General features: G+C 32.8%; 2 protein-coding genes, 1 long non-coding RNA gene and 1 other non-coding gene across 12 annotated transcripts; 3 read left to right on the forward strand and 1 right to left on the reverse strand.

Annotated features, from left to right (window-relative positions):
- The first annotated feature begins 1278 nt into the window (after positions 1-1278).
- LOC18594974 (Tetratricopeptide repeat (TPR)-like superfamily protein) lies at positions 1279-5687 on the forward strand. Of its 9 annotated transcripts, none has more exons than XM_018124091.2 (3): positions 1279-3134; positions 3921-4055; positions 5105-5687. In XM_018124091.2, the coding sequence occupies exons 1-2, from the start codon at positions 1359-1361 to the stop codon at positions 4017-4019; spliced, it is 1875 nt and encodes a 624-aa protein (XP_017979580.2). In that variant the 5' UTR covers positions 1279-1358; the 3' UTR covers positions 4020-4055; positions 5105-5687. The 9 variants fall into 9 exon arrangements, with proteins under 9 accessions (XP_017979580.2, XP_017979579.2, XP_088664004.1 ...); XM_018124090.2 differs by having other exon boundaries at positions 3921-3983; XM_088807878.1 differs by lacking the exon at positions 5105-5687 and adding an exon at positions 4209-4422.
- A 14171-nt stretch (positions 5688-19858) lies between these two features.
- Positions 19859-19965, forward strand: LOC148761851 (small nucleolar RNA R71). The gene has a single exon (XR_016027658.1). It is a non-coding gene; the product is annotated as a small nucleolar RNA R71 (small nucleolar RNA).
- Positions 19966-26993: 7028 nt separating this feature from the next.
- LOC18594976 (DNA glycosylase superfamily protein) lies at positions 26994-29990 on the reverse strand. Its single transcript, XM_007022699.3, has 5 exons — positions 29098-29990; positions 28885-28942; positions 28716-28799; positions 28479-28614; positions 26994-27874 (listed from the first exon to the last, which is right to left on the reverse strand). The coding sequence occupies exons 1-5, from the start codon at positions 29750-29752 to the stop codon at positions 27578-27580; spliced, it is 1230 nt and encodes a 409-aa protein (XP_007022761.2). The 5' UTR covers positions 29753-29990; the 3' UTR covers positions 26994-27577.
- Positions 29991-48641: 18651 nt separating this feature from the next.
- LOC148761852 (uncharacterized) lies at positions 48642-50415 on the forward strand. The gene is made up of 3 exons (XR_016027325.1): positions 48642-48744; positions 49386-49465; positions 50330-50415. It is a non-coding gene; the product is annotated as an uncharacterized LOC148761852 (long non-coding RNA).
- The last annotated feature ends 21674 nt before the right edge of the window (positions 50416-72089 follow it).

The following is a 72089-nucleotide window of genomic DNA, read 5'->3' on the forward strand; positions in this document are numbered from 1 at the left end:
GAGATCCGTTTGGTGGTTTTGACGTGACAAACCCTGAGTGGAAAATCCACCATAACGTACATTTCATATTGTATGTGCTATTAGTCGATCGATGGAAGGAAGTGATTGAATAGATCCCTGCTTCATCACTGTGTGAGCCCTAAAGACTTATGTACCCTTTGAGACTTGGATCTATGATATGACGTTAAAATTTGGTGTTGCTACTTTAGCATGATTTCCAAGGGTAAAAAATGATATGATCTAGCAAAACATGACTAGGAAAGTAGTCAGATCTTAATGGATTGACATGAGTATCCAAGGAAGAGTCATTATACATCTCATATACTTGGTCTATAACTCAATGCCTGAACGGTTATAAAATATTAGTTGTTAGATATAATCATGCGTTTAGACACATAAAGAGATTCTGCATAACTCTTACATGTAAGAGGGATTAGAAATGTAAAATCTTGTGTGATTAAAATGATTTAAACTATGATGAGAACTCGAGCGTTGTTATGTTAGTAAGATGGTAACGTAATGTCTCATTGCTCATTAGTACCTTTATTTTCTCGTCGGTCGCACATTCCATTTTCCCTGTATGACAATGAATGGAGAATGAGTTAAATTGAGAATGGTATAAGTTGATGCCAATGTGTACGAGTGGGAGATGTTGCATTTAAATGTGGTACGTTCACATGGCATGCAACTTCATTAATTATTTATGAATAATTGACAAATATTCAATTTATTAATATTAGATATTATTTTGATATTTTTTAATTGAATAATTAAAAAATATTTGAGATCAGATATAAATTTAAATTTAAATAAGAATGATCTATCCATTATATTTAAATTTACATAAAAATTAATTACATTGAAATTTAAAATAATATCTTATATCTATATCCCTAATATATCTATAAATAGTAAATAGACGTATTGATTTTTACACACAATAAAAAGTGAACGTGAGTTGTTGTGTAAGTAAAAAAAAATAAAAAACTCTTTTATCTTTTTTTTCTCTTTATTCTTAAGGTACCATCAAAAGAATTATAGGTGTTCTGTAATTCATTGTAGTAGTTGTCTTGTAATTCCTTATAGTAATCTCTCCATAATAACAAGAGCGAAGAGATCATTGTATACACGAAGGAGAATTTGTAAGATAAGCTTCTTCGATCATAGTAAAATATTTATTTGAAAAAGTAAACTCACTTCTCAATAAAGATAATAAAGAATGTCAAATGAAAAACTTAAAACTAGATGGGGTTTAAGTGTAATTCAATCAAAAGTTGATTGCCTCTGTATGAGATAAATACCATAGCATAGCACGTAACGATTTTGTTTCATTTCCAGAAAAACAGTGGGAAACTGTTATGTCGGGACATACTGTTACTCAAAGTCTCAACGGTTTTTCAAAATTTTTAACCATTAAACTATGGAACTCACGAATAAAGGATGCTGTAAACCAAAACAGTACCGAAAAAGCCCTTCATCTCTTTCGCCGAATGAAGCAAAATGGATTGGAACCAAACAAATTAACCTTTCCATTCATTGCAAAAGCCTGTGCCAAGCTTTCCAATATCACATATTCTCAGAGCATCCACACCCAAATCGTAAAATCCCCATTTGGAAACGACATTTTCATACAAACCGCAATGGTTAATGTGTACGTTAAATGTGATCACGTGGATTATGCATACAAAGTATTTGAAAGAATGCCTCAAAGAGATGTGGCTGCTTGGAATGCAATGCTTATCGGTTTTGCTCGGTTGGGTTTTCTTGATAAAGTGTTTAGTCTCTTTGGTGAGATGAGGTTTGCTGGGATTCATCCTGATTCAGTCACTGTTGTGGGGCTTAGTCAGGGAGTTTCAGTTGCAAAGAGTTTGGAATTAGTGGAGGGACTTCATTCCTTTGGGATTCGAATTGGGGTAGCTCCTAACGTTACAGTAGCTAACACTTGGATTGCGGTATATGCCAAATGTGGTGACTTGGCATCAGCGGAGAAGGTTTTTGATGAGATTGATGTTGCTGTGAGGACTGTCATTTCTTGGAATTCCATGATTGCTGGATATGCAATCTTTGAAAATTTTCTTGCTGCCTTTGATTTATACCAGCAGATGCTGGTTGATGGAATTAGGCCTGATGCGAGCTCTATTGTCAGCCTGATTTCATCGTGTGTGCAGCCTGAAGCACTATTTCAAGGAAAGCTAATTCATTCTCATGGAATGCAATTGGGTTGTGATTTGAACTTAGCTGTAATCAATACTCTTATATCCATGTATTCCAAGTGTGGAGATATTAATTCTGCAAGATTTTTATTTGATTGCATGTCTGATAGGACATGTGTTTCATGGACTGTTATGATTAGTGGGTATGCTGAGAAAGGGGATATGGATGAGGCAATGACCTTGTTTCATTCTATGGAAAAAGCTGGTGAGACACCTGATTTGGTTACTGTACTTTCTTTGATTTCAGGCTGTGGCCAGACAGGATCCCTTGAGCTTGGAAAATGGATTGACAGTTATGCCAAATCTAGAGGGTTTAAAGAAGATGTAATGATCTGTAATGCTCTTATAGATATGTATTCAAAATGTGGTAGTATATGTGAGGCTCAAGAGGTCTTTCATGCCATGCCTGAGAGGACTATTGTTTCTTGGACTACCATGATCTTAGGTTGCACTGTGAATGGAGAATTTGGAGAAGCTTTGGACCTTTTCCACCGGATGAGGGGTTTGGGCTTCAAACCAAACCACATAACATTCCTTGCTGTCCTTCAAGCTTGCACTCATGCAGGCTTTCTTGATAAAGGATGGGAAGTGTTCAATATGATGACCGCAGTATATGGTATTAATCCTGGATTGGATCATTATTCATGTATGGCAGATCTTCTTGGACGTAAAGGTAAGCTAATAGAAGCTTTGAAGTTTGTTTTAAATATACCAGTTAAACCAGATGCTGGAATATGGAGTGCATTGCTTAGTGCTTGCAAGGTTCACCACAACGTAGAGATTGGTAAGTATGTAGCAAATCACCTATTTGAGATGGAGCCTCAAGTGGCTGCTCCGTATGTGGAGATGGCAAACATATATGCATCAACTGGAAGGTGGGATGAAGTTGCAATGATAAGATTGTTGATGAAACGAAATAATGTAAGCAAGTCTCCTGGGCAAAGCCTTGTTCAAGTTAATGGAAAAACACATAGATTTACTGTTGAAGATAGAAGTCACCCTGAAGGTGTGCTTATATATACACTGTTGGATGATTTAGCTTTGCAATTAAAAGATGATGGATATCCCCTGTATTTGGGGGATATTTCTGAAATGGAATTGATTTGAATATCTATGCTTTTAACATTTATAGAAGAAATCAGTTTATAGAGAGAGATTCTTATGAGCCATTATTCAAAGTCTACGAAAAGTGGGAGGAAGGTCTAACTCTGCTGTGAAAAGAAGGAACGTTCTCACTGTATTTAGAGGGAATTAATAAACACCATCAAATCTAGATTGAAGGAAATAACTACATGTACAGAAGTTGGGGAGAGACCCTTGAAAATTGTTGAAGTTGAAATCATGTTTGTGTCAGCGTATGGTATTCTAGTCTCCTTGAGAATGTAAGAGATCATCTTTTTCATTGTTGTTTTATTGTGGTATCATTTATATCATTCTCTTTAAGTTCTGTGCTGTCTTGTCAATTGGTTTCTTTTGCTTTTGCAGTTGACCAGCAATTGTCTATGATAATATGAATATTGGTTAATCAAGCTGTTGGGGTGTTCTGTAGTTTGTTTAATTGTTTTGCATGCATAACTGTGCTGTTTTGTTTCTTTAAGAACAGATTGTTGGCAACTATGTTGATATCATTTCGTAGATTCCCATTTGTTAATAAACAATTTCTGGGATACACAATTTTCCTGAGATGCGTTTCCATATCTTTGGCAGGTTATAGGAGGCATTAATAGATGTGACATGCATATTGGGAAAGAATTGTTTGGTGGTGTACTGGTAAACTCTATCACACCCAGCAAGCCTCTACTCTAATGCCTTGATCATTTCTCTATCTCCTGTCTCCTTTTGGTAATATTTTGTTCCAAAATAAGTAATTTATGCATGTATGCTGAATCATCTGTTTCTTGAATTACTACTTGGTAAACCTTAATTAATTTTTAATTTCTTTGTTCTTCATAGCTGATATGTTACTTCTGTGCTCCCATATAATGCAACTTGCAGGCGGCACAGCATTAATGTAACAGTTAAAGAATGTCTTGAGAAAGATGTCCTGGAGGAATCGTTCCATTTTTTATCATTTATGCAAAATGTTACATCTTGTACTTTCTCTTTTGTGGCCTTAAACCTGGTTTTCGTGATGTTGCATTTATGGTTCCTTGGCACTAGTAACGGTTTGATGGTTTGACCCACTCCAACAAAACTTGATTTCATATCATCATGGTTCATTCTGGACTGCTATTTTTCACCTTCAATTCCTCCATGGAATGTCATTTCATTGTTGTAGGAATAAAAGCAAACATTCTTTTAAAATGAAGTAGGGAATTTCGAATTCACCTAAATACATATTGTATTGACTTTTAATTAGTTTTGACATGATGTTTGCTTTCATCCTTTAAATTTATTTAACAAATCAAATTTATATTCTCAAATATAGCATTTATTAATTTCAATTATTATATTCTAGCCAACAGAAAAAAAGATGAATTATTTTGAAATATATAAGTGTTATCCGCTGCACTTTAATTTTTTACCTTGTTGGGAATTGGTTATTTTCACAAAATTTTGTGCAATTCATGCTCGATGCATATAGGTTTCAAACATGTTAATCCATAATCTTGAATGAAATTTCATAAAATTTTGAAGAAGTCTTCTGTTTAATACATTTACTTAATTGTCATATACCTTTTACAAGTTTAAAGTGTCATAGAGAATGGACAAAGTATGAACGTTGAGTGTCATACATCTATATATAAATATTAAGATTTTTGGGCAATTTATAACTTCATGAAACAAAAATCTTAACATGGCCACTTTGTTTTTTTTTTTTTCTAATATTTTAGTTTTAAAGGTATTTTTTTAATTTTTATATTTTCATTTGATTTTACATTTTTTTGTAGAATTTTGAGGACTAGGAAAGAAAGGAAGTTGGAGGCAACCATGGAAGAATGGGGAGTAGAAGGGGAAGAAGAGGATGTAAACGACAAGGTAAGGTCATATTGGAAAACCAATTAGAGAAGGGAGATTGAAAGGAAACAGAGCGAGGAGAAAGACAAGAAAAGACCAAGGTCAATCTATTTCAACGTTGATCCATGGTAATGGAAGAAGAAAAAGAAAAAGGGAAAAAGAGAGAAAAATATTAGGGAGGATTGATCTAGGCCTTGACCTAAAATGATGCTAGATATGGCTTGATTGACTTTGCCTCTTTTGTGCTAGCAAAGACATGGCTCAAGTCTAGTGCCTTACTAGTGGGAGATGCAACTGTCACGTGTTGGTCTTTAGCCAAGCAATTGAACGATCTTGAGCTCTAGAAAATCCCTTTGCTACAAACCCAAGCAACCTAGCCTAACTTAGCACACAGCAAAAGCCCTCAAGAATAACCTAGTAAACAAGGGCTAAAAGCCTTAGCCACACAACCACACAAGAGAAAGAAAGAATAGTGAGACAAAAGATTTTTGTATTAAGTAATTTTTGTTGTATAAAGCTTGCCTAAGCTAATGAGTAACTATCTATGCTCCTCTATATTGTACAAAGTGTTATAGCGGGGTTTAAATATCCATAGGTGCTTTACATAACCCATACCTTACGTATCCAACCTAAAACGGTTTAAGGGTCCAAAATATCTAAAATAGTGTCTTATTGTCATGGTCAACAATTTAGGGCACTAGAGGGAGCTTGACATGCCATCGAAGTGCCAACCCACGTGGCCTTGATAATGTTGGTAGGCATATTTAGGTTGACATAGATTTAAAGACTAAGAAAAAGGTAAATCTAAGGTCGCACGAGGAATGGTCTGAAGAACCACCATGCGATAATTGGTATCAAAGTAGTTGCGATCAACTATGAGTCAATGGGTTTCGTTGGGTTCAGTTGCAATCAGTTGCAAGCTTGACAGCATGCAAGTCGAGTAAGAGGTGATTTGAGGTAAATAATGGCTATTAGTGGGTCAAACCAAGTAAAACCCACGTTTAAGGTAAGGGAAACTCATGGTGCCAGTAAGAGGGCCAAATCAAGCTCTTGAGACCCTATGTCTGTTTTTGATGGTAGGTTGTTTAGGGTTGAAGTGACAATTGAGGAAATGTGAGATCGACTTGATGTGCATGAGGAGCAGATGGAAGAGCTCAGCTCACGAGATGAAGAGCTCGAAGAAGAGGTCTGGTGAAGGAAACCTTTGAGGTTGTGACCGAGAAAGCACTCAGTTTGGGAGTGTCAAAAATATCTTGAGGCATGAGTTGGAGGAACTAAAGACAAAAGGCCATTTTGCATAAGCTAGAGGTGGCCACGGGGCTATCGCAAAACTTAAGGTGAGGTTTAAGGGATCGAAGCTAAAGGAGTTCCACGATAAGAGGGATGCCAAAGAAATAGACAATTTTCTTTGAGGGTTAGAGTAGCACTCTAAGGCTATGGGGATTGTTACGGATGATCGCGACATCCATGTATCTATGAGATACAACACTACTTTGGTGGAGGAAATTGTGTGATGAGAAGCTTGAGGGATCCTCAATGCTCACGTGGGCTAGTTTTCAACATAAGCTACGCTAGTAGTTTTACTTGAAGTATGTTGAGGATGAGGCTCGAAGTAGGTTATGTAAGCCAATGCAGCGTGGGCAAATATGGGAGTATGTGCAAGACTTCAGTGACCTAGCACTGCAAAAGGGTGACTTTGGTGAAAAATGAGGCCTTTTTTGCCTTCATGGATGGCTTGAAGCCTTGGGCCAAGCAAGAGTTACAGAAGAGGGGTGTGTAGGACCTCACTCGAGCAATGGTAATGGTGGAGAGCCTAGTAAATTACTTTTGATTGGACAAGGATAAATCTTTGCCTTCCAAGCCCAAGGACAAAGGAAAGGGTTGGGCAGCAAAGGTACGTAATCTAAGGATAAAGGTAGCGACGATGGCAAGCCACAACATCAATGGAAGGACAAGTCTACTTGGAATAAAGATAGCAAATCTAGGAACTATTTCTTGTGTGATGGTCCACATTGAGTTAAAAACTATCTCAACGTATTAAATTAGTGGCAATTGCCTCGAAAAAGGATCAATAGTAGGTTGAGATAGTCAAGATGGGATTGATACTATCGAGGGCAGTGAGAAAGTCTAACGGCCAAGTCAAGGGGCTCATGTATGCAAAAATGGTAGTGGTTGGCCAACATGTTGAGGTTTTAGTGGACGTAGGTGTTTTTGACTTGTTTGTGTTCTAGCAAGCTGCCGCAAGGCTAAGCATCAAGGCAGATACTATTGGGGGTTGGATCAAAACAGTATACTCAAAGAAGGTGCAAACTAAAGGCATCGCCAAAGGTGTGGATGTGTAATTGAGTGAGTGGTATGGGGTAGAGAATATAGAAGCCCTTCCTATGGATGACTGTGATGTGGTCATGGGGATCATATTCCTATACAAAACTCAAGCGTTGTTAGTGTGACATGATAATTGTATTTTCATCATAGACCCTTGGATGTAGTGTGTGGTGTCCGGTTAGGTGTGGCCATTCCTAAGAGGCTAAAATGCTGTTAGCCATGGGTGTGAGCAAGGGTAAGGAAACCTTTTGTGACGACCCAAAATTCGGGTCATGACCGGCGCATGGGCCCAATGGACGTAGTCCACTAAGCCCAAGCAAGCCTATTAATATGACCTGTTCATCATTCCATGAAAGTTGCTAAGTCACATTTCATAACTTTGAATCAAAATAATACTAAGCATTGCCGACTCATAGTGGCATACCAATCAAAGTGTACATATATTGTCTAAACATATATTTTAATAATTTACATTGGTTTGTCTATACACAACAAAAGAGTACTCGCCTTCCAGCAGAGAGACCTGAGCGACGTATAACTATTGAATGCCAAGATACCTACTAAGGAGACAAATCTACGAGGGCACCTCAACCTAATTATCGATTGCCTCCTGATCAGAAGCATGAAGTTGAAAACGGTGAGTATAAACCCAATGACTGAACATAAGAAGGGAACAAGCAACGAGAAGGAAGGTTTAAAGAAATCATGATGCATTTATTTTCAAAACAATGCAATTTAGTTTCATTCTTATTAAAAAAAAACCCCTCGTTAAACCCTTAAATGGTTAATCATTTGATAATGATGAATCCATACATAACAAGAATTTGAAGAATGAAAGCTTCAGTGATATGCAAGCAAGTAAAATGAAACGACGGGTCCTCGCTGTAGCGGAAAGGTATTCTTGCTACAGCGAAATTTGAGCTCAAGTTATTAGCTGAACGAGGGTTTCTCAACTGGTCAAGGGTTTTTCTCTAAAATTCCTCATTTCAAACTTAATTAGATAATCCCCTAAATGTTGGGAGTCCATGCTCAACTATGGTGTAAATGAAATGGAAAAATATGGCAAAAACCAACAAGATAGCATACCGGACAGAAAGTTTCTCATTGCAGCGAAATTCAAGCGGCCAAAACATAATGTTTCTTGCTGCAACAAGAACCAAGTTAGCTAGACCCCTCAAACTCGAGAGTTTCTCGCTGCAGCGAGAAACAGGGCACCAAAGAAAAGTTTCCATTCTCTCAAGAAAAAGGCCTATTGAAATAACAAAAATCAACATGAAACACTTAAAAATTTCCAAAGTTCAACATGCCAAAATTTCATATGCATTACAATCATATACCATATTCATGAGCTTTTTATTTCATAAGCATATATATATACATATATACATAGAAAACACCAATACCACATCGTGTGCATCCCCCCTCATCGTGCACAGTTAGTGCCATAGTGTGCATCCCCCCACATCGTACACATGGGCACTATCACTATCCATCTCCCTCACCACTGTCATCATCGGCATGTGCATCCCCCCACATCGTGCACACACATGGTTATGATCATCACACGATGTCAGCTATCAATGCACAACATATATTTATATATATATACCAACATAATGTAGTAGTACATGAATCCATAACAGCCACATATCACAACATAGAGACAATTTATCAAGGGCTTGTTCCCGAACGTGTTTTGAAGATAAAACAAATAAAACGCTTTAGGGATTTAATCAAACATACTTGTATACACATCCCAAAACCTTTTTAATGCAAGTTCACTCACTGGTATTTTGTTGAACCTTTAGTCGACTCTAACTTCCCTAATAGTTCAAATGGGACGGTGGGGCTTCATTGGAACCTATCATCACGTTAACATCACAATTAAATCAATTTCAATACTTATAAATTCTAAAAACTATCTCTTAAGTAGCTTCCAATTGCCATCTAAGTGGCTATCTACTTTCACTATCCTAATCACTCTAAAACGAATGAGCAACCTAAACTACTAAACATTCACAAGTCTAAGCACTAATCATTTTCAACACTAAAAATCAAATTCTAATTCACTACTCACCTTGGTAGCTTTACACTTGAAATTCTTTCCAAAAACTTTCAAGCCCTTATTGAAGCTCCCTCTTTCTCTCTCTAAATGCCTAGCTAGTGAGAGAGTGTATGGAAGTAAGACTTATCAAAGGTTTTGAAGTGAGAAAGTGAAAGAGCACAAGAATTTTATGCAAAAGTGCACAAAAGCTTGAAAATTTGAGCTATTTCAAGATAGGTTATGGAGGTTTCATATCAAGCTTCCATGGAGGATGAAGAAATGTGAAAGGGAAGAAGGAAGAAGAAGAAGAAGCTGCTGGAAATGTGAAAAGAAGCTGCTGGAAGCTGATATTTATAACTCAAGCTTATCCAACTTCACTTAAATTACGAAAATGCCCTTAGCAAGTTAGCTTATTCTTCTCTAATCTTTTGTGCAATCTTTTTACTCTTTTGACACTGAGGCCAGGTCCAAAGGGTCTAAAAATACTCAGGTTTACGAGAACTTAAAATTTTGACCCGAGATGAAAAATGACCATTTTGCCCCTACCTCGGGAATCATCATTATTTTTATTTCCTTCACCATTTTACCCGTATTTCATCATTCATTTATGCCTTAGGCCTACTTAGGTCATAATATTGTTTAAAAATTTACTTTTAGGGGTTTACTAAGGAAATGACGAAACTACCCCTAGCCCGTGTTATTGCATCTATGCCTAGTTACGAGCCTATAGAGGTCGAGGTCTCACACCTTTACTATTGTGTTGAGTTGGAAATACACTCTAGGTGCTGTGATTGAAGCTCTAATAGAAGTGCTTGAGGTACTAGAGTAATTTTGAGATGTAATGCTTGCCAAGTTGCCGATCCACTTGCCTTTTGCACGAGAGGTAGACCATCACATTCAACTAGTGCTTAGGGCCTAGTAGCTTGCAAAGGCACCTTATCAGATGGCCCCCTTTGAGTTGGCAAAGCTAAGGAAGCAGCTCGGGGAGTTTATAGATGCCAATTTCATCAAGCCATCTAAGTCTCCATTTGGTGCTCCGATTTTGTTTCAAAAGAAACATGATGGCTTTTTACAGCTATGAATAGATTACAGGGCTTTGAACAAGTTGACGGTCAAAACAATACCTGATTCCACTCATAGCCTATATGTTTGATTAGTTGGGGGATGTTAGATGGTTTTCTAAATTGGACCTATGGTTTGGGTACTACCAAGTCAGGATAGCAAAAGGGGACATTGACAAGACTACTTGTGTGATCAGATATGGCTCATATGAATTCTTAGTGATGTTGTTTAGATTGACCAATGCCATGGCAACCTTCTACACGTTCATAAATAAGGTACTACAACCATTTCTAAACAAGTTCATTGTAGTATACCTTGATGATAGTGTTGTCTATAACCATTCTTTTTATGAGCATGTTGAACATTTGAGGTTGGTTTTTAAGGCTCTTAAGCAACATGAGCTGTATGTCAAGAAAGAGAAGTGCTGCTTTGGGTTACATGAGGTGCTATTCTTAGGGCAGATTTAGGGGGGATGGGAAGATTCGAATGGACTCATCTATGGTTAGCGCTATCCAAGAGTGGGAGCTGCCCATGTGCAAGCAACCTGTGCTGAGATTGTCGGATCATACACTATTGCATAAGGTTGATACAAATACAAGTGATTTTTCTATAGATGGAGTTTTGATGCAAGTTGGGCATCTAATTGCCTATGAGAGCCGAAAGCTAAAAAACATTGAGTGAAGTATACAGTGCAGGAGAAGGTGATGTCAACTGTGGTCCACTACCTACGAATATGGCAACATTACTTATTAGGAGCTCAATTTGTGGTCTAGACTGACAAAGTGGCCACATCTTATTATTAGATCCAAAAAAAGCTTAGCTGAAAGTAGGCTAGGTGTTGGAGTATGAGTCGGGTAGGGCTAATGATAACTTTTTGATATAGAGTTATTTGGGCTTAATTTTGATATTAATTTAGCTTAGTTTTTGTAGTAATGCATAGAAATTAATAGGTTTTATTTAAATTATATTAAATTAGTTAATTAGGTAAGTCAATCTAATCTTAGTTAATTTTATGCTTAATTTGGTGTTAATGTGATTAAGATAGGTTGTTATTGATTTATTAGTGCTTTTGTGTGTTTAAGAAAGAAAGAATTTTAATGGAAGAAAAAGGGTAATTTCGTGGTACAGACTTTCACTGCACATGTTTCAGTATTTCGATTATAACTCTCTCTACAGAACTTTAAATGAGATGATTCTTAAACCATTGAAAAGATAAGAGAAAGATCTACAACTTTTATGTTTACGACTTTGCCTAGTTTGGCCTGAAAGATGGTAAAAAATCTTGTCGAAATTGAAGCACTGCAATAGTCCTAGAGCAATTACGATTTTTGATAATTAATTGGTCAAGGCCATGGCTTGCGTAGTCTGATGAGGAAATCCTAATTTGAATTGACTTCTTTCTTCACCTAACTTGTCCTAACTTCAAAGCCCTATAAAAACAATTTTTTGGAGGACTTTTAGAAGAGGGAGAATGAAGACACCAGATTGATAGCTAAAAATCAAGCCACAAAGTCATTGAAGCTGAGAAAAATTTGAAGGATTCAAGAAGATTTGGAAGATCAAGATTGCAATTCTTGAGTTTTATCTTTTTGTTATTCTTTTATTTTGTTAGTTTGATTTTTCTGTTTAAACTTAATTCGATGATGATGTGTGACTTGACGGGGAACTAAATTATTTATCTAAGATTATGATTGAACTCAATACGTAGTCTGATTTATTTTTCTCTCTTTTGCTTATGTTTGATGGATTCAAGTTGTTTATTTTATTTAGTTCTTAATGCTTCTAGTTGCCTGATCACCAATTAGATTAAATTGAAAACCTAGGTAAAACCTTGACGAAGGAGATTTAGGTAAACTTTGAATAAAATAGCATATGATCTAATATACTTAGTTGATTAGGTGTTTTGCTTTGCATATAGGGTAGACATACACCTGTAAGCCATATGTAGCTAGGATTAGAGCTTGAACTTAATGAATTGTCTATAATTTAATTTGCATAGACATATAGTAAATTAATTGAAAGAGATATTTTTATGAGAAACTCGATAGAGACATATAAAAAATTTAGGACTCTAGGTTAGCAACTTAATCCATTAAGCTAAGTTAAAAGATAGAGACAATAATTAGATGAAGTATTGAGAGACATCATAATCTTAGGTTTAAAAGTCAATCAAATTTAGTAAAATAATTTTGTTGGTTAATTTATATTAGTTTTAGTCTTTAGTTTGTTTTTCTTTTTAATTTAATTTTTAATTATTTGGATAAAATTAGGGTGTTATAATTTTAGTAGTTAACAATAGGAATTAAAATAATTCCCTACAGGATCGACACTCTACTTTATCACTATATTATTTATTCATGATATGTGCACTTGCGTGAGAAATCAACAATACCTTATCTAGTAGCTGATACATTGAGTCACAAAGCAAAGTTGGTGGCAATTAGTGAGGTGTGCGTTAAGCTGCCACCAAGCATACAAGAGGGTTTGACGCATGACCCTACGACCCAATTGATATTAAAGCATGCTAAGGCAAATAAGACCAAGCAGTATTGGGTGAGTGATGGTTTGGTATATGCTAAGGGTCATAGACTCTATGTGCCACAGCATGGGTGATTGCAGAAGTTGATAATGAAAGAGTGCCATGACAACCTCTAGGTAAGGCATATGGGAGTGAATTGAATGATAGCACTGATGTGTGCCAAGTACTACTAGCCTAGGATGGCTAAGGATGTTAAGTGGTACATTCGAACTTGGTTAATGTGCTAGTAGAACAAGGTCGAACAGTAGAGGCCTAGTGATTTCTCAACTTGCTGCTAGTGTTAGACAAGCCATGGGACGGTGTCAACAAGGACTTCATAATGGGTTTTCCTAAGGTTAATGGATTCGGCCACACCATGATAGTTGTGGATAGGTTCTCCAAGTATACCATATTCATAGCTACTATTAGGAAGTGTCCAACTGAGGAGGTAGGGCGATTGTTCATGAAACATGTGGTTAAATATTGGGGCATGCCACAGACCATCATCAGTGATAAAGATGATCGATTTACGAAGAAGTTCTTGAAAAAGTTGTGTAGGTTGTTGGTGTCCAAGTTATGCTTTTCCACCAGTAACCATCTGTAATCTGATGGGTAGACTGAGTGGGTGAATGTACTATAAGAGCTTTACTTGAGGCATTTTGTGTAGGACACTCAGACAGATTGGCCTAGGTGGCTCGATATGGCCTAGTTCTCTCATAACCTATAGTGTAATGAGTATATTGGCCAGAGTCTGTTTGAAAGGCATTGCCAAAGGTGTGGATGTGTAATTGAGTGAGTGGTATGGGGTAGAGAATATAGAAGCCCTTCCTATGGATGACTGCGATTTGGTCATGGGGATCATATTCCTATACAAAACTCAGGTGTTGTTAGTGTGACATGATAATTGTATTTGCATCGTAGACCCTTGGATGTAATGTGTGGTGTCGGTTAGGTGTGGCCATTCCTAAGAGGCTAAAATGCTGTTAGCCATGAGTGTGAGCAAGAGTAAGGAGACCTTTTGTCACGACCCAAATTTCGGACCATGACAGGTGCATGGGCCCAATGGGCGTAATCCACTAAGCCCAAGCAAGCCTAATTATATGACCTGTTCACCATTCCATCAAAAGTTACTAAGTTACATTCCATATCTTTGAATCAAAATAATACTAAGTATTGCCAACTCATAGTGGCATACCAATCAAAATGTACATATATTGTATAAACGTGCAATTTAATAATTTACATCACTTGTACATATTTACAACAAAATGACTCTAGGTTTCCAGCGGAGTGACCACAGTGAAGGTGTAGCTATTGAATGCCATTGATACCTACCAAAGATACGAATCTACAAGGATACCTCGACTTAACTACCGATTGTCTCTTGATCTGAAAACATGAAGTTGAAAACGGTGAGTATAAACCCAGTGAATGAACAAGAAGGGAACAAGCAAACAATAAAGAATGTTTACGAAATCATGATGCATTCATTTTTTTTTTCAAAACAATGCAATTTGTTTTAGTTCTTATTAAAACCCCTCATGTAAACCCCACATGAGTAAATCACTTTATGAAAAAGGTCCATGCTCAACAAAGGATTTGGAGAGTAAAAACTTTAATAGCATTCATGCGAATCAAGTCAAATAAATGACGGGTCTTCACTATAGCGGAAAGGCATTCTCGCTGCAGCGAAGTTAGGATTCAAGTTATTAGCCGAACGAAGGTTTCTTAACTGGCCGAGGGTTTCTCACCAAACCTCCTCATTTCAAACTTAACTAATTAATTTCTTAATGTTAGAAGTCCATGCTCAACTATGGTACCAAAGAAGTGGAAAATAGGACAGCAACCGAACAAAATAAGGAACAAAACATAAAGTTTTTCATTGCAGTGAGAAAGAATCTCACTGCAGCAAAATTTATGCCATAAAACAGAAAGTTTCTCGCTGCAGCGAGGCGAGAAGCTACAGTAACTTTCTCGTTGCAGCAAGATTTCGGTCAGCATTACCCCTCCAAACCCGAGAGTTTCTTGCTACAACGAGAATTAATCTCGCTGCAGCAAGAATCAGAGCATCAAGAAAAAGTTTCCATTCCCCTCAAGAAGAAGCCATCCTGCTGAAATAACAAAATCAACATGAAACACATAAAGATTTCCAAAGTTCAACATGCCAAATTCATATGCATTTCAATCATAAACCATATTTATGAGTTTTCATTCTCTAAACATATATACATATACATACATGGATAAATACCAATACCACTATCATCTCATCTAGCTTATGTGCATCCCCCCACATCGTGCACATAGTCGGAGTCATCGTGTGCATCCCCCCACATCGTGCACAATTAGTGCCATCGTGTGCATCCCCCCACATCGTGTACACGGGCACTTTCATCATCCAACATCCTCACCACCGTCATCACCGGCATGTGCATCCCCCTACATCGTGCACACGCACGGTTATCATATCACACCATGTCAGCCATCAATGCACAACATATATGTATATCAACACAATGACATAGAATAATAATCCATAACAGCCACGTGTCATATATAAAGACAATAATCAAAAGCTTGTTCCCAAGGTACCCATTTTTAAGAAAAATTGAATAAAGTCATTCAAAGGCATTGTATAAATACATTCATATTCCTAAAACAGTTTTAAAATGCAAGTTCACTCACCGGTATCTTGTTAAACCTTTAGTCGACTCTAACTCCCCTAATGGTCCAATTGAGGCTGTGGGACTTCGTTGGGACCTATCATGCACAACAACATCACCATTACCCCAACTTGGCATTAATACTATTCCAAAACTATTTTCTAAATTGGGTTCTACTAGTCATTCTTAACTAGTTCCCAACTACCATTAAATGGCTATTGTTTGCAATACTTTAATCACACTTAAATGAATAACAATCCCAACAAATAAACTCTCACAAATCTAATTACTAGATATTCTCAACACTTTAAACTCAACTCCAATTTACTACTCACCTTGAAATTCTTTCCAAAAATTTTCCAAGCTATTATGGGAGTTCTCTCTTTCTCTCTCTAAACACCTAACTAGTGAGAGAAAGTATGGAAGTGGGATTTTTCAAGGGTTTTAAAGTGAGAGAGTGAAAGAGCACAAGGGTTTATGAATGGGTGCATTAAAAGCATGAAAAGTGGAGCTATTTTGAGAGAGGTTATGGAGGTTCATATCAAGCTTCCATGGAGGTTGGAAGCAACTTGAAAGAGGAGTAGGAAGAAGAAGAAGAAGCTGCTAGAAAATGGGAGAAGAAGCTACTGAAAGAAAGAAATATTTATAGCCCAAGCTTATCCACTTCACTTAAATTACCAAAATGCCCTCACAAGTTAACTTGTTCTCCTCTAATCCTTTATGCAATCTTTTTACTCTTTTGACACTAGGACAAGGTCCATAATGGTCTAGAAATGATTGGGTTCATGAAAACTTAAAAATTTGATTTCGAGGTGAAAAATGACCATTTTGCCCCTACCGTGAAAATCATCATCATTTTTAATTTCTTTATCATTTTACCCTTATTTAATCATCCATTTATGCCTTAGGCCTACTTAGGCCATAATATTGTTTAAAATTTTACTTTTAAGGGCTTACTAAGAAAATAACGAAATTACCCCTGATCAAGAATGTCGCATCTACTTCTATCTACAAGTCTATAAAGGTCAAGGTCTCACATGGCCTAAATCACTTCCTATCCTAACTGTTAACTAAGATTTCACCTTGAGAGAGAATCAAACAAATTCTAGAATTCTTGACTTCATTATACTTTTTCATCAACATAAACTTTCTCTAAATCACATAAAAATTCTAAGTAAAGGAGTATAGTGCTCAAATTATTGGAAGTCATATTTTAAAATAAAGCTAACACAAGAATATCACATAAAATTAAATCATAACTATGTGCTTCTCAAAAACTAAGAATCAAAAGATAATTAAAATATCATCCTATGATTGGGACAATCATGAATGAGGTGCAATTATCTCAATTTTTTTTAAACACAAATAAAACATGCAAAACATAAATAAACATGCAAGACATATCTTAAAATAAATCTTACTAAACATAAAAAGGTAAACCAACAAATTCCAAAATACTTCCCCCAAACTTGGAACAAACATTATCCTCAATGCGATAAAAGAAAATTAAAAAAAAGAACAAGAATACTCCCTTAACTCTAAAATTGCAGTCTATAAGTCTTCCGCATTGTCACCACCAAAATCATCCTCAAAGTCAGAACTTGAAAGATTATGGAGAGTGTGGAAAGGAAAATAAGTGCTAATGCAACTTTGATAATCCAAAAAACAAGTTTTGTAATGAAAGAGAAGTAGAAAAGTTTGAAGGAATAAGATGGAAGGGAAGAGGAGGTTGGAGAATGTAGGGGGAAGAAGAAGAAAAGAAAGAAAAAAAAATATTTACAACTAAAAAAAATAAGGTGGGGCTCGATGAGAGCAGCGGTGCTCAATTTTTTTGTTTGGTGACCTTACTCAACACCGCGAGTATCTCCTTAAGGGTCACGGCACTGAAACATTCTGTTTTAGCCTTGTTGTGGCCTCATTACAGGGCCACGTAGCACCATTAGAGAGTCGCAGCTCTGAACCTTTTTTTTGAATTTTTTTTTGAATTTTTTTAACCAATTATCTGCAGAAGGAAAAAAAATTAGATCACAAGAAATAAATTTTTACTAACAAAACTTAAATAAAAGACAAAAATAAGTAAGGTTGAGGAGCTTGGGTTGCCTCTTAAAAAGCGCTTGTTTATAGTCACTAGCTTGACTATAGCACCATTTTTTTCAATTCTTCATCCTCGAAATATGGTCTAAGACTTAGCCCATTCACCATGAATGTGCCCGTATCCTTACTATCAATCTCAATTATTCCACAAGGATAAGTCTTTATTACTTTGAAAGGACCCCACCATTTTTCTTTGCATTTCCATGGAAAAAGCTTGAAGTATGATCGAGAAAGCATAATTACTTGTTGTCTAATCTTGAAAGTACAATTAGATGGCAGTGGAGGATGCTCCTTTGGTAACTGCTTGGGTTTCATGGGTGGAGGTGGTGGCTTAAACTCAAAGATTGGTGCTTGCTCAATTATAGGTAGAGAAATAGGTTCACCTTTTCCTTAATCAATTAACTCCACTTTGTAACAACAATTTGTAGAGCTAGGATGTCTATTTGCATTGCAAATATTAAACTCAACTACCTCTTCTATAACTTTAAAAGTTATCTTGCCTTCCCTCACATCAATGATTGCGCCTATAATAGCCAAAAATCATCATCCCAAGATTAACGGAGTTTCTAGATCTTCTTCCATCTCAAGCACAATGAAGTCCTTCAGAATGTAGAGATGCCCAACTTTAACCAATACGTCCTCAATAATCCCAACAGGGTATCTGATTGTTCTATCTACTAATTGCAAAGAAACTGTGGTAGGTTGTATCTTGTTAAGTCCAAGTTTCTTAGCAATTGACAAAGTCATGATCGAAACACCTGCACCCAAATCACATAAAGCTTTAGTAAATTTAAATCTACCAGTAGTACAAAAGATAGAAAAACTCCCTAGATCCTTAAGTTTTGGTGGAAACTTGTTTTGAATTATTACGCTACACTCTTTAGTAAGTGACACTGTTTCAAAATCTTCCAGTTTCCTCTTCTTGGTTAAGATGTCTTTCAAGAATTTAACATAACTTGGCATGTTTTCCAAAGCTTCGGCAAAAAGGATATTTATATGGAGCTTCTTGAAGACATTGAGAAATTTTTCAAATTGTTTATCCAGCATTTGCTTTTTCAACCTTTGTGGGAATGGTGGTGGAGGATAATTTGCTTGAGAATTCCCTTGATTTTTAGCTTGTCCATTATTTGTCTTTTCCACTTCAACTTCTTTCTCAATAATTACCTTATCATCATCTACATGCTCATTTGAAGATTCAATTGATTTTTCATTCACCCTTTCAATTTCTTTTCCACTCCTAAGGGTTACTGCATTACAATGTTCCTTACCTTTAAGATTGACATGTGTGTCACTTGGTAAGGCACCTTAAGGTCTATTGTTGATGGAGTTTGCAAGTTGTCCCACTTTGGTCTCAATATTTCTCAAGGGGGTTCCACAACTTTGAATTATGGCATCATTCTTTGATATATATTGCAAGAGAAGTTTTTCCACTTGGGACTTATTTTTAGGAATTAATGGTCTAGCTTGTTGTTGAAAACCAATAGGCATATTGGGGTTTGGATTGGAAGGCCTTGCATTGTTGTTCCATGAAAAGTTGGGGTGGTTTCTCCAACTAGGATTGTATGTGTTAGAATATGGGTTATTCTGCTGCCTGTTGCAGTTCCCTACAAATTGGACTGATGTAGAATTATATGAACATTGATCACTTGAATGACTATCTCCACACATCTCAAAAACTACAAATGAATTTTGAATTGCATGAACTCCTAGTGTGTCAAACTTCTTGGACACTGCAACCATTTGCTCAGCTACTTGAGCAGTTAAGTTGCCAAGTGCATCAATTTCATAAGCTTCAACAGTTTTTCTTAGACCCAACCTTTCTGAAGGCCATTGATAATTATTTGAAGCCATCTCTTCCAACAAATTATAAGCATCTGCAGCATTTTTACTCATTAATGCCCCACCAGTAGCAACATCAATTGTGGTTTTTATTGACCCAACCAACCCATTGTAGAATGTCTGAACTTGCAACCAATAAGGAATCCCATGATGTGGACATCTTCTTAATAGTTCTTTAAACCTCTGTCAAGCTTAATACAAGGACTCACCATCAAATTGTGTGAATGAGGTGATATCATTCCTTATCTTTGCAGTATTTGCAAGCGGGAAGAACTTTGCAAGAAACTTTTGAGCCAAGTCCTCCCATGCAGTGATAAACCATTGAGCAGTGAATTAAGCCAGCTTTTTGCTTTATCCCTTAGAGAAAACGAAAACAATCTCAATCTAATAGCATCATCAATTACTCCATTGTATTTAAAGGTATCATAAATCTTCAAGAAATTTACCAAATGAGAATTAGCATCATCACTGGGTAACCCACCAAACTAGACTGAAGATTGAATCATCTGAATGTAAGTTGGTTTAATTTCGAAATTATTCGCATTGATGGAAGGTCTTCACATGCTTTGGTGCAAACCTTGCAAAAAAAGAACAACATAATCCCGCAGTGCTCTATTTGCTTCAGAAACCAGATTAATGGCATTATTGCCATTGTTATTGTTATCCTCAGCCATTGTCTGATTTAAAGTTGCAACTTGCAAATTCTCCCTTCGACGTCTTTTGAAAGTTCTTTCTATCTCAAGATCAAAAGGAACAAGATTCAAGTTGTTTCTTCTTTGCATATAATGACCAAAGATATCTACAAACAAACAAATCTAATATTAAAACAAGAAAAATAAAATTTGAAGTAAGACTAAATTGCTTGGTATTAGTATTGGTAAAAATTCTAAAAACAATTCCCCGGCAATGACGCTAAAAACTTGTTAGTTAAAAATTCTGCTACACAAGTATACGTATCGAATAGACAGTATATTGGCAAGCAGAGTATCGATCCCATAGAGAATGGATCTAAAATTTTACTAAATACTAAAATTAGAACAAAATAATCTTATCCAAACACTCAAAATTAATTGATTAACTAAAACTGATTAACTAAAATTAAAACCAATAAGAAAAATCAAAATAATAATAACTTGAGAAAATATCCAATCAAACAAGCCTAGGATTACAATATCTCTCACATTTCATCTAAATCTTACGTCTCTTCCTTAACTTATTTCAATGGGTTGAATTGCTAACCTAAAGTCCTAAATTATTTATAAGGTTCTTCCGACTCATCTTATAAAAATGTCTATTTTAACCAAAACACTATATCCCTATGTGACTTGAAATTAAAACAGACTCATTAAGTTCAGGCTCTAATCTGACTACATATAGCCTACAGGTATATCCCTATCCTATACGCAAATCAATTAATATGATCATTTGCTATCCCAATTTTAGTCTACATTAAACTCCCTTTCCCAAGTTTGTTTAGGTTCCTAAATCAATTTAATTAGTGGCCAAGCAATTAAAAACATTACGAACAAATTGGAATAAACAATTCAATTCCCATTGAAGATAAATAAGAAAGAGATTAAAAATTTAGATTACATGTGAGTTCAATTGCAATCCTAGAAAAAGAAAATTAACTACTCATGATTGTAAAAACAAATAACATTGTATATAATTCAACCATTGAGAGTAACAAGAAAAATAAAAGCTAAGGAAGAAAACAAAACAAATATTTTCTACTTGATCTCCGAGTTTCAGCCTCAACACCTAGCTTTTTGAATCTCCAAAAAGTTGTCTCCCCTAATGTTCTTCAAAATATCCTATTTATACTAATAAACTTAACCTAAACTTACCTAAGTTGACCTATGGTTTAATTGGGCTTAAAAGTGTAATGAGAGGCCCAAAAAATCAATTGTCAATCTTTACAAATTTTCATTTTCGGTACAGTACATCTAGCTATTTTCCAACACAATTTTCTCTATCTTCAAAGCAGAAATGGGTAAAGAAATCTTCATAAAAGTTGTAGGTCTATCTCTTAGCTTTCCAATGGTCAACAATCGTATCATTTGGAGTTCTGTAACCCAAGTTATGGCCAAAAAATTGTAGTATATGCAAACAGACTTTCGGGTCTTTCAACACCTTACTTTCCAAAATTAAGCCCAATCTATTTTAATTCTACAAAAAATATAAAAACTAATAAATAAAAATCAAATTAAAATAACTCACTTAAAAATAAAATAATTATAAAAATAACTAAAAATAAGTAAATTATAATTAAAAATTAAGGACTTAGCTAATATTTCATAACAAAATTGGACTAGAATAATTTTATAAAATAGAATTATCATGTAAATGATATGCTCAACACATACAACTCATGGCATACATGTCATAATCTAATAACTCATTCAAATACTCAGCCCATAGCATACATGACATTCTCAACCCATATATCTCATGGCATACATGTCATAATCTCATAAATGGAACTCATGCATCCATCATACGTTACACGCTATGTCATGTCGAGCATGCACCTCATACCATTCATCTCTTTTGAAGGAAAACATTTGAAAAGGCTTGTCCCCCCTTGTTGAAAACTAATACATAGTAGCATATTTACATATGTAGTAGATTCATAAATGATATGAAAATCATTGTGTCAACATATCACAAATCATTACCAAATCTAGTCTTTTGAACATTTTTTTGAAAACTTCATAAAAACCTTGTAGTTCAAATCCTTTGATAAACCATTTATGAAAACAATATTTCAGTATGCTTAAACAATCATTTCCATAGAAATTATGCTAGCTTTATATATTAAATACTTAAAAAAGTGTATCCACTAACCTAATTAGAGATTCACTTTCATAACTCTAATCACAACTCCGTTTTGATGTACTCCACGGAGTTTTCAAGTGTTCCTATCATACAACAATCATAACAATCATTTCTTAAAACAAAAATCTAGTCATAATCATTCTAAGTACTTTCAAAATTATTCGCTTTTACCTAAACTAATTTTCTATCTAAAACCCATGTGTAGAAACCCTTAAATCTTTCATCCTAACCTTAAGTGAACTTAGATGCTTAAGAAAATCATAAATCTTTAACCTTTAATCACCAATCTTGGTAAAAAAAAATCATACTTTTAGAAATTAGAAATCAAAATTTAAAGTTTCCAAAGCTTAAAAATGTCACCTTTTTTCATAACAACTCAAAACCAAATCATTTAATCATAAAACATGAAAATTTGAGTTAAAAATGAGTTGAGAGGACTTGAGTTGAGAGAAATACCTTAGGAAAACAGCTAAAGGTTGAAAACCCTCGAAGAATGTGAGGTATTTATAGTTTTGAGTGTGAAAAAATAGTTTTGGCTCTTTTATTTTTTTGGAAACGACAAAATGTGTCGATACATTTGGGCCACGTATTGATACATTTGGTTATGGAAAAATTGTATTGATACATTACGAACATGTATTGATATATGACCATATATATCGATACATTTTGAACATGTATCAAAACATTTGAAGCAAAATGAAGTTTTTGAGACAAACCTACCTAACTTATTTACATTAAATACCATTAAAGTAAATGTCCTCGTGTTTTCTTCTTTCTTTTTTACACTCCATTTACTTAAGATATTTAACGTAAATAAGCAAACATTCCCCATTTGGATTCAATAGAAATATAAAAAAAATCTAAATCTAAATTTTGGTTTTAAGAACAAAATCGAAAAAGTTTGAATGAAATTAAATTTGTAGCTCCCATTTACCATAGCAAATGTACTCTAAAAATTATGAAAATATCATTTTTGGTCATCTAAATACCAAGGGAATCATTATCTCTATTTTTTATTTCCAAAAGATTGTTCTATAAAAATCACCTATTTTGAACCCTTCCAAACTTAGAAAAATTTTTGCTTCAAAAAGTGACATACAATTAAAGTGTCAATAAATTCTTTTTGAAGGTTAAAACTAAGTTAATATTCAAAACATGTAATCTATATGCTCACCTAAGAATTTCTTCACTTGTCCTCTTACTCAAGGTGGGATTTCATAGGAAATGTCCCCATTTTAAACAATGTAATGGTACTTGGTAGTGTACTTATAAAAGCCTATTAAATCTTCAGGGGGGAGACCCTTAAGGGAAGGAATGTCCCCATTTCATGTATTGTAACGATTCTTGGTGGCATTGGTGTAAAAGTTCATTAGCCCTTTATAAAGGGTGAACATTTGATGAATTGTTAGGCAACCTCACTAGTTACGGTATGTTGGTGGCGAACCATTTAGGGCTACCCCTATAGCTCGTCGATAGAGAGTTTATACTTGTGGTCCCTTTATACTTCTTTTCAATATTAATAAAACATTTTTCCTTTATTTGGAACGAGAGGTTGCGTGTGTGGCATTTGCTATGCCTTATGATTTAGCTATTGCTTTTTGTAAACTAACTCGTGGCTATAATTTGTGTTTACTCAGATATAATCGAGTTAGTAGCTGATTTGTGTGAAAGTGTCCACCCAAAACGCCACACAAGCTATTGCTTACTTGAACTAAGAGATGTAGTCATGTCATTCGGCCTTTTGCCTACGTTCTTTCCCTTAGCTTGCTAAGGAGTTTCAAATCCAATATGAAAAAATGTCTTTTGAAGGTTCAAGCACAAACTTTATAAAACCTTTTCAAAGTTAAGGTTTAACATCTTTACCTTTTAAATAATTAACGTATAGCCAACTCTACCTTTTAAAAGTTAACGTATAACCTTTCACCAAGATACAATAGTGAGATCTTGAATAGCTAAAAAGCCTCTTTCAGGCAAATATGCTTAATGGGTGCACTCAAAGTCTAAAGCAATAAATAAGACTTAAATGTTGAGAGAGAAAATGATGATCTTTAAGAATTTGATAATACTCTTCTTCTTGGATATGTTTTTCTAGGTCTTCTTACTTCAAAGTCTTCTTGGAGCCGTTGGAGATGATTCAATGCAAAAAATAGCCATTGAGAACTTTAAATGCAAGCTTGCCACGCTCTAGGGATCGAGCCTTTAATTTAAGGGATCGATTTTTTAACAAGTAGGGTCAATCCCATGCTACATAACTCGATACTAATTCTTTTTGCTTTGAAAAAGATCAACCTTTTAAATGTGAAAGGTCAATCCTCACACTTTCATGTGGAGGTTTGGCTTTCTGACTTTTAGGAATTGACCTTCTAAGCTTGGGGGGTTGATCCTTCGCTTCCATTGAGGCTTTCTTTCTTTTCTGTCTTCTAAGGACCAATCTTCTAGACTTGGAGGGTTGATCCTTTGCTTGAAATAAGGGTCATTTTTCTCTTCATCTCTCAAGGATTGACCTTTCAACCATGGGAGCAGGGGCAGCTCAATAACCTCTAAGGTTTAAAGCGAAATATTCAAATGAGACTTTTTTATTAAAATCAAGAAAAAAAATTTAAGTTTTGAATAACTAAATTCATATTTTCGATTTGATATATTCAAATATTTATTATGAAGTACCAAAAATATTTAGTTAATATAATCATTTTATATTTTTTAAATGGCTAATGTAAAAGCAACAAACAAAATTTCCAATTCAAATAAATTAACTATCATATAAAATAAAGACAATAAAACAATGTAATATAAACTCTAAATTTAAGTAAAAAAGTCTGCAAAGATTAGAATAATAGTACCTAATTGTTGAATGCTTATTACAAATCGTAAATGAGGCTCACGACTTTATGAAGATAATAGCATAATTGACTTTCAACGTATTCTTTAGAGGAAAATTGAAGTTAAAAGAAGAAGGGCAAATGAGAGAAGAAGAATTTAAAAGTGGATATTATAAATTGAAAAAAAAAAGATAATTGGTTTTATATATAGGAAATAAAATAGCTATTGGAAATCGTTAAATACATCTTACCATTAGTTGATTGGAAATAAAAGAAATAGGTGAGAAAAAAATAGTTGTTAGAGATCATTAAATACATATTACTGTTAGTTGATTGAAAATAAGAGAAATAGTTGAGAATTAATAGCATTGTAAGAATTGGAAAATGATAAAAAAAAATTGAGATTTATTAGGCCCATAATTAGAGAAATGAGAGAATATGTCATTTTGTTAATTATTTTTTATTTTTTCATATTTTTAATAGGAGATGAGATAATTAGTTCAGAATTAATAGGGATGTGGAAGTGAAGGAAAATAAATATTTATTAGGCATGAGGAAATAGGTAAATATTTTATTAATTATCTTAATTATTATATATTTTTAATATAATTACTTATATTATTATTATAAAAATATGAAACCTTTTTAAATTTGGAGCCTAAAACCCTTACTTGGGTGGCCTTAGCCAAGGGCCAGACCTGCACAAGGGTCGATCTCTACAGTTGAGTTTTGAGAAAATAAGGCTTTTGGAGTTTCTTTCATGCAAGAACACTTAGCCATAACTTTTCTAAACTTTTAGGGAATATTTTCACAACTTTGAATTCATTCAAAAACTTGTCTAAATAATTTTGATCAATTAATTATTTTTCATTTTAAAATAGGGATCAATTTTAAAGCTAATAATTAAGTATGATTCAGGTTATGATTTTTATTATTAATCAAATTTATTTTTAAAATTTGATGTTTGATTGAAAGAATGATCATTTTATTTCATGATTATACTATTATTTTTGAATAAAACTGAATAACATGAACTCATATATATTTTTTATAACATAAATATTAATCTATGTTAATTTATATAATAGAATATAAATATTTGAAGAAAATGAGAAGTCTATCAGTTGCATCTTCGAATATCTTCATGATATATAAATTCTAAAATATATGAATAATTATTTTCAGTAGATTTAGTAGTCTAAATCTTTAATTCTATTTCATTATTAACATTATCATTGTTATAAAAATTATGATTACATTCTTATTGGCTTATACTAAGAAATGATTTCAAAACTTACAAATCATTTAAAAAGTTTTGGCCCCTACAGCAACGTGTTAGCAGCATCCTAGTTCTCATTAAAGTTGATCTTAACTAACACGTTTAGATAATTTTGAAAATTTTATTTAGTTTTTGTGTAATGTTGAGAGTTGAGTTGTGTAACTTAATTTGTCACACCAAACTCTATTATTCCCATTATATATATATAAGAAAGAGAGAGAGAGAGAGAGAGAGATTGAAAAGCATAGTGGGCACATGGGGAAGATACTTAATCCTGTCAAGTTAAACATTTTAAAAGGTGTATTTAGTAGCAAACAGTGCAGAATCACATGGAAAAATGTATCAAAAGCATCACCTAGAAAAATGGAAAATTCACACCAAATCCAAGACGCATTCGGGGCATTAATATTCCTCCCAAAGCTTACTTGAAAGGTTAGGAAAACAAAGATTAAAGGAAAAAATAAAAAAGGAAGAAAATTACAACTCAAACCCCAACTGAAAAAGGAAAGGGATGGTTGGTGGTCCTAAGGAAGTATCCCACCACCACAGGCTGTTAAAAAGGAGAGGCAGACCCAAATAATGCAAAGGGCGATTGCACACATCACATGGAGGAGCATTCAAAAGTAACTGACACCCCACACATGCCGCTGCCTCCCATTTGCACATGCTCTCTGCCTCCCAAGCACCTTCCCAACCTTTCGTCTCTCTGATAATCTATTTCACCACACTCACTCGCTCTCTTAGAAAGCTTTCAAACAAACAAAACAAATCCCAAAAAAAAAAAAGAAAAACAAACCAACCCTTTTCCAAGTCCCCCTAATTGTACCTCCTATATCTGTAATCTGTTATTGTACATAGCCACACCAAAGAAGAACAACATTTAGTTAGCAGTTGAGTTTAGTTATGTATATATCTCCCGTCATCATTGTCTCCTTTTAAATGTCAATCCATCTATAGATGAGGCAGCTAACAGGGTGCAAGGGAGGTGCCTGTGGCATGTGATGAGGTGGTCATTGGTTAGACCGGCGGCTTGCATGAAGGAGTGGACCACCGTTGGTCCAACACACCTAAACCCCCTCCTCAACATGTCCTTGCTTATGCTCTCTGACTTTGATGTCTTAACTGGGATCTTGTGACCAAATTTGTATTGCGTGGAGATTGCCTTGTGATTCACAAATCCCCATATGTATTTATCAAATGATCCAAACTCCCCCTTCACCTGTTATGTAATGTAACAGAAAACAACTAGTGTTAAAAAAAATGCTATTTTTTCTCTTCATTCTCATGGTATTATATTTAAATAAAGCCATGTGAGGTGATTGGTGATCAAAGCAATCATGGGTCCTTCACTACTTTTATTTCACAAAGAATATTTTTCACATTTTTTATCGGTTCCCATGGTGATGAACAGCCAAATGTGGGGTCATGAGTTCCAACATAACAACAGCTTGCAGCTTGCTTGCTTCCCAAAAACTTTTCACCAAATAAGAGGAAAAGAAAAGCAAAGAATAAGTTGTTTGACAATCATTGCTCCGATTGGTTGATGTTTAAACCAATTTTTTTATTAGAAAAAACATGAATGCAAAGCAAAAACTAAAATATAAATAATCTAAATAATAAACTATAAAAATCAAAACAAACAACCAAGTCAAATTTCTCAATCTCACTTCACAATGATGGTTTGGTTGCAAATCAGTATTTTTAACAGCCAAAAGAAGAAAGTTCCTTCGGGGGTACAAACTTTGAACTAGGCATAGTTAAAGTATATTAACTGGGAGCAACAGTGCCATGAAAAAGGAAATTGATAGCTTTGGACTAATTACCTCGAGAATACGGTTGGAGTTGTCCACAACACCTAGAACTCTGCTTATGTCAATACCATATTCTGAGCTAATTGTGGTCATTTCCTTATCAGTGAACTTGGCTACAGTTTCTGCATCAAAGCCTGAAAATGCGTCCCTGACATATAGCAACAAAAATGCACAAAAAATCTTGTTAGCCTTTATCCTATAATGCTTAATTTCTAGTTGATGAGGGACGAGTAAAACACATGTAGTGACCTGAAATCTTGACGTTTCTTCAAGATTGAAATCCAATCTGAGCCAACTTGAGCACCACTTAGAACCAACAACTCGAAGAGCATGCTGTATGAAGTTTAGAAGTAGGAAAAATTAACCATATTCAAGAGTGGGCGGGATTGAATGGAGGGGAGTGACAAAGATATTTTACCTGTCATCATGGACTGGAACTCCCCATTCTTCATCATGGTAAGCCACATAGACAGGATCTAAGCATGGGAAATTAGGTAACGAAGGACTTTAGCCTAAATAATTTTGAGTTCAAAATTGGAAAGCAACTTAACTGACCAAATTAATACAATGAAATTCCAATATATTGGTTTTTAGAGAGGAGGAAATTCCAATATATTACATATGGCTATACCTGAATTGGGCGTGATAAAACTGCACCTCTTCTCTTCCTCATCAGGCTTAGTCATAGCGCTTGAAGTATCAAGAGGAACGACTTTAGATTCAAATTTGGCTGACTTTGATCTGCCATAGTGGGCAATTTTCATCTTTCTTTGTGCTTGTTGAAGTGCCATCTGTTCCCTTCTAACTGCAGCAATACTTCCCGGCGCCTCAACGATCAAAGAAGAAGAATAACTCAATGATGGCTCAATCCAAGAAGATAATCCATTCCCCATTCCCTCTTTGAAACTTTTTGATTTCTTCCTCTCCAAGGTTTTTGTGATGTTTCTAGGAGTCATAACCTTTTCGGAACTTGTGTTTAATGCATTGGGATCACTGCCTCGCTTAATAGCAGCTGGCCGGGGGGACTTTGACTTTGGGGATATAGGTGGTGTCAACGAGGCCTTGGCCCTGCCACCATTACCAACAGTTGCACTTGTTGCTGGGAGCGTTGATGCTAGTGATGGAGGAGTTGGAGGGGACAGGGGTGGTATTTTTTTCAACGAATTTCGACGGTCAAGGCTAGGAACACGATTGCAAGTAGGCTGCAGGACCGGGCGGCCATTGATCCTGGCCACCGCAGGTGTTATTTCAACACCTGCGGTCACCTTGGCATTGGAGCTACACATTTTCCTTGTGTTTTTCTGTCTTTCGGATAGATGAAGGAACAGAATTAGTGCAAGGATGAAACAAGAAAGACTAATGACAATTGGGTTCCTCAGAAGCTTGCAAAAGAAAAGGAAATGGGTCGAGAGAGGGTTATGAAGGATTGCTGAATGATTGAAGGGGGGAAGCACTGGTGGGGGTTATATAAAAGGGAGAAAGTGGGGACGGACTGGGAGGAAGTTGTAACATGGGGAGGTCGGGGTCTGCCATACAACCTCTTGTGAAGGGCATTTACTTTTTGGTAACTAGACCACGAGGGATGACCATGGCACGCTTCATTCTAGGCCACTTGGCATTGTTTTCAACTAATTATTAGGTATTAGTATCCACATTATGGTATGATTATGAGATAGTCTTATTATTGTATAGGGAGAGAATCATGGGAGCTGATACAGGGGATTTGTTGGGTGGGGAGGTTGTGGTGCTGCTGCCACCCTGCTGGGTTAAATGCACACTGTTTAACTTGGGAAACTTCCCCTGTTTCCACTTTTTGCACATTATGGATGTACACATATATTGCCTCTCGTCCCCAGGAATTCAGCTGGAGTGGTGGATAAGGAAGGTAACCATTCAGGAAAAGGACCCATCAATGCTCTCTTCCTTTTAGCTGGAGGAATCTCTCTCTCTCTCTCTAGTTGCTTGGGAGAGGGCAAAGGTAACATGGGAGATTTTCTTGTCAAGCACAGTTTTGGCCAATTACGAATTATCATATGTCCTTCAATTTTTCTTTTAAAACATTGTATTTTGATGACCAATTAAAATTTTAAAGTGTCATTGTATAAATTAATTGAAGATCTTTCAAACCATTTGGCAAACCATGATCATGACACAGAGTTCCGTCAATCAAATTTTAAAGACTCATGTATGATCAAATCAAATTTTATTTAGCTTATAGAAAAAAATCAAATTTTATTTATGAATTATTGTATTTATCTTTAATTAAATTAAATTTATATACAACTCTATTGTTTAGAACTATAAAAACTATAAAAAGAAAAACTATACTCGTCCAAACCATTCGACACACAATTGGGAGGAAAAAAAATTGGAAAAACAAGATCTCCAAAGTTCCAACTCATAAATCCAAGGAGAAAGATTTGAAGAATAGACTTCTAACAAACAAGTCCAAAAAGAAGATCTGACAAATAAAGTCTCAAAAATTCCTAAATAAATTCAGGCAAAAAGTCTCTTAAAAATCAAAGGCTCTCTCCAGTTTCAACAAATCAAGATTTGAAGATCAAATAATTGAACTTCTAAGAATTAAAGACTTTCAAGAACTAATTCCCCAAAATTCTCAAGAAGTTGCTTTCTCATTTGGGGAAGATCAATACCATTCAATTCAAGGCCAAGTCATGAAAATTCTTTATTTAATAACTTTCAGAGTTGTACTTCATTGATTAATTATCTTTTTTATTTGACTCAAAATTTTTGGTCTTATTTTAGACTCAATATTTGCGTATTAAAATTTTTCCCTATAGTCTCTTTTCTTCAAAGCTCAAATTTTCAAATTTCAATGGCTGCTCAAAAGAATTTTGTCAACCAGCCAACTCTCAAGTCTTCTCCTACTCAAAAGTAATTAAAAAAGAAAATTCTACAATATCACATTGTCAAAGTTCATCTTCTATTGGCATCCGAGCATTTGGCTTATTAGTTGGTGCATGACTCTATATTTAAAAAGTAGAGTTCGAATCCTCTTTCTCCTAATCCAAAAAAAAAAAAAAGTTCATCTTGTACTGCAAATTTGGATGTGACAACTATCATGAAAACTACCACAACTTCTTTAGAAAACAAGTTGCACTTTTTACACAAAATATAGAATCCTTCGCAATAAATGTCAGAGAGAGGGATGACCAAATTACCTTAATAATGAAGAAAATTGAAAGTCTAAGTAAAAACAAACAAGTTGTCAAAAAACTAAAGAAGCTTAAAATTCTTGAAGAAAGTGGTGAAAATTTCACTGACAAAGTTGCCAAAGATCTTTAGAAAGTTTCTTCTGACCAACTATAGGAGCTCATCAAAGAAGCAACCAAAGATCAAGCTGCAAATATTGCTCTGCCTTCCTCCACTTAGGCAAAACCATACTCTCAAAAGAATCGATTGTATAAGTATGCCTAAAAACTATCAACCATTGAAATTCTAACAATTTGATGGCAAAGAAAATCCAAGACAAAATGTTACACACTTTGTCGAAACTTGTAGTAATGCTGGCATTGATGGAGATCTTATTTTCAAACAATTTGTTCACTCTCCAAAGAGCAATGCTTTGAAATTGGTATAAAGATCTTGAGCCTAGCTCAATCAACAATTGGAAACAACTTGAGTTCGATTTCCAAATTCGTTTCTACTGTACGCGATGTATGGTGATTATCTTTGAATTTACAAGCTCTAGCAAATGAAAACATTAACTTGTGTTTGACTACATTCATAGGTGAAGAAATTTAAGTCTCAATTGCAAAGACTGATTTTGTGAATTGCCTCTGCACTTGATAAGAGCATGTAGGGCATGAATTTGACTCTTTTGCTTTATAGTCAAAACTTTTGAAGAATTGGCAACACATGCACATGACATGGCGCTTAGCACTGCAGCTGTGGAAAATCAAGAAACACCAGTTAAGGAGCCAGTGAAAAACAAACAAAAACAAGACATTCCCAAATGAAGCAAAGATAAGGAGTCAAGAAGTGAAGCTTGATTCTTCCCGGGGTAAAGGAAAAAGGAAATTCTTTTAGAAGGAAAAACAAGTTGTCCCATGATTCTAAGGTCCCAAAGGTGGTTTTTTTTTTATTTTTTTTGAAAAGGCTTGTAAATTCATTACTTGAGAAGAAGCTTAATACAAAATACAGGTTGATGGCGAAACAAAAACAGCCATAAACCTGTGTATTCCTGACTTCAAAATCTGCCTATTCTGAGCAAATCTATGAGGCAATCAAAGATTTACCAAGCATAAGCAGAGAGCAAAGGGTTCACAGCTATACAAAAGCATAAAGAAACAAAGTAAAGTCCCAAAGATGATAAAAGATCTTTTAGAATCCCAAATCATCAAATTGCCTAAAATGAAACAACCTGAGCAAGTTAGTTTAGTGAATGTTACCAACTTTTACAGATTAGCCACCTAATAGGAAATTGCACCATTTTGAAATAAAAAATTATGGAACATTACAAAAAATAGAACAATTGAGTTTGAAGAAGCTGTAGCAACTTCGAACTTGGCCATGGTAATAAGTTTAACTTCTTCGACTCCTACTCGAATCATAAAATTCGAATCTTTCAATCCTATATAAGTTAAAGTGATGCAAACTCTAAGTGAGGATACATAACAAGACAATGCGGCAATGCTCGCTCCTAAATAAGAACCTAAATTGCACAGAAAAAAACAAAGAAAACAAAGACTCAAAAAGCCCAAAAAAAATAAAATTGTTAAGTTGAAAATCCTGCAGAGAACAACTTAGGTAAAACTTAAGACATAGAAAAAAAGGTCCACTAGATTGAAATCTTTGTAAGTGACGGTTAAGGAAAAAGTTATGGCTAACAACAAAATTTTGAATTATGCTATGAGTTGATCCTTCACTTTTGAGGGTATTTTAGGCAGCTTAGTCTAATTCTGAAGTTCAGTCAACAAAAAGAAAATTTCCTTTGAATTAAATTTTGGTTAAATCGTTCAATCTTGCCTAAGTTTGGCAAAGTTGAAGATTGCAAGAACTCCTAGAGTGGAGTAGGAAAAGAATTTTTGTTGCTAAGATCTTCTCAGACCCATGCAAAGGTGAATACACTTTTGATCCCAAATACAAAATAACTTTTTATGATAAGCTACTTCCCACACTTAAAAATCAGGGATGTAAACAAGTCTTGATGGACCATTTGTAGAAGGGAAAAATTTCCACCAATTATGAATCGTCACACATCTTTCCAATTTTTTTTTTAAAATTTTGCTTTAGTGAGTAATTAACAATTTTGAGTGTTACTAAATAAATTAATTGAAGATTTTCAAGCTCTTTTTCAATTAAGATAAAGACACATGGTTTAATCGGTAAAATTTTAAAAACTCTTGAATCATCAAATCAAATTTTATCTATGAGTCATTATATTTATCTCTAAATAAATTAAAAAAACTCAGAGATAAAATAAAAAAGATTAACTTCATATAGAGTTCTTTCATTTAGCATTATAAATATAATGCTCTTCAAGCCATTTGGTACACAAAATTAGGGGAAAAAGATTTTGAAGAACAAAGTTTCAAGAGCTCCAATCTAAGAAAGCAAATCTGAAAACAAAGTCTCTAAGTTTCAGCACACAATCCACGGAAGGTCTAAAGAAAAAGGTTTCCAAAGTTCCAATAAACAAGTAGAAGAAAAATATGAAGAATAAAGCAAGTTCCAGAAAACAAGACCAAAGAAGAAGATAGGAAGAATAAGATCTCTAGAATTCCTAAACAAATTCCAGAAAGAAGACTTTAAAGAATCGATCCAAGCCTCTTTAGAGTTTCAACAAATTAAGATATGAAGATCAAATAATTGAAGTTCGAAAAATTTAATGATAATGTTGATAAGTCTATGATTTAGAGTGTTATTTGATGTTAAATTTGGTCAATAATTTAATATGTTCTTGAGTTTTATATCAAAATTTTAGGTGTTTTTAGCTATTTATTTTAATTTAAGTAAATTATGTTGGTTCAATTAAATTTAGATTATTTTAGGTTAAGTTAGTTGCTGATTTGTCTAATGATTAAATTGTGTTTTTGTAGGTGTGTTGTGTTAAAGGACTTTTAATTGAAGTAGGAGGATGTTTTCTAGGTGTAGACTGGCATTGCATAAATTGTAGTATTTTGAGCATATTACCCCTACAGAAGTCTAAATGGCATGATTCTTAAACCATTGGAAATATATAAGTCGGAGATACAACTTTCATGTTTACCACTTCACCCAATTAAGCCTCGAAATAAGAGAAAATTGCATCGGAAGTCGAAGCAGGGCGTGACCACAGCCTTTACCACTTCGTGGTCGCAACCCCCAAACTACACCATCATGCTTTGGACCTCCAAAAGGCTCGTGGATGCAGCCATCACCTTTTAGTGATCACAGTTGCCACCTGTTAGTGGCTGCGATTTGTCACCTATCCATGGCCGAGGCCATCGATAGGAAATTTCAAAAAATAAAAAAAGGCTCGTGGCGCAACCCTAATGAGAAATAGGAATTTATGTGCATTAGACTTATAATTGGACTTCTAATTTGACACAAATTCGAGCTCCATTTAATTCTCCTTTCATAAGCATGTTTAAGGAACAATTAAGCAAGGTTTTTCCTGAAGAAAAAGAGGCATTGAAGCTAACAAGAAAGTAAAGAAAGTAAGGAAGATTGTCGATCGAAGACTTGATAAATATTGGAGTTCTTTCTTTTCTTGTTATCTTTATACTTTCTTGTTTAGTTTTGATGGTTAAATTTCTTTTTTGGATGATGTTTTTAGCAATTACATTGAACTATTTTGCAAAAAAAAAAAAAACTCCCACAAGCATTAGTCATAATGATGAAATGAGAAAGAGGTGTAGAGCCTCTTTGGAGTCCTCCAACCACTAAGAGAGTATTCTTTCACCTTTTTTTTTTTTATCTATTTCTAACATTAAGGACAATGTTAAGTTTAAGTTTAGGGGGGAGGGGGAATTATTTTGTAGTAGTTGGATTTTTCTGCGAAAGTTGAGACTTTATTTATTTATTTGTATGCAGGTTTTAGGTTAGTTATAATTTACTCTTTGTTATGCTTGTTTTAAGTTTTTAGGATAAAGTAAGTTGTACCAAAATTTTTGATGATTTCCTTATCCAATAATGAGAACCTAGTTGTCTTGTATCTTTAACTTTTGGTAAATAGGGATATTGTTTGGTTTGTGCTAAATTCTATTGTTAAGTCTCATTATTAGAATGTGATTTCCACATATCAACCACTTTGTTTTTTACTTTGAATTATTATGCATATCTAGAGAAGGTTTATATTGATGTGAATTTCGAATTATGTCATGAATTCTAGAATTTGTTTGATTCTCTCTCAAGGTGAAATACTAGGTGATACTTAGTTAGGGAGATGATTTAGGCTATCTTTGGACCATTTGGGCCTTTCAAACTAACCTTATATTTTTGTCCCTAGTATATTCCTTTGAGCCAAATTGTTCCCTTTCTTTGTTTAAACACATAATTATTTTAGCCTAGCCTTTCAAATGAATTTCCAATTTTGCATCCCTCACTCCTAAGTATATATATATATATATCATTTTAGGAAGAATATTAAACTAAATATTGAATGAGGTAGAAAGGTGGAATTTGATGAAAAAGTAAAAAATATGATGAGTATTCACCCCCACTACCTACAATAGAAAGAAATGAGTTTGGGGTGTAAGAATTGTGATGAAAACAAAGAGAAAGTGTTAAAGAAAAGTTCAAAAGTTGAACAAAAAAAGGTGTATTTGGATAAGGAAATTATAAATATAGAGCTCTACATAAGTCCTAGAATGATTATGTGCTTAGGGTCGTTTGAGTCACCTTAATGACATTTATCATACCTTGACTCTAGCCATACATTACAAGCTTAATAAAGACCTAATGATTCTTGATTTAGTATTAGTCTACTTTAGTGGAGAGAGTGATGAAAGGCAAACCTATGGAGTTCTAGTACTAATTCAAAATTTTGTATTAGTATAAACTCATCCGAATAGGTATGATGTTCTTTGTAAACGATTTCACACACTCACGGAAATCCATTTGAGAATGAGCTTGCATTTGAATTGAAACATGGACTTAAATGATATCTATATTTTATCTTGAGTTGAAGATATATAGATATAATTTTGAGGAACTTATGGAGATCATTGATTTGGTGCTACTTGTCTCTATTTAGTGATAATTGTATTATAAAAAATTATTTTATCACATTTTGAGGGCTTAAATAGCTAAGTCTTTGAGATTTTAGGTAACTTTACTTTCAATTATTTTACTTGTTAATGATACAGGCATTTGCTTGGTAAATTCGATAACAAATGTATATATGTCTTGCAAGCCAATGAGTTGGTTGTATAGAGATATATATGTCCCGACCTGGTACTCCCCTCGAGCCCGTGACAACTGTCGCGGTGTCCCGGTAGACACTCATTGCCCGAAATGTCAACCCGAAACCCCGCAAGGCTTTACTATCAGTTTCTCTGTTCCCTTGTGAGTAACCATTGTCAAATATCGTGTTCTAAAAGATTTTAAGCTGTTTCCAACTTTAAACAAATAAAATATTAATTTTTCGTCTCACAAGGGTATTTTGGTCATTTTTTTCAAAAATTTTGAAACTGGCTAAACGTAATATACAAGTACAAAACACATAATTCATATTCAAAATGAGTTTAAAAGTCTAAAATCTTCATTTAAAACGAAATTACGGTTATTTGAATATAATGAGAAAATAAAAGAAATATTAAGTAAAATATTCTATTTTCTTATAAAACAATATTTATAGAGTTATAAGTGAATAATTTTTATAGCGTAAAAGCTAAATAAATTTATACATACTAAAATACAGTAAGTCAAAATATTTAATTTAATTTACAATAACAAGAGGGCCCCCGAATAAACAAAAGTAAAGAGGACTGTGAACCTACGGTTTGGAAAATTCAGATCCAACGGTAGTCCTCGATGAGATCAGCTATCTACAGCCTATACTGAACCTGAAATGGGTGGAAAGGAGGGTGGTGAGATTATAAAATCCCAATGAGTAAACAGACATAATCATAAATATCTAGAGTTGAGTACATGGAGACAATAAAATAAATCATCGTAAACTGGGTCACAACATTAGAATACATTTCATTTAAAACATGTAAAGAGGCTTATGAATCTCATAAAAACTAGGCTTGTGCCATAAATCCATTCTCGGGGACACCTTGGCCGAGGCATCCTACCGAGACCGCCAAGGCTATTAAAATTCACATTTCACATAAATCATGTTTTTGTTTTGAAAACATAGCCATTCCTTGGCGTTGGCTGAGTTCCCCCTCACGTGGTGGTTTGGCGTGAAGTGAACCCTAAGCTTTACCCTATGAGATACCCTACGCGCCTCTCCGTTTGAGGTAAGAATATAATGGGGTTTACCGTGCCCCTCTAAAAGGCTAGTCCACAAAAACCCCCTACTGTAGTGATTAGTTAATATATATAATCCACCATACAATAAAACTTAATAACATGATATGGCAATTTTGTAATTCACAATCTTTCAAGGCAATCAAACAATTCGCATTTTAATACAATTGCCAACTAGCCAATCATGCCCGATTTATCATAAGCCAATCAATTTAAACAATCAAATTGCCACAATTAACAGTCTCCGTGTACTCTATTTTTCAAAATCACTATTAATTTCAAAACAATTTATAATTTAATTTCATTAAAACACATTTATTCATAAAACATGAAAATTTACCTTTTTAAATTCCTTTTTCCATTTAATTCATGAAATCATCTAAAAACTACCCTAGATAATTAAAATGATAGTAAGTTTACTCACAATGTCTAGAATGCAGACTTTTGACGCACTCTGTCTACTGGTCCTCGGATGTAATTTTCTTGCCTTTATTGGAAGACTCACCACCTTGACACAGTACAAAATCGAGAAATTCACTACATTGGTACTAAATTGAAATTAAACTAATTTAGACTATTAATGCATAATATGGAATGCAAAAATACACTGGTAACTATCTAAACTCGGTATTGGCCTAATTCGTCTTATCACCCGATTAAATTAGTAACGCGTCCAATTTAATCCCAAATTAATTTTTTTCAATTTCTATACCTCAATTGCACCAAAATTGACTTAATGTCCCTCAGTGTGGTGCAAATTATCAGTCTTGACAGTAAATTATGAAAATACCCATAATGGGTAAAAATTCGTAGTTTTGCTCCAAAAATTCCCATTATTTTTCTAGGCTCATAATTCATCATTTCTTAACCAATTTTTCTAGAATAAAAATCAAACTCATCCTCACTCATACATGGTAAATTCAGCCATTAATGGTTGTGGGAGAAAATAAATTCTTTTCTTATTGTTTTGTTTCTAAATATGCTAAACTAACTAAAAACACTAACATAACTTAAAATCAAATTAATCTAACAACTTTCTCTCTCCTAACCCATTTTGATCAGCCAACAATTCATCATAAAAACATGTAATTTAAGCATGGAAAATAAGGAGAAATGCTTAAGGAAAATAGATTTCAAGCTTAAGTTGAAAAATCTTACCTTTTTCACTTGTTTTCCTTGATTTTTCACACTTTTTCTCTTGAAATTCCTCACCTAGGGTTTGTTCTTCCTCTCTTTCTCTCTCTTCCTTGCTTGGCCAAATATTTGGAGAGTAATGGGCTGATTTATGCTATTTTTTAGTTAAATAATAAAATATCCTAAGCTTGACACATGGCATTTTCTTATTGGTTTATTTTTAAAATTTTAAAAATTTAAACATTTTATCTCCACCACATGATTAGTCAAGGGTCAAAGATGACGATAAAGGAAGACCATGTGCTGGAAAAAATGTCCTGATGGTGGAAAATTACAATTTTGCCCCTAGGGTGGCAAAATTACCATTTTACCCTTTTACTCCAAATTATATCGAAATTAAAATTTTTCACTTCTAAACCTCAAATCATACTCCAATAAGTCAAATGGGGTCAAAAAAATCTTTTCTAAAATTTCCATTTTGTCTCTAGGAGATAAATGACCATTTTGCCCCTAAATAGTAAAAATTCCGATTCGACTCCAAATTGATCCTCAAACTCCGAATTACCATTTTGAGTCATCCTTGGACTGTGAAGATCTTAATCTCACCTTAAAATTCCTATTTGATCTAGTTCGAGAATTAAATCAACTTTGTTGTACCTCTAGGTACAATACCGACTTTTGTAAATTTTTTGAGACTCTCCTAGCATGCAATCATGCTATCATCACATGTATGTCATGAATAGTATTTTATAAGGTCGGGCTTTACAATATACATCTTGAGTTTAGCCTTGACAATTTATTTATAAGGTTTTCTTTATTTCATTATACTTATATTATATGTATGTATAAATGCATAAAGTTGATTAGTTGAAATAGTCTAAAATAGTTCCTAGTCGGTGTTTTATCAAGAATTGGATATTGATAAAGCTACAACACTATCATCATGTTATGTTCCTCATTTAGGAAGTGAGCAATTGTTCTCATGAGATTGAAGTTTGGAGACACTTCAACTAACATAAAAGTTCTTGTTATAAGAACAAGTTCTCTAAACATATATGATCCACTATAAGAATTCCATTTGGTATTATTATTTACGTGTTTATGAACATTTTTATGTGACAGTTGTGTAAGTGATCCTTTGAATTGAGATCTTCAAGGGACCTTGTATGTGAATTATTGTACTTCAATTATATCTTTAGTAGTTCAATTATATCATTTGTATGGAGTCATGTTAATGATCAATAGAGGATTCATCACCTTAGTAATAAAGAAGGAAACATCCCCATATGCATCTTCACAAGTAATAACTCATAAAGCCTTTGTTAAAAGTAGAATGAAAATTTTGAAGGGTGTTTCTTGAATCACAAGTTGATGAAAAGATAGTAATTATACTAATAAACTATTCATTGAAAGGTTGAGTCAAACCACTATGACTCTTTTCAACATTTTAGTAAGCATTATGTATTGCTTGATATCAATCTTGACTAATAAATACCAACTAATCAATTAAAGAATTGACAATGAACACAAAAGAGCTTGATTTATCTAATCCTTATTTATCATAAAATATAGTATATATTTATTGCCAACATGTTAAGGGACCTAATGGGTAACACACATTAAGAACATTCTTTAAGTATGTAAAATGGGATTAATTAAGTTGGACTTAATTGAATGAAGTTAGGAGCTTTAAGGGCTTAATTGAAAGGTACAATTAATTAAGGGTCTGTTTGTTAACCGAAAAATAACTTGGTGGGGAAAATTTTTTCTATGTAAAATATTTTATAGGAAAATTTAATATTTTTAATTGTTTAGATAAATTATCAAAAACATTTTCCATTGTTTGTATCATCCCGTGGAAAATATTCTTCACCATTAGTGATGGAGTTATTTGAGTATTAAAATGATAAATAGGAGTTGATAATAAAACAACAGTGCTTTTTGATTTCCACATTAAAATTACGAATAGAAATGAAATTGAAGAAAATCAATAATGATATTTTCCAAACACTTAACCACATATTGTAATGAAAGTAATATCTAATTTTCAAAAAGATTTCCATCTCATCATTTTTTTATGATAACACTATAAAAATATCAATATTCATCGATTCGTGTAAAACATCCGAAACCTATATTTATAAATATGTATTCATCAAATGACAATCATTGAAACACTTTTTTGTTATAAGTATAGGTAAGATTTATTCAATTTATAAATAAAAATATTAAATTGCATTGGATGATCTAATTAAATAATAATTTTTAATTTTAATAAGATTAAATAATTTAAATATTAATATTTTAAGTTAAAAATTTTTTTAATTAAATATTAATATTTTCAAAAAATTTTAACATTTTAAGTTAAATATTAATATTCATCAATTTTCAAAAAAAAAATAATATTTACCAAACCTATACTGCTAGATTTAATATAAAAGCATTTTTTCTATTTTTCGAAAAATGTCTTATGTCTCTCAACAGTATAAGACATTTTAAATGGTCAATAGGTGTTTTTCTTGTTGACTCATAAAACATTTTACATATGTAATAAATTTTTCATCTTCCAAACAAATATAAGTCTTGGAAACGTTTTTCGAAAAATATTTTACTTCAAAACAAATGGACACTAAGAGTCAATTTTAAAAAAAAAAAAAGCACAAGGAGTTGTATGCATCCTACTAGGATTAGAATTTTTAATTGCGTAAATATAAATATAAACCTTATGCTACTTATGAGTGACATAGAATAAGCGAAAAACCTAATGAAAGTCCACAAACAATCAAAATAATTGAGAGGCAAATGAGAGGAAAACTTGACAACAGGAAAAAGCATTTTCCCAAACATCGTGGATTGTCGATTGATGATTCTACCTACTAATTGAGGTTGAGGTAATTGTTGAACAAAACCATTAACATCAACAAAGAAGAATGAACCTTACCCGTTGCAATTAGGTCGAAGAAAGAGTTATCTTGCCATCGATTGGTATTCCTATTAGTCTTGGTTGTGCTTTGATTTTGTTTGTTTGAAAAGAACGACTTGGTTGTCTCTCCTTGTTAGCCTCGGCTTTGTAAGTATAAGTAATCTCAATCTCCATTGGAGTTGTTCTTGAAAAGCATTCATGTCGATTTCTGGAAGAGACGAGACATGTGGACAACTTATAGTGTGCTACAACATAGCTTGGTACATAAGACATTATTGAGGTCAAAATTCTTGTAATTGCAACTCCAAGGATTATAGATATAATGCTCTTTATCTTCTAGTAAGGGTTTATCTATATTGAATAACAAAAATATGATTCTGCCTAAGAAGAAACTTTAAATAAATTTTCATTATGTTTGTAATTTGATTGTTTGCCTTTTCCCAACATTTAATTCTTTCAACAGATCGGGTCTAAAACTTCTAAGGGAATTGTTTTCCATGTCATCGAGACCAAGTCATCAAGACTCCTACTAAAGTAAATTTTTAGTAAAAAAAAGAATCAAAAGATTTTCTTTACTTAAAAACTTTCCTTAATTAATTCAAAATTGTTATTTGATTCTAAATTTTTCATCTTATAGTCAGCCTTGAAATTTATGTGTATAAGAACTTTAAAGTTTAAAGTTTAAAGGTTTTTTCTTTTCTAATTTATATTATTATTTTTAGTTTCTTCTCCAAATTTCTACAAACCTTCAAACTTATTCTTTCTTTTTTATTATGTCATATGTGGGTTCTATCTTCTACTTGCCATTTTTTCTTTTTTTTGTCATATGGATTTTAATTTTTATGATTTTAATCTTTAATAAATAAATAAATTATTATGTAGTTTTTAAATATAAGTTGCAGTATTGTATTGTTACTTAAAATTTTATCAATTTATTATTTTTTTATTATTCCTGATTATGTATGAAATACCCCATACTTTGATATGGTGATAAATAAAGTTGATCAAATGCAAATTGAGGTCAATTAAAATGTTTAAAAGTGATAAAAGACGAAAGGAGTAGTTTAGGATAAAATATTCCGAAAGTGAGAAAATAACAATAAAATAATAATAATTTTATCGGAGGAGAATTTGTGAGATAAAAGGTGATTCAGAAGTCAAGTGAGGCATAATAAGGTATTTTGGGTACCAAGGAGACAAGATAAAATTTTTAAAATAAAATAATATTTTATTAATGAAATAATATTAAAATATTAATATTTAGCCGGATATCGAAATCAGTCATGAAGAAGGATCATATGGTTGATCCAAGTGGGGGAGAAGATGACAAGCCCAACTTTATAAAAATATTTGTCATGACATACATGTGATGGATAGCATGTTTGCATGCTATGAGAGTCCCGAAAAATTTACAAAAGTCGGTATTGTACTTAGAGGTACAACAAAATTGATTTAAGCCTCGAACTAGATCAAATAGAGAATTTACGATGAAATTAAGAATTTTAAAGTCCCAAAATGGTTTAATATGGTGATTCGGAGTTCGAGGATCAATTTAGAGTCAAATCGAAATTTTCGCTATCTAAGGGTAAAATGGTCATTTATCATCTGAGTACAAAATGGAAATTTTAAAAAAGATGTTTTTGGCCCCATTTGACTTATTGGAGTAGGATTTGAGGTTTAGAAGTGAAAAATTTTAATTTCGGTATAATTTGGAGTAAAAGGGTAAAATGGTAATTTTGCCACCCCAAGGGCAAAATTGTAATTTTCCACCACCAGGACATTTTTCCAGCACATGGTCTTCCTTTATCCTCATTTTGACTATTGACTAATTGTGTGGTGGAGATAAAAAGGATTAAAATTTTAAAATTTTAAAAATGGACCAATAAGAAAATGCCATGTGTCATACCTTTATTATTTTATTGTTTCTTTATAAAAAGGCATAAAATCAGCCCATTTTCTTCATATGGCTGGCCAAGCAAGGAAGAGAGAGGAAGAGAGGAAGAACAAAGGGAAAAACAAGAATACCTAGGTGAAAATTCAAAGAAAAAGTGAAGAAATCAAGGAAACAAGCTATGTAAGTTAGAATTTCTTTAGTTCTCCTTGATACCTAGCTTACCCATGCTTTTGTTCTTGATTTCCATGGTTGAACATTGACTTATTATGATGAATTCAATTCTGAAAAATGGGTTAGGAGAGAGAAAATTGTTAGATTAATTTGATTTTAAGTTATGTTAGTGTTTTAAGTTAGTTTAGCATATTTAGAAACAAAACAACAAGAAAAGAATTTATTTTCTCCCACAACCCTTAATGGCCGAATTTACCATGTGTTGAGTGAGGATGAATTTGATTTTCATTCTAGGAGAATTGGTTAAGAAATGATGAATTATGAGCCTAGAAAAATAATGGGAATTTTCAGAGCAAAAATACGATTTTTTACCCATTAGGGGTATTTTCATAATTTGCTACCGAGACTGATAAATTGAATCTCATTCCCAGTCATTAAGGTAATTGAGGTATAATTGGAGTGTAGAAAGTGAGAAGAATTGATTTGGAGTTAAATTGGAGATAATAGGTCGAATTAGGTCGGCACCGCATTGAAACGGTAGTTTGATAAGTTGTATATCATATCATGCATATATTGTAAAGCTCGACCTTATAAAATACTATTCATGACATACATGTGATGATAGCATGATTGCATGCTAGGAGAGTCGAAAAAATTTACAAAAGTCAGTATTGTACCTAGAAGTACAATAAAGTTTATTTAATCCTCAAACTAGATCAAATAGGAATTTTAAGGTGAGATTAAGAGTTTCACAGTTAATGGATGACTTAAAATGGTAATTTGGAGTTTGAGGATCAATTTGGAGTCAAATCGGAATTTTCACTAACTAGGGGCAAAATGGTCATTTGCCACCTGGGGACAAAATGGGAATTTTAGAAAAGATTTTTTGACCCCATTTGACTTATTGGAGTATAATTTGACTTATTGGAGTATGATTTGAGGTTTAGAAGTGAAAAATTTTAATTTCGGTATAATTTGTAGTAAAAGGGTAAAATGGTAATTTTGCCACCTCAGGGGCAAAATTGTAATTTTCCACCACCAGGATATTTTTCCAGCACATGGTCTTCCTTTATCTTCATCTTTGACCCTTGATTAATCATGTGGTGGAGATAAAATGTTTAAATTTTTAAAATTTTAAAAAACGGACCAATGACATGATGCCACGTGTCATGCCTTTATTAATTTATTATTTTCCTTTTTAAAAGGCACAAAAATCAGCTCATCTTCCACCCCATGGCCGGCCAAACCAGCAAGAAGAGAGAGAAAATAAAAACAAAACCCTAGAGAGAGAAAATCAAAGAAAAAGTGTGAATTTTCAAGGAAATTAAGTGAAAAAGGTGAGATTTTTCTATTAAGCTTGAGTTTTCTTATTCCCAAGCATTTCTCTTTATTTTCCATGATTAAATTACATGTTTTCATGATGAATTCAATTCTGAAAAAAAGGGTTAGGAGAGAGAAAGTTGTTGGATTTATTTGATTTTAATTTATGTTAGTGTTTTTAGTTAGTTTAGCATATTTAGAAACAAAACAACAAGAAAAGAATTTATTTTCTCCCCCAACCATTAATGGCTGAATTTACCATGTAGTGAGTGAGGATGAGTTTGATTTTATTCTAGGAGAATTGGTTAAGGAATAATGAATTATGAGCCTAGAAAAATAATGGAAATTTTCGGAGTAAAAATACGAATTTTTACCCACTAGGGGTATTTTCGTAATTTACTATCGAGACTGATAATTTGCACCACACTGAGGGACATTAAGTTAATTTGGGTGCAATTGAGGTATAGAAACTGAAAATAATTAAATTGGAGTTTAAACGGACTCGTTAGGAATTTAATCGGGTGATAAGACGAATTAGGCCAATACTGAGTTTAGATAGTTACCAGTGCATTTTTGCATACCATATCATGCATTGGTAGTCTAAATTAATTTAATTTTGATTTAGTACCAACTTGGTGAAATTTTTGATTTTGTACTGTGTCAAGGTGGTGAGTCCTCCGATAAAGGTAAGGAAATTGCATCCGAGGACCAGTAGACAGAGTGCTTCGAAAGTCTGCATTCTAGACATTGTGAGTAAACTTACTGTCATTTTAATTATCTAGGGTGGTTTTTAGATGTTTTCATGAATTCTATGGAAAAAGGAATTTAAAAAGGTAAATTTTCATGTTTTATGAATAAATGAGTTTTAATGAAATTAATTTATAAATTATTTTGGAATTAATAATGATTTTGAAGAATAGAGTACACGGAGATTGTTAATTGTGACAATTTGATTATTTAAATTGACTGGCTTATGATAAATCGAGCATGATTGGCTAGTTGGCAATTGTATTGAAATGCGAATTGTTTGGTTGCCTTGAAAAACTGTGAATTACAAAATTGCCATATCATGTTATTGAGTTTTATTATATGGTGGATTATATATTAATTAATCACTGCAGTAGGGGATTTCTATGGACCAGCCTTTTAGAGGGGCACGATAAACCCCATTATATTCTTACCTTGAACGGAGAGGTGCGTAGGGTATCTCCTGGGGTAAAGCTTAGGGTTCACTTCACGCCAAACCACCACGTGAGGGGGAACTCAGCCAACGCCAAGGAACGGTTATGTTTTCAAAAAAAAAAATGATTTATGTGAAATGTGAATTTTAATAGCCTTGGCGGTCTCGGTAGGATGCCTCGGCCAAGGTGTCCCCGAGAATAGATTTATGGCACAAGCCTAGATTTTTGTGAGATTCATAAGCCTTTTTTACGTATTTTGAACGAGATGTGTTCTAATTGTATAACCCAGTTTATGATGATTTACTTTATTGTCTCCATGTACTCAACTCTAGATGTTTATGATGATGTCTGTTTACTCATTGGGATTTTATAATCTCACCACCCTCCTTTCCACCCATTTCAGGTTCAGTATAGACTGTAGATAGCTGATCTCATCGAGGACTACCATTGGATCTGCATTTTCCAAACCGTAGGTTCACAGTCCTCTTTACTTTTGTTTATTCGGAGGCCCTCTTGTTATTGTAAATTAAATTAAATATTTTGGCTTACTGTATTTCAGTATGTATAAATTTATTTAGCTTTTACGCTATAAAAATTATTCACGTATAACTCTATAAATATTGTTTTATAAGAAAATAGAATATTTTCCTTAATATTTCTTTTATTTTCTTATTATATTCAAATAACCTTAATTTCATTTTAAATGAAGATTTTAGACTTTTAAACTCATTTTGAATATGAATTATGTGTTTTGTACTTGTATGTTACGTTTTAGCCAATTTCAAAATTTTTAAGAAAAAAATGACCAAAATACCCTTGTGTGGCGAAAATTTTATTTTGATTGTTTTTGATCTAAAATAGTATATATTCTCTAAAAACTTGATATTTAACAATGATTGCTCACAGGAAAGGAAAAAAACTGATATGTAAGCCTTGCGGGGTTCCGGTTGGTATTCCGGATAATGAGTGTCAATCGGGACGTCGCGGCGATTGTCATGGGCCTGAGGGAGGTTCCGGGTCATGACATATATATCGAGCCTGAATTTATTTTATAATGGTCAAGCATTGATGTGATGAATTATGTATTGTACATTGTGGATAGGTGGTGAGCAAAGTACACTGGTAAATGTACAGAAATTGTGCTTGGAGACTAGGATTAGGAGTACATCGACTCCTAGAACTGTGAGTGAACTTATTATCGTCTTAATTATCTAGAGTAGTTTTATACAATTGTGTGATTTTATGGAAAATGGGTTTAAATGGTAAATTGCTATGTTTTAAGAGAAATTGTGATTTTATAAAATAATTTTATAAATTTTCTGGAAAATCGAATATTGGTTTTGAGAATAGAGTAATTGGAGACTGCCTGTTTGTGTTGTAAATTTATGGTTTTAAATGGAATGGCTTATGACAATATATGAGCATGAATGGTTAAACTGATTTTGGTGTTAAAATTATTTGTACTGAGTATTCAGTCTTGAAATGTCAAACCCTGCTTTGTAAAATAATTATAATGTCATTCACATGCTCGATAGAATGTTTGTATATTTAGGAAGTTCGAAAAATCGTTAAAAGACGATATTGCCCCTAATGGTATCATTAAGTCGATTAAGCCTCGAACTAGTTCAAATAGAAATTTTAAGGTGAAATTAAGAGTTTCACAGTTCAGGGATGACTCAAAATGGTAATTAGGAGTTCGAGAATCAATTCGGAGTCAAACCGGAATTTTCACTATCTAGGGGTAAAATTGTAATTTTTCCACTTACGGACAAAATATGAGATTTTGAGAGAATTTAGATCACATTTGACAATTGGAGAATGGTATGAGTATAAGGGATGAAAAATATGTCTATGGGCAATTTTTCAGTTTTTGGGGCAAAAATGTAATTTTTGATTTTTACGGGGGCAAAAGTATAAATTTCAAAAATTACTTCACCAAGACTTTGGATAAGTTTGAGAATTTTATCTAAGTTATGGATATTTTAAGGAATAATGTGTGGTGGAGATTTAAAGCTTAAAAGATAAGAATTTTAAAAATGGACCAATAATGTAGTGACATGTGGCAAGTTTAGATTATTATATTATTTAACTATAAAAATCAGCCCACACCACCATTTTCTCTTCATTATGGCCGGCCATAGCAAGAAAACAAAGGGGAAAAGAAAAACAAAAACCTAGGGGGAGAAATTCAAGGAAAATTTGGTGAAAATTCAAGGAAACAAGTGACAAAAGGTAAAATTTCTTGATTTTGACTTGTGCTTTACCTTTCCCATGCATTTCCCATGGTTGAATCATGTGATTTGAGGATGAATTCAATTCTGGAAAAATGGGTTAGGAGAGAGAAACTTGTTAGATTAATTTGATTTTAAATTATGTTAGTGTTTTAAGTTAGTTTAGCATATTTAGGAACAAAACAACAAGAAAAGAATTTATTTTCCTCCATTACCATTATTGGCCGAATTTTCTAGGGGAATATTGGCTGATGATCTTGATGTTTATTTGAGGAATTATGATGAATAATGATGAATTATGAGTTTAGAAAAATAATGGGAATTTTCGGAGTAAAAATATGAATTTTTACCCATTAGGGGTATTTTCGTAATTTGCTATCGGGACTGATAATTTGCACCACACTGAGGGACATTAAGTCAATTTGGGTGCAATTGAGGTATAGAAACTGAAAAAAATTAATTTGAGATTAAATTGGACGCGTTAGTAATTTAATCGGGTAATAGGCCGAATTAGGTTAGCACCGCATTTAAGCGGTAGTCGGATAAGTTGCATGTCATATCATGCATATATACCGAGCCTGAATTGATTTTATAATGGTCAAGCATTGATGTGGTGAATTATGTATTGTACATTGTGGATAGGTGGTGAGCAAATTACACTGGTAAAAGTACAGAAATTGTGCTTGAAGACTGGGATTAGGAGTACATCGACTCCTAAAACTGTGAGTGGACAATTTATCGTCTTAAATATCTAGAGTAATTATACTTGTTTGATCTTTTATTGAATGGTGAATTTAAATTATAAAATATTATGTTTTCCAATTAAAATGTTTTTTAATAAAAATGAGATTTATACTGGTTTTAAAATCAAATATTGTTTTAGGAAAATTGAGTATATGGAGACTGTGTTGAAATTTATGATTTTATATGTTATTGAAATTGTGGCTTATGACACTATGGTAGCATGATGGCTAAATTTTTGGGGTTGGCATGAAATATATGAATAGTTTTGGATTGGTCTCGATAGACTGGATTACATTTTATTCGCCATATTATGCTACTGGAATTTTTATGGGTCTGGTGGTATATTAAACGGTCACTGCAGTGGTGGGGGTTTTCGTGGACTGCCTATGAGAGGGGCACGGTAACTCAATTATATATTTACCTCCGAGGGGAGATGTTGGGTGAAGTATCTCCTGAGGTATGATTTGAGTGCACCTCACGTTCGGGCCACCACGTGAGAGTGAGACTCAGCCAACGCCAAGGAACGGCTGTGTGTTAGATGTAAAAACATGTTTACGGGTATGGGTCATTGAACAGCCTTGGCGGTCTCAGTGGGATACCTTGACGAAGGTACCCGCGAGAATGATATTGGCAGGGGCCAAGTTTAAGAAATTCATAAGTCGGGGAAATTTTGATGAAAAGAAATTATTTGGTATAGATTGAAACGAATTTCGTGTTATGAACATTATTGAGATATAACGTTTTTATATTGTCTCCATCTACTCGGCTTTAGAGGCTTTTGATGGTAATTGTTTACTCACTGGGATTATTTAATCTCACTCATCTTCCTATCCATTTTTCAGGCTCAGGACAGTTTGTTGATAGTTGATTAAAACGAGAATTAATCTCGGAGTTGCATCATAGGAAGTAAGGGTTGGTAGCTCTACACCTTCTTGGTTAGTTGGGGGCCCACGTGTCACTGTAAATGAAATTTTATACTTTAATTATCTTTATTACTATATGAATAAATTTGTTTTACTCTTACGCTACAAAAGTTATTTTAGGAAGACTTTGAAAATATTGTGTTTTAAGAAAATAGAATATTTTATTTAATGTTTTTATTATATTCAAATAGCTATAATTTTACTTTAAACGAATGTTTTAGACTTCAAAATTTAATTTAATTCATGAAATATGTGTTTCCACTTACATATTACATTTTTTCGGATTTCGAAATTTCAAAAAAAAAATTGACGAAAATGCCCCTGTGAGCTAGAAAATAATATTTTATTGTTTTAAGTTGGAACCAACTTATGTTTTCTTGAAATGCGAGATTTAATAACTGTCGCTCACCGGGTAGATGCAGAAGTTGATGCTAAGCCTTGCGGGGTTTCGATCGACATTCAGGGTAATGAGTGCTTATCGGGACGTCGCGGCGGTTGTCACTGGCTCGATGGGAGTTCTGGGTCGTGACATGAAAGACTAGGTTACGATAAATTGCCATGTCATGCTAGAATGAATTTTATTGATTGGTGGAGTATATATTAATTATTCACTACAGAGGGGGTTCCGTGGATCAGCCTATTAGAGGGGCACGGTAAACTCCATTATATTCTTACCTGGAACGGAGAGGCGCGTAGGGTATCTCCTGGGGTAAAGCTTAGGGTTCACTTCACGCCAAACCACCACGTGAAGAGGAACTCAGCCAACGCTACGGAACGACTGTATTTTTCTCAAACTAAAAATATATTTTAAGTGTATATGAAATTTTAACAGCCTTGGTGAACTCAGTTGGATGCCCTGCGCAAGGTATCACCGAGTATGAGTTTTGGCACGAGCCAAAGTTTTAAGAAATTCATAAGCCAAGTTGATTACTCGATTTATATGGATTGATTTTATTTGGTTGAAATGAGTTGAAAGGTAATGAAATTACAGTATGATGACTTATTTTAATTGTCTCCATTTACTCGACTTTAGATAGTTTAGATGGTATCTGTTTACTCACTGAGATTTTATAATCTCACCACCCTCATTTCCTCACATTTCAGGCTCGGGGAATTCCATAGTTGGTTGACTTTGACAAGGACTTTCATTTGGACTCGAATCGGTAAAAGTTGTAGGTTTCCAACTTCCGATGCATTTTGGTTAGAGGTGGGCCCACTTGTCACTGTAAAAGAAATTTTATGCTTTGGTTATTTGCTTTATAGTATATATGAATATAATTAACTTTTACGTTATAAGAATTATGTACCGATAGTTTTATAAAAATTATTTTACAAGAAAATAGTTTATTTTGTTGAATATTTTATTATATTCAAATGGTCAAATTTTCAATTCAAATGAACGTTTTAGATACTTAATTTGTTTTTAAATCATTAAATATATATTTTCTGCTTACCTACTATATTTTTAGCAAGTTTTGAGATTTTCAAAAAAAAAATGAAATGATGAAAATGCCCCTGTGAGCTAGAAAACAAAATGTTATGTTCTGATTTGGAAATGATTTGTAATCCCTTCAATTTTGATATTTGATAACTATTGCTCACCGGGGAAGTGTGAAAGCTGATACGAGAGCCTTGCAAGGTTTCGATCGGCATTCGGGGTGAAGAATGTCTATCGAGACCTCGCGGCGGTTGTCACGGGCTCGATGGGGAGTTCCGGGTTGTGACAATGTGAAAGTTCATACTTAACAAGTCGCAAGGCAACTAGAGAAAAGGACTCAAGCAAAACACAATTGTGAAATAAAAAATGTAAGGTAAGCTTTTCATCTTGTGAACCCATTTCATTTTCATTTAATGCATTAGAATATGCTTTTAAAAAACTAGCTTGTGAGTTTGAGAAAATAAATTTGAGACAAAAAGAAAAGATTTCAGGACTTAGTGTTGAAAATGAGTTTTAATGAATGCAAAAGTTGATTTAGAAAAGGAAAATAAAAGGTTAAAGATGGATTTTGAAACCTCTCAAAGAATCTTGATACTTTAGGAAAAGAAAATGAAAATTGAAAATTGTCTTTGATACTTAAAAAAAATTGATTGAGATGGTATAAAAATGAAGCTAAAAGACAAATAAATTCCTTTTTTTTTTGTTGTGTTCAAGTTTATAGTTATTATGCTTATATACACTATGAAGTCAAATAAGTGTGAGCCCCAAAAGGAACTTTGCGTGATGAGAATAACAATAAAAGATCCAAAGAAACTTGGATACCAAAAATCAAATGAGAATGTCTCGTGTAGGTATGAACAAGGAGGAGCAAATTCTTAAAGATTAAATGTCCCTTGGATACACAATGAAAATGGGTGATTTTTATACCTAAAGTCATTTCCTTGTCAAATTTTGAACTGTGGTTGTTTGTTCTTATCTTGCCTTGATTGAATTGAATTGCTTGGTTTCCAAAGTTATTTATCTTTCTAAAATGAAAATTTGATTGCCTATTTTTGCTTGAATATTAAGTGCATAATTCTTTATCTATTTTTTCATTGCGTTATATTGACAAATCTTTTCCATGTAAATTAATTTGATGAATTGCATTATCTTAAAGGAAGTATGAGTCTAACTTAAAGATTGACTATGTATCCGTAACAAATCTTGAATAGGCATAAATAAATCCTTATGTTTTGTAAAAATTTGTTCATACTATTATTTTAAGTTACTTGAACAATCTTGACTTGTCAATTAAAGCCTGTTAAGTTCAAGATTAGTTAAAGAATAAGTTTTTATACACATACTTGATTGATAATTGGATGCATTTCAATTGATCACTCTAACTTGTAGGTTATCCTTAAACGACATGAAATAACAAAGTGAATGTAGTTTATAGCTTAGGATTGGAATGAATGACATATGTGACTTGGTTGAACTTTCAATTCTTGAATCCGGAAAATTGATATTCATTGATACCTTGATGATCACTTTGAATATCCTTATAAGTTGAGTGATTTATTTTAAACACTCCATAACAATTGATATCACTCATAAATTATGGACTATTAAGAAATGACATGTACTTTGAACTTAATGAGTGCACACTCTTAAATAGCTACATGTTTACACATTCTTGAGAAATTGAAATTATTTTTGTATTTGGGAAGACAAATTGAGATCATAATTAATGAAGATAGCCATTTTATTTCTTATAATCATACTTGTGCTTACTTGATCATGATATTTTCTTACATTATTACAATAAGTTAAAAATGCCTTGATAATGCTTCATTAATAATGATAGTCTCTTGATGTGAAAATTCTCCTTGAATTGCTTAGTGTCATACTTGTTTTGGAGAATATTTCTTGAAATGGTTCCTAAAGAAATATTTGATGGTGATTGAAAATGCTAAATAATGCCTTGGACATGCCTTGGAACTAATTTGCATAAAGATCTTAAGGAAAAAAATATGAGTATTTGATGCATGTGAACGTTTACTTAAACGCTCATATATTTATTTAGTTCCATGGATACTTGAGTATTAGATGAACACATTGAATACATACTTAAATGCTCATTTATTCTAGACTCATGAAGACATATTTTTGGATTATTCTCTTACAACTAAGACATAAAGAATTTTCAATAAAAGTATATTTGTTGTAGAAGAATATAGTCTTGCTCTATTTGATAAATCTAACACCTCTTCAAAGAAAGAAATGAGTTGATGAAATGATAGGCATTCTTCAATGAAAATTGAAGAGCAAAAAATTGATGTTAAAGAAAAAGAGCCAAAATAAACAAGAAAAGGTGACTCAAGAGCAACAAATCCAACAACTAGAAGAAGAAAAAAAATCTACACATCTTAGAAAGAAAATGCGTGTCAATCATAACAAAGTCCTTGGTAATTCTCCTCATGAGGTATGAACTAGATCAAAAAATTAGATATACTTGTGAATATGTAGCAAATAGAACCTAGAACAATAGATGAAGTTGCATTAAAAATTCTTACTTGTTGATATATTGATATTGTTGACACGATACTTGTAAATTCTTGTCTGAGTGATTTATTTAATTTTGGTGCACATATATGTATATTGTTGATTGTGCATATCATGACATATCATGCATACATTGTAAAGTAATTTAACTTTAAAATTTTTCAATGAAATTTTTCCTTAAAAGAAAATTCACTTGCACAGGTCTGAAAATTGTTTTTCAATGAGTTTTCAGTTCAAAGTTGAACATATTTTTTTTTTTGAAAAGTTTAAGGACCATCACATGATTTATGAAATCAAAAACACTATTTTTATTGAGCTGTAGAGACAACGTATTGAGATTGGCACTCAATGTCTCGATACTTTCACACAGTGCATTGAGACTTTGAAAGGTAGTGACAATGTTTAAATACTTTTACACCATGTATCAAGATTAAACACTCAGCAGTCAAAAGCAACAGAAAGCCCCGATTAATGTTTTGATACTTCTTTCGAAAGTATCAATACCTTAAGGCAAAAAGGCAAAAAGTTGGTCGCCCATTCGATTTTATTGGTGCTTTCACAACATGGAGTTTACATGGAGAACATGATGTTAGACAATCATTAAGAAGTGAAAATAGAGGTGAACCATATGCTAGTCATGGGGAACATGGGGAATATGAGGAACCTACATATGAAGAGGAAATTGAAAATCCATATGCTAGAATGGTTAGGGATGCTATGGGTCCAGAAGTTGCTTTCAATTCTAGTCATGGTAATGAATCAAGGTTTGTGGAAGAAGATCCTAATCCAAATGCAACTACCTTTTACTCTTTGTTGAGTAATGCGGATGAACCTTTGTAGTCAGGTTGCACAAAGTACACAACGTTTTCAACTGTGTCACAACTTTTAAATGTTAATCAGAGTTTAATTTGAGTGAATAGTGTTTTGATCGTTTGTTGGAGATAATAAAGAATATGTTGCCATTAGATGAAACTTTACCTAGTGACTTTTATAAAATGAAAAATAAGGTGGCAAAACTTGGACTTGAATATATCAAAATTCATGCTTGTAAAAATAATTGCATATTATTTTATAAGGAAATTGCTGTTTGGAGCATTGTATGATATGTGGTCATCCTCGATATAAACTGACGAAACCAAGAGTCAAAAAGTAAAAGAAATTTTTTTACAAGATTTTACATTGCTTGCCACTTATACCATGGCTTCAAAGGCTTTATATGTTAGGAAAATAGCTGAACATATAATGTGGCATGCGCAAAATCAAAGTGATGATGGAGTACTTAGACACCCTGTTGATGGTGAGGCTTGGCAACACTTCAATCGCACATATGAGTTATTTGCAATGGAACCTCGAAATGTTAAACTAGGGTTATGTACTGATGGTTTTAATCCTTTCGAACCAACTACAAAACTTTATTTTATTTGGCCAGCAATGCTCACTGTCTACAATTTACCCCAATGGATGTGTATGAAACAACCATATATATTTCTGAATATGGTTATTTCGGGGAAGAAAAGTCCAAGCCAAAACATAGATATTTTCTTGAGGCCTTTGATAGATGAGTTGAAAGTATTGTGGACTGAGGGTGTTGTCACATATGATGCCTATAGGAAACAAAATTTTCAACTAAAGGCAGCATTATTATGAGCAATTAACAATTTTCCTACTTATGGTATGTTGTCAGGGTCGAGCACTCGTGGACGATTAATATGTCTTTATTGCATAGAACATTATAAGTCTTTCATATTGGATCATGGTAGGAAACCTTGTTTTTTTTATTGTTATCGACAACTCTTACCACCTAATCATCTTTTTAGGAGGCAAAGAGATAAATTTCTTAAAAAAAGAGTTGAGCATGATTTCTCAATTCCTCGATTATTAGGTGAAGAAATATTATCACGTTTGAATTCATTTCCTGATATCCCATTTGGAACATAATGTGGTGAACAGAAGATTCCAAGTTACGGTGCAAGTCATAATTGGGTGAAAAATAGTATATTTTGAGATTTACCGTATTAGCATATGCTTCTTATTTGTCACAATCTATATGTCATGCATATTAAACATAATGTATTTGAGAATATATTCAACACAATGATGGATGTTAAGAGGAACACCAAAAATAACTTAAAAGCACGAAAAGATTTGAAAGTGTATTACAAGCGTGTAGAATTAGAATTAGTAGGAAATAATGAAAAAAATTTCAAGCCTAAGGCTTTGTACACTTTAAATAAGGAGGAAAGAAAAATTATTTATGCTTGGGGTGAAACAATTGAGATTCCCTAATAGTTTTTCGTCAAACATATCTTGGTGTGTTAATGAGATCGATTACAAATTTTATGGGATAAAAAGTCATGATTGTCATGTTTTTTTGTAGCAATTGCTCCCAATTGTTTTTCATGAATGGTGCCTCACTCAATGTGAGTTGGGATTACTAAGATATCTCATATTTTTAGAGATTTAAGCTTAATTGAAATCACAGGGAAGCTTTAGAAGGAAAAATATGTGAAACTATATGCAAACTAGAAAAGATCTTTCCTCCTGGTTTCTTTATCTCTATAGAGCATTTACCGATTCATTTACCTTATGAGTCAAATGTTAGTGGACCCATCCAGTATCGATGGATGTATCCATTTGAGAGGTACTATATCTATTATTTGTTTTCAAATAGTTTATTAGAAGAGTTTAAGGTATTTATTAAGCTTTATGAATATTATGATGTTTAGGTTTTTACATGATTTGAAGAAGAAAGTGAAATATCAAGCCTTTGTTGAAGGATCTATATGCGAGGCTTATATGACTGAGGAAATCCTTGTTTTGATCATTGTATTTTGAGCCTACTCTACGAACAAAGATCAAATCAAGTGCCATGTGACGATGATGGGGGAGACGCGGACTCTCTTGGTGGTCTTTCAATTTTCATTCATCTTGGGCGAGCTTTTGGTCCATTAGATAAATCTCTATTTTTAGATGAGGATGAGTTTTATGCTACTGAGCTATATGTTTTATGAATTGATAAGAGATGCTCCCATATATTGACTAAGTACCATTCTACCATAAACCCAAATGATTGATCATAAGAAAGAACTTAATTTGTAAATTGTGGATATGATGATAGCATATTTGATGAAATGGTGAAAAAAGATGTTGTGCATATATCGAAAGATTAATTAGAGAAAGTATGTGATGCAAGATTCATGAAATAGTTTGAAGAATATGTAAGTTTATGTAAATTAGAAGTGAAATTTTAATAACAAATATGCATTAATTATGTAAATTAACTATTCTTGGTCTTGTATTACATGTTGGTAGGTTACAGAACATAGGGATAAAATTGACCCTACTTGAAATCTCCCATGGTTCAAGACTTATAATAAGGTGTTACAAATGATACTTTGTAAATGGTTTCAAGATTCACACCCTAGACTATGGGCAAAATCGTAAGACAATAAATAGTGGGGTATGCATAAAAGGGAGTTTTTACAATGATTATGAGCGTGACTTTTTTGGTATCTCGGTGGATATAATCGAGTTGGAATATTTTGGTATTGGAAATAGAGTTGTGCTATTTAAGTGCCATTGGTTTGACACTGAAAAAAGTATTAAGGTAGACATTTTTCATGGTCTTGTTGAAATTAAACACAACTCGATACTTGCTACTAATGAACCATTTGTTTTAGCTAGACAAGCTCACCAAGTTTGTTATAGTAGTTATCCAGCAACCAAAAGGAATTGACGTGATTGGTGGGCAGTATTTAAAACAAAAGCTAGGAGTAGATTCCACTTTCCTAGTACTGGAGATAGAGAAAATGAAATTGATTTGAATGAAGAAGTATACTAAGAAAATGGTGTATCTATTCAAATTTTTTTTATGCTGGAAATTCGCATAGAGCCCAGCTACCCTATAATCATTTTATTAATAATCAAAAGAATTAAGTACATTAGGGAGGGGGATATAAATCAAACCTCCAGAATTACATGAGGTCGAGAAGAATGTGGAAAAGTACCTAGAAAGGAAGGTTTCATTTTATATGCATATTTATGAATGCAATCATAAAATTTCAATGCTTCCATATTACAAGAGTCTAGATTATCAACATAATAAAAAGAGCAAAAATAAATTAGGAGTACTACTCCTTTACATTTATTTAAAACAAACATAAGGTAAATTAGTTTTATCTAATCTAATCATTCCTCTAAGCTCACCTTTGGCTTGTGAAAATACATGCAAGTTCTGGTGTCTATGCCCCTGATTGGAGAGATAGTCAGCAGCTTGGTTTCCTTCTCTATGAATGTGTGAAATCTGATAAGAGATGCCACTCAAGCAGTTACGGATAGAAGCTAACAAATATCGAGTTTGAGAGGAGCCTTTATGTCCCTCATGTATCATTTGTACAATTACCTTTGCATTCATTTCGATCCAAACTCTAGATATATTGTGCTCAATACATAAAAGTATACCTCGATGTAATGCCATTAGCTCTGCCTGTAAAGAATTATAAGGCCCAAAATTTTCAAAAAAATAAAAAATGATCGTACTTGCGTGATCCCGAAGAACTCCTCCGCCTGCAGCATTCTGGAAAGCATCCTTGGAGCTGCCAACTACATTTAGCTTAAATTTACCCAACAATGGTTGAGACCAATACACAATTTTTGGAGGACCGTGACTTTCACGTTCATATTGAAATCCCCAGTGTACTGCAATATCAATATCTCCTTTCCATTGCCATTTACTTAATAAGTTCCCCTGAATGTTACTCCCTTGTAGAACTTGAGAACCTTACAATTTTAGTAAGTGCTGGATATGAAGAGGTTATTCTCTTGATTGAGGATGAAGAAGATGACATGCACAGAGATGAAGATGAAGATGAAGAAGATGACATGGAAGGAGATAAAGAAAAAGTTAAGGACGAAGACGAAGAAACTTTTACTGATGATAGTGATAACAATGAAGAACATGAGTTTGCTTATTCTAAAAGTGATTAATGATGATAGACATATATGTTATTGGTTTTGTATCTTTTGTTACATAGTTGCTTAACTTAGTTATTAACATTGAAAGATCTTCACATGCTCTAAAATTATTATAGTTTATATTTTCAATTGTTGAAATGAATACTTTATAATGACTCTTTTTATTGTACACATGATTAGGAATTATTCTTGATTGTTGTAATTTGATGATTTTTATAGTTTGTTTCAATTTTTTTAACATTTGTGTAAAAATTTTAACAAAAAAAATTGTAGCAACAATGATTAAAGGGAAGCATTCAAAATCAAGACCTAGAGCAACAAATGCCTCTGGAACTATGTCGTTGCCTACAAGTGCTAGTGCGTTTGCTAATCCATCCACTCAACCACAGATGCAGCAGGTCAATGATGTGCTCTCGAAACCACCTTCTTCGTTGGGTGCATCTGTAGAGCAAGTAGATAATGTGACATCTACTCATGATTTTCATGGATCCACATCTATTGATTTAGGTGCAAGTGGAGATGGTACATCCTCAAGGTCAAGGAGAAATGTAGGATTATAGACTCCTATAGATCCATTTGAAAGATTACATATAACTTTTACTGGAGAAATGTATGTTATCTTATATTATAATGAGATAGTTATATTTGTTATATATTTTACTATGCAATAATTTTCTTTTATCTTATAAAAGTACTTTTTTGAGTGAGGAGTCACAGCTACCATAATAAGGATCATAAAAAATCACTTTCACGGTCCATGACCGACATGGAAGAAAGACCTTAATGACATAAAGGAGTTAATATTTAAAAAATTTCATGCACTATTTTTGTCATTCAATTAAACTTTAACTTTTTGTTTTCAAATAATTTGTATCAATTGTTTTAGTTACTCTATCTTTTTATATAGGAAAAATGTGTTTGGCCTACAAATCAAGATGTTTTGGTTCGACGAATATGGGATAAAATTTGTTTCAATCAGTTAAGAGACTTGCTTTAAAAAAAAAGGAATAAAGTAATGACAGAAGCCAAAACAACCAACATTAAGGACTACAAAGGCATGTCAAGGGAATGGATTACAAATGAAATCTAAGATGCCTTTATCGATGCGGCATGGGGTATAGAAGAATGACAAAACAAATCAAGAAAAGCAAGGCTAAATTGTTTAACGCCAAAAGAAGGAAGCATTTCAAAGCACACTGGTGGTTTAGTTCCATTCATTGTTCATGCAAAAAGGATGGTATGAATTAGCCTTACTTGGCATTTATATGTATGGTTTTCTTTCAAACTAACTTTAATTTGTATGTTTAGTAGTTTGACTTTGGTTTTTCCGTACATGTTATTTATATATATGGATTATGATTGAGTATATATAGTTGTAAATAAATACAAGCAATTTAGATGGAACAAGATGTTAGCTTTTTGGAAGTGTTCAACAGTACCTGTAAATGTTTAACGGGTCATGGTGATTTTATAGACAATAAGTCTAAATCTACTATTGTATGTACAAAATTGATTGATTTTTACTTCAAAGTTGACGATACAATTAAATATTAATCTTTTTTAATTTTTTTGTAGGGAATGTATAATTTTGTATTATCGCAGAAGTATGGTGAAAATTCATCTTCTCAGTCAAAATTTGATCTGTATGCTTGGATTGAAGTAATCGAAAGGATGGAACTACACGCACTCACGTGTATAGGTTTGGTACTCGAGTGCTTGTTACAACTTTACTTAGTGAAACACAAAGTATTGTAGCAATATCTAAGTCAAGGTGTGGCTTTATCAAATCAAATGCTATCAGTCCCATAATTGCATTGAAAGAAAAAGTGAAAAATCTATCAAAAAACTTGGGTAAGATACGTGAGGAAATCAAGAACACAATGGTAGAAAGCATAAGTGAATTTATGGCACGTATGGAAGCAATGATTGTGAGTAATGCGTTTTCGAAACAAGGAAATACAGGTACTTCAAGCTCAAATCTTGACAAGTAAGAATGCAACATTTCATAATATGATGTCTCTTCATCGTTTTTCGACTTGGATACTTTTTTAGTATGGGCATATAATAGCACATTTAGCTTTATATTTATATTTGTTTGACATTTTTAGATATTGTGTGTTTATAATGATTTTTAATTGTATGAACTTGACTTTGAATTTTAGTTTTTAATGCTTGTTTCTCTTATAAATTTTGACTGCCAATTGTGGATGTCAATTGATAATTTATTATTGAAATTTTAATTAGTAATTTTCGTTGGAAATGCGTTGCCGACAGAACATTCTGTCAGAAATTAGTAAAAGAATTTTCGTTGGAAATGCATCATCGATAGAAAATTTCGTTAGAAATTTCCAACGAAATTTTACATCAGAAATGCATTTTCAAAACAAATTTCATTAGAAATTTCTATTGGAAATACTTTTTCGATGAAAAATTCTGTTGAAAATTTCATTTCTCTCAGAATTTCATTGGAAATGCTTTTCCAAAGAAAAATTTCGTTGGAAATTTTTTGACAGAATTCCACAAGAAATGCTTTTTCAACAGAAAATTTCGTTGAAAATTTTCGATGAAATTTCTACTGGAAATGCTTTTCCAATGAAAAATTTCGTTGAAAATTTCTAAGGGAATTCATTGGAATTTCTTTTCTAACAGAAACTTCCGTTGGAAATTCGTTGGAAATTTCTAATGGAATTGCTAAGGTAGAGTAAACGGATTATGCATTTTTTTCCGATGGAATTTTCCATTTACGGATTTCAAATTAAAAAATTCGTTGTTGAAAGCGTCGTTGAAAATACATTCCGTTGGAGATCCTAGATTAGAAAAATGTATTTCTATAAGAAATTTAACTTTTTCCAATGGAAAAAGCCTGTTTTTTGGTAGCGATAAACGGATAATGCTATATTATTAGGATTCAGTTTTGAATAGTATTTTGTGAATATTTTTGGGTTATAATATGGTTTAGGTACCTTCTTAATTAAATGAATTTGAGGTAGGGTACCTCAAAAAAAGCAAATATTCTACTCGTTTACATCCCTAATCACACATGCTGCCAGATCATTGTCATCCTTATGAGTTAGATAGGCTTCCCAAGCTTGATCACCAACATACGTAATAAGGCAAGAGGAATATTATTTTCAAGGACATATAATTTCTTTTCTTGTTTAAGAATTATTCTCAAATTTCGACACCAGTCTTGGAAATTTTGGTCTAGTGAGCTTATTTGCCTAAAAAATGCTTCACAATGATAAGTTGTTACTCATTTTATCTACTAACTTTAATTTTAAAAATTGAATGTAAGTTTAATCATTTGTACCAATATAAGATAAGCTTTTTAATCTTATTGGTTACTCACACTATTTTATTCAAAATAATAGATCAAGAAGAATGAATATGTTTGTGTACTGAAACCAAGTAATTTTTTTTAATTAAAATTCAGTAGTTAATATGGCCAGTATTGTTTTTATTGTTGAATCATTTATCAAGAATTCAATACACTTTTATGTTCTAACTTATTGTTATGATAGATTATGAATTAATAGAGATTATTATGTATAAAATTTAACATATCTTCTTGTGAAAGGAGTAAGATAAAAAGTTTCGATCTTCTCGTAACATATAAAAAATATTGGGCTAATTGCATCCGAGCATTTGACTCATTAATCAGTACATGATCTCTATGCTTAAAAAGTATGAGTTCGAATCCCTCATTCGTAAGAAAAAATAAATATTGGACTGATTTTTCATAAATATACCAATAATATATCTAAAACAATGATAAACATAGCCACCGTAGGGTACTTAATAAACTCGAATGCAAACAGACCATGCATCGCACATTTGTAATTGGATCCCTTCCTTGATATATATTCCATTATTGGGGAAAACGATGTGGATCAATATTCCATCCACATGATTTTGTGCTGTGATAATCGATATTCATTCTTTAATTTCTTAACACAATTCAAACTATATATCCTTTTTGGCATAAGATTTTTGGAATCATTTCAGTAATCTCACGAGCGAGAGACAAGCCATGTGAATATCTCCGACAACTTGTATGGCTCTAACCAATTACTAGAAGCATTTCTGAGACAAAACAAAGGCAAAATCATGTAAACTTTTAATTTGGCACCATATACATATCCTACTTGTTTTCTAGTTACTCATCCCCATCAATCACAAACACATGATTCTCATTTCCTGGAGGCTCTCCCGTTGCTTTTAAATTATCTTAATTTCTTTTCGAAAGGTCCAACGGAAACCGACTTTCTGGTTTTCAAATATCAAATTAATTGCTGAATTCCATCCAACAAAAATGACTAAACTTGTGAAGGAAATGGATAATTATTCTGTATTCAAGCAGTTGATTCATTGATTGATACATAATTTTTTTATTTAAAAAATAAAATTCAAATCTCCTTTCTCAAATAAAAAAAAAAGAAGATAATTATTCCATTTTTTTACCGTCGCTTCACACAAAAGGCCGTCAATCATCACAGAGGCACACATTGGTGAATGAAAAAAGCACAGGACTTTCACAGAGGGAATACATTAATTGATTTAGTATATTAAATTACGCTGATTTGTTAAGCCATTATTTTTATATGCACTAGAAAATATCTCCTGTGTTATATAGGTCGTAAGAAATGGACAAAAACCCATGAGCACAACAAAAAGGATGCTTTTAATGGTACAATAAGAGATGATCTGAAAGTGGGATGTAGCCTATACAGTGCAACTTGGAAACTAGAAAATATCTGAAATTTGAAATTAAAGTTGCTTCGATGTGTTTTGTTTTAGCCCATATTTGAAGGGATAAGCATGAGTTGAGTCGCATGCAGTTTCCTTGTTCCACAGTATACTTGTCTAGGGAATTTGGATTTAGACAGAATTTTGATAATTGCAACAATTGGGAGTTGGGACCATGGTTGGAGGAGTTTCATGTCTTATCATTGTCTAAGTTAAACCAATTGAATGAAGGGAAATTAGGTGTAAAATTATATATAGCAATGTTTTAAAGGGTAATCTTATTACTTTACTTTTCTAACGTAAATATTTTCATGTTCTGTTACTTACACCTAGTCATATAAATTAACATTTAAATTGAACAAAGCAAAACATGGGTGAAATAGAGTCATTCTTTCTTAATTTGTAAAACAAAGAAAGCTTTTGAAAACTTTCATGAAAAATGTGTTCAAAACTAGTTAAACAATGAATGAACTGTTAGTCTATTTAATTCATTTATTGATGAAAAAAGTGTTAATCGTAAATTGATTATTATTTTAAAATGACAAAATGTTGATATTTATGCATTTTCCAATAAAATTTGCTTAAAATTCTTAATTTAGCTCTAGAGGAAAATTTCCTTGAATTTATTAGGTGAAAGCAAATTTTATATTTATTTTCAAAGTTCAAAACGATTCCATTTGCCTCTTTGAAATAGAACTCTTGTATTTAGAGGTTTTATTTTTTGGAAATATGGGTTCCATTATTTAAAATCACTAGTATTTTTTATGACAGCAACGTCATCGTGACGTAAAATCATCATGTCAAACATAATATTAAAAACAAAATTATTTCATCAAGCAAATTTGATTCAATTATTAATAGCAAATATAATAATTTACATTTATACGTATTATATTTATAACATAGTATAGAATGAGTTATACAGGTCTTAAAATGATTTTCACGACATTTATATATTAGTCATTAAAATTAATTAATCATATTATTGGTGATCTAAGTTTTTAACTTGTCTATTAGTTTTTGCAAATAAATTATTATTTGATCAAATAAATGTCCATGTTATGTATTTATGGACTATTATTTTTTAAAGGGGGTCAAACAATCCTGTTTTTCTTTATTTTTGGTTATTTCTTACACATTGATTTATTTAGTTAACAAACCAAAATCCTTGATTTGAATGAACAACATCATAAAATAAAAAAGAAAAATAACAATTATACCTCACAAAAGGAAATCTCATTTTAATTTTGTTGGACTGAGTTTTGAGGTTGGGCTTGGGTCATGTAAAATGGCTGTGGGTTCGACCTTGGCCGCAGCTAACTTTCAATCTTCTACTCTGCTCGTTTTTCTTTTTCTTTCTCTGTCCAAAACTAGGTTATTCGGGGCTTAATCTAAAAACAGGAACGACAGCCCAAAAAAACCTTAAAAATCCAATTCTCCTTTTGTTTCTTCTCTCTTCTCTTTTCTTCTGTATTCCACTCTTCCTCATCCAATTGATTCTTTCTCCTTTCTCTAGCTGTTTTGCTTCCATCAAAGACTTTCATTTTTGTTTTTTCTAATTTCTCTCTTCTCTCCTTTAATCGTCTTTCGTTGATTCTCTCTCTTCATCCTAACAAAACCCCTTTCAATCTCTTCTCCCCTTTCCCGATTGCTCTCTCCTCAAGATCCCATGCCTTTGGCTTTCAATACATCATTGATAGTAATGGTTCTCTCTTTTCCCCATTTTCTTCTTCCTTCCTTCCTACCTCTCCTCTTGTTACTTCTTCTGTCCACAGCCCTCTCTCTGCTTGTGCTAAATCCCTTTGTACACACGAATTTTGTAACATCCTTGCAGAAAGGAAAAAATTATTATCCAATTACGTTTAGAAGTCTCAAAGAGAAATGCATTAAAAGATGGTTGAATTGGTATTTAAAAATTTCTTTGCAAATCTAAATATAAAAATTAAAATTTTTTCACCTAAAAATATTTTGTAGAACCAAAAATAATTTTTTAACAATAAATTACTAAACATAAAAATAATATACTAAAGTAAAATATTTTCCTAAGTTAAATACTAATTATGAATGACAAAGTGAAAATATTTTCTTGAGTGGAAAATAATAAATCAATATAAAATTATTTTCTTAAGGCAAATACAAACCATAAATAATAGTGCATAAAAATTAAAAAAAGACAGATTTTGTAGTGGTTCGGCTTTTTCAATACCTACATCTATTCCCTTGGCAACTAAGGAATTTCCAATCCAATAAAAAGATTCTTGTTTTTTAACAGAATCAAGCAATAACCATTTCACAATCCACAAAGGGACTGTTGTTTTTAACATAATTAAGTGATAACTCTTAATTTGATTTTTCAACAAGATCGAGCAATGCATCATACACAATCTACAAAGAGATTCTTGCTTTTTAACGAAATCAAGTGATAATCCAACAACAATGGTTTTTACAAGCTCAACCATAACATTTACAAATATCTTTTCAAGATTAAGCTAGAACCTTTACAATGGGGTACAGATTTGAGCAAAAAAATGCCTCTACAAAGGCTAGGTGCTAAGACCTTAAGCTTGATTGTAGTAAGAAAATAAATTTCAGATTGAATGAAGCAAGTATATGGCTTTTCAAATCTTGGTGGAAGACTAATATGGTGCTTGTCAATTAAAATTCTACTTACGCAAGTATACATATCGAAAATATAGTGTATCAGTAAGCAGAGTATCGATCCCTTAGAGAATTGTTCTAAAAATTTACTGAGTATTAAATTTAAAATAATTTAATTTTATTCAAACAATCAAAATTTTAATAACTAATTAAACTTAAAACTAATCAACTAAGACTAAACTAATTAATGCTATTAATCAAAGCAAAAGATAATTGAATAAAGATCAATTTGTAAAAAGCCTACGGTTACAATATCCCTCATATTTTATTTACATTTTACCTATCCCTCTTAACTTAATTCGATGGGTTGAATTGCTAACCTAAAGTCCTCAATTATTTATAATGCTCTCCTGAGTCTCTTATAAAAATATCTACTTTAACTAAAGCACTATATTTCTATGTAAATTGAAATTAAAATAGGCTCATTAAGTTCATACTCTAATTCTAGCTACATATCGCATGTAGGTATATTCCTATCCTATACACAAAACAATTTATTTTAATATTCAATCAAATAAATATGATCATATGCTATTCTAATTTTAGTCTACAATAAACTCCTTTTCCCAAGTTTGCTTAAGTTCCTAGATCAATTTAATTGGTGGCGAGACAATTATAAAACATTAAAAACAAATTGGAATAAACAATTCTATCCCATTGAAAATAAGCTAGAAAGAGATTAAAAATTTAAATTACATGTGAGTTCAATTGCAATCCTAGAAAAATAAATTTAGCTAGATATAATTGCAAAAGTAAATAAAATCATATGAAGTTTAGCCATCAAGAGTAACAAGAATAATAAAAACTAAGGAAGAAGAAAATAAATATATTTGCAACCTTGATCTTTAATCTTCAACCTCAACTTCTAGCTTCTTAAATCTCACTCAAGATTTCTCTTCAATGTGTATATGTGTAACTTCTCCTTAAGCTAACTATTTGTAATCTAACTTAACCTAATTCTACCTAAACTAAACTATTTTAGTCTAAAAACTCTTAATATGGACTTAGAATAAGTGTAGAGCCTAATAGAGACTTAGTCAACCCGTAGCATACTCTTTTTCACCTTGTTTCTTCAATTTTTCTAGCTAGACTCTACAACACACCCCATTCAAGCCGCAACACACCATTGGTCTCATGTCTTCTTCTGGCTAACTACTACACTTTGTCAAATTCAACTGCGATATTCTCCATCTTCAAGGCAGAACCGGGAAAAGTGATCTTCATAAAAGTTGTAGCTCTATCTCTTAGCTTTCCAATAGTCTAATAAATGTATCATTTGGAGTCCTGAAAAGAGTGTTATGCTCAAAATGTAGTGACATATACATCAGGCCTAAACTCCTTAAACACCTTTCTTCATCGATTTAAGCCTTATTCTTTTAGAGTCCTATAAAAACATTAAAACTAATAAATGATAAATAAATTAATATAGATAAACATAACATCAAATAAAAATAAATCGAATAAAACATAACTCAAAATAATAAAATTCTAACCTAAACTCAAGAACTTCGCTAGCTTTTAAGAATAATTTGAGATAAAAATAATTCTATTTCATAGAATTATCAACATTAGAGAGTGAAGATGAGCTTTTGGAGGTCTTTTTACGATTTAAAGCTTTGGTTCATATCTTCTATTTCTTCCAAATGGTTCAAATGTAGCTATTTATAGTTGGTGTGAATTTAGAGGTGTTAGACACAAGTTTGAATCAAATCTGACCATTAATAAAGCTTGAAGGTCGATTAGAATGCTCTTAAAGTTGACTATGTTCTTCAAATTTCTCAAATTAGGGATCCATAATCGAGTATAACCTTCCTCTATTTGATCTAATTCTCGAGAGCATGTTTTTGGCAAACTTGAGCTATTATAGTCGAATATGCCTCCTCTATAGTCGACTATTTTTGCATAAAGTCAACTTTTTTCACACTTTTGACTTGTCAAGGTCAACTATACTTGAATCAAAGTCGACTATATTTGTCTAAAACTTCATTTGCTTGAGCTTTCTGGAATAAGGTCAACTATAGTCACTTCAGGGTCAATTGTGGCTTTATATTCTTCAAGTTTTGCACTCTTTCTAGTTTGGATCAATTTAAGCTTTTTTAAGATCGACTCTTGACTTGTGTCTTAAGGTTTTGTTAGCCTTTTAGCGCTTCTCTTTAGATATTTATTCCTTGCCTTGTTCTTACATTCAAATAACATTTCAAAACATGTTGCTATTGCATTCTTAACTGAATATGCATTGTTTGAAAGCTTATAAGATGTTTTCTAATGATGAATGGCTTTTCAAACAATTATGTAACCTTAGCGGATAAAAAATGTATTTGAGACAATTTTAAATGCTTGACATTAAGTTGAAGATAACATATGATTTTTATCAAATCAAAACATGATGTAATTACAGGCTAACATTCTCCCCATTTTTTATATGAAAAAACATAAGCATAGTGCATTTGAAATTTCTTGAAATCTCCCCTTAACTTAATTTGTCTCCATACCCTTATTGAAAACATTTAAGTGTAAAAAAGAAGCGTTTAAGAAATGAATATAAATTTTCAAAATTCTCCCCCTCAATTTATGCAAGAAGTTTAAAAATATTTTCAAGACAAATTTTTTTTTTAGCTAATATAAAAACATTTGAATGTTCTCATAAATCTTCTCCCCTTTTTTGTTATATCAAAAAAGTTAAGAAGCGTGAGCTTTAAACACTTGAACTCAAGAAACAATGCTTAGTGATAATCATTAAGTATAAATAAGCATTAAGTCCAATAATGATCTTTAACTATCAAATCAAAACAATGAGATATATTTCCATGCAAATATTCAATCAATAGATCAAGAAATATATCCAATCATCATAGTATGAAGGGATTAAATTAAGATATATTTTGAATCAATATATAATCAAGCAAGTTAAAGGGAAATATACTCATTTCGCACATCCAAAGAACAATATGTATAAGTAAGTCATAGTATATTTTTACTCAAGATATTCAATTTAAAGTATGAAGAAATATATTCAACCAATGCAATCAAGGCATAATATAAGTAATCATCAAGAGTGCCACATATAGGTATGCATTTATGAGCAAAGTATGGACATTTCATCTTTTAAGTTCAAGTTGGATATGCATAATTAAGTATGAACCGTACATAATTGCATACATAATTTGAACAAGAATAGTCAAGCACCAAGAAAAATCAAGCATTAAAAGAATCAATTAAAAAAAATCAAGCATACTAGTACTTATGTAAATCAAAACATAAAATTGTCAACTAGTCATGGCATATTCATAATACTTAGTGCCCCTCTAATCTTAAAAAAGGCTTCTATATCTAATGGTTTAGTAAAAATATTAACTAGTTTATCTTGAGTGCTTACATATTCTAAGACTACATCTTCCTTTTGCACATGATCTCTAATAAAGTGATGTCTTGTTTCAGTATGCTTTGTTCTAAGGTGAAGAATGGGGTTTTTGGTGAGATTAATAGCACTAGTATTATCACTCTTTAATGAGAATCTTTCCATTGATAACCCATAGTCCTCTAATTGTTGTTTCATATAAAGAATTTGAGCAAAACAACTACTAGTCGCCACATATTCGGCTTCGGTTATGGATTGGGCTACACTATTTTGCTTCTTAGAAAACCATGATATTAGCATTTTTCCTAAGAATTAGAAAGTGTTGAATGTCCTTTCTCTATCAACTTTACATCTTCCAAAATTAGCATCCAAGTAAGAATGTAAGTCAAAGGATGAGTTCTTTTGCTACGATAAACCTAAGTTAGGTGTGTCATGAAGGTATCTAAATATTCTTTTGATAGCACTTAAGTGAGACTCCTTAGGTGATGATTGAAACCTAGCACATAACGCTACACTAAAGCCTATGTTGAGTCTACTAACTGTAAGATAAAGCAAAGAACCTATCATTGATCCATATAGTTTAGGGCTCAATAGGTGTACCTTGCTCATCAATGTCTAGCTTGGTAGATGTGGCTATTGGAATGGAATAGGATCTAGTTCCCACCATTTCAAATTTCTTGAGCATGTCATTACTGTACTTAGCTTGATTGATAAATGTACCATCTTCTCTTTGCTTTATTTGCACTCCTAATAAGTAATTTAGCTTACCCATCATGCTAATTTCAAATTCTTCCTACATTACTTTTGCAAATTCTTGACAAAGAGATTTATTAGTAGCATGAAAAATTATATCATCAACATATACTTGTACTACTAAAAAATCCTTGTCTTTCTTTTAATGAAGAGTGTCTTATCCACCTTACCTCTATCAAAGTCTTTGTCTATTAAAAATTTTGAAAGTATTTCATACCAAGTCCTAAGTGCTTGTTTCGGACCATACAAAGCCTTTTTGAGTTTAAACACATGGTTGGGAAAGGTTGGACTTTCAAATTTGGGTGATTACTCTACATATACCTTTTCATTAATTTTCCCATTTAATAAAGCACTTTTGACATCCATTTGAAACAATTTTGAAGTTCATATAATATGCAAATCCTAATAACATCCTAATGGCCTCTAACCTTGCTATGGGTGCATATGTTTCATCATAGTCTATACCTTTCTCTAAACTATATCCCTTAGCCACCAATCTAGCCTTATTTCTAGTTATATTTCCATGTTCATCCATCTTATTTCTAAACACCCATTTAGTTCCTACAATGGGGTAATCATGTGGTCTAGGTAATAATTCCCATACTTCACTTATCTCAAATTGATTTAGTTCTCCTTGTATTGCTAAAATGTAATGTTCATCATTTAAAGCATCATTAATATTCCTAAGGTCAATTTGAGAAATAAGGGCAACATACTCACAAACATGTTTGGCTCTTGCTCTTGTTTTTACCCCTTTAGTGGGATCAACAATGATCTTGCTTTCATCAACCTCTTCTCTCACAATGGGGTAGTTAGGCTTTTTTTTTCAATGATTTATTCAATATGTTGTTCTTTTTCTTGTGGTGCCTCTTCAGTTTCTTTGCAACCTTCTTTATTGAGATCAAGTTTTTCAATTGCTTTTGAAGAATACCTACATCATCATCATAATCTTCCTTTTCAAAAAGAGGGTTTGAATCATCAAATAACACATGTATTAGCTCTTCAACCACTAGTGTTCTTTTGTTAAATACTTTACAAGCTTTAGAGTTTAGAAAATATCCTAGAAAGATTTCTCTATCACTTTTAGCATCAAATTTTCCTAAATTATCTTTTCCATTGTTTAATACATAACATTTGCAACCAAATGGATGAAAATATGCAATATTTGGTTTCTTGCCTTCGTGAAGCTCATAAGGTTTCTTCTTTAGCAT

The sequence above is a fragment of the Theobroma cacao genome, chromosome 7, assembly GCF_053813885.1.
Source record: "Theobroma cacao isolate CCN51 chromosome 7, ASM5381388v1, whole genome shotgun sequence".
Classification (NCBI taxonomy): Eukaryota; Viridiplantae; Streptophyta; class Magnoliopsida; order Malvales; family Malvaceae; genus Theobroma; species Theobroma cacao.

Excerpts from the sequence above, each read along its gene's own strand:
- LOC18594974 (XM_088807875.1), top strand. The coding sequence starts at position 1,359 with ATGTCGGGACATACTGTTACTCAAAGTCTCAACGGTTTTTCAAAATTT.
- LOC18594976 (XM_007022699.3), bottom strand. The coding sequence starts at position 29,752 with ATGTGTAGCTCCAATGCCAAGGTGACCGCAGGTGTTGAAATAACACCT. Across the intron at positions 28,800-28,884 it reads GTTCCAGTCCATGATGACAG|CATGCTCTTCGAGTTGTTGG; the intron begins GTAAAATATCTT and ends AACTTCATACAG. Across the intron at positions 28,615-28,715 it reads AAGAAACGTCAAGATTTCAG|GGACGCATTTTCAGGCTTTG; the intron begins GTCACTACATGT and ends GCTATATGTCAG.